The following is a 56937-nucleotide window of genomic DNA, read 5'->3' on the forward strand; positions in this document are numbered from 1 at the left end:
GCAATAACTTAAATAGATTTGACTGGCTTAGCGTTCTCGTCGGTCCATGCAAACATAACGTGTCGAGACCTCGGGGCAATCCGGCTGTTAATGACGTCATATTTATCCTTAATTTTAAGACACTAACAGACTATTTTCTGTGTTTTAAGAAAAGGAAAGAGGATGGGGAGAATTCACTTTCCACTATTTACTCACACATTACGGGTCCCGTCTCTTTGAAGGTCTTGTTCAGAGAGCCTTAAAGTGAAAGAAAATGTTTTCCTATTACTTAATTCAATCAGAGCGCGAGGCGGGGGCTTCACGCGCCGCGCATTGGGCTCCTCTATGACAGAGTCGCCTTTGTTGCGTCTATCCGCCGCTGTCACACACTTTAATTCGACTCTCTTTCTCTCTCATTGAAACCCCTCCACAATGACATTCAATAAGGGCCGCAGAGTGAAAACCTGGTTATTTTTACATATTCTTTCCCCCGACTCGGCAGGGGCCCGAGCAAAGGAATTAATCACTGCTCTTTAACAGCACTGCCTTCAGGCAATGACTTGTCCCTTTTTTGTGCCCAGAAATGACACATTAACCTTAAAATGGATATGCATAAACTTTACATTCAGCTGTTGCGTTTATGTTTGCGCTCTACACTGTCAGTAAAGTAGCCACACAAGTGCAGAAGACCTGTCACACAAATAATTAACCTCAGCTACATCCACAGCCCACAAAATTAATATTAGAGCTGTTGACGTTTATTCAGAAAAACAAGGTGGCGAAATTCAAATAGAGCACACACACAGCTGGTAATAAATAAGCTTACATTCGCATTTCACTAGATAATAATAAACCTTTAATCTTAAATAAACGATGGGAAGTGATTCTGTACTTTACCTTCTGTGATTAATGTAAATAATGTACTTTAAGAGTTGTACACAGCTGTGAAAGTATCTCCCTCCCGGCCATGTCACACGGACACAGTTAAGACTATACATATAACTTACATACCTAATAGGCTGCTTAATGTCTGTGACAAAACTTGAAAACATATTATGGCTTTCCGAATTTGACAGGAACGTTTTCTCTCGCAAATGTAAGCTGTGCTCTATGATAAAATGAGAGTGATGATAAAAGGGAGAATGGGCAGTGCCGCCTCTTGCGGCGTGGGTGGGGCTGACAAGAATAGACTACATTATGCAGTTCATTTAGTTAACAAGTGAAATAATGGGGAAGCGTGCAGTGGGAATGCCGAGAGAAAGGCACAAAACCCTATTGAGAGCTCTTGGCCGCTTACAGCGTAACCGTCACATGGCCGAACCGAGTCCACGGCGGCTATTTAAGGAGCGGCGCTGCGCCTTCAGCACCACTTCGCTGTCCACCGTCCCGAGGAGAGCACGCTCACACAACCGCGCGCCGGCTTCAACTTTAACCACACTGCAGAGCAACAGGTTTGCAAACATGCCGAGATCTTTTCTCGTGGATTCCTTGATTTTAAGGGAGGCAAACGACAAAGGGAACGAGAACAACCCACCTTTATTCCCTTACGCCGTGCACTCTCCGCACCACCCGCACGGGCTGCCGGGCTCCTGCCACTCCAGGAAAGCCGGGCTTCTGTGCTTCTGTCCGCTGTGCATGGCCGCGTCCCAGCTCCACCCGTCACCACCATCACTGCCGCTCCTCAAGGCGTCTTTTTCTCCCTTCACCTCACAGTACTGTCACTCAGCTCTGTCGAGGCAACACGCTTCATCCAACACCGTCAACCTCAGCCACGGACCGGGGATATACCAAGCTGCGTACTCAGTCCCAGACCCACGACAGTTCCACTGCATCTCCATCGGTGAGTAGAGGCTCATTTAACGTTTGATCGAGTGGACAAAGCCACATTTCGCGTGTTTTCATGTTATCACTGAGGCTGACCATCTTTTTTTCCCCCCACAGAAAACAGCAATAGCAAACTTCAGAGCAGCAAGCGCATGCGCACGGCCTTCACCAGCACACAACTTTTGGAGCTGGAGCGAGAGTTCACCTCCAACATGTACCTCTCCAGACTGAGGCGCATTGAGATCGCCACATACCTGAACTTGTCCGAGAAACAGGTGAAAATCTGGTTCCAGAACCGCAGAGTGAAGCACAAAAAGGAGGGAAAGAGCAGCGGCCAAAGGACTGGATCACATAACTGCAAATGCTCGTCCCTGTCAACCGCAAGATGCTCGGAGGAAGAGGAGGATGACATTCCCATATCTCCCTCCTCGTCCGAAAAGGAAGACGTGGACCTGTCCGTCTCCCCCTGAACTCTCCCACTGCCTCCCCTCTGACATATTTTGGTCCTCCTGATTTTGAATACAGCCAAAAAAGACTGTTCCACTTGTGTCCAGTCGTCTGTACATAGAAAGAGAATATTTAATCAGGGAATTGCCCTGAATTATTGTATAGCTGTATACATGTTGTACGTTTTGTATGTAGTTTTTTTCTGAAAACAGTCCATTTGTTGTTGCCAATCCAATGAGTATGGTAGGCATATTGTAAAGACATCCCCAAAAACAATAGAAACATTGTTTATTAGTATTTTGGGGAAGACAGTATTTTGGATACATACTGGTTAGATTCATTCTATGTGGATGGAACTGTGACTTGAAAATGTGGAAAGCTGGAGAGAAAAGTCACATCGCTGAGATCACTCTGAAATTATATCTTCAGTGTAATTGAAAAATATTTATTTATTTAAAAATGTTGATACTTAATAAAAAATATTTCTGAGCGACAGAAAATGTTGTGGTGTGAGTTAAATATTTCTGGTCTTTGCGCACCACTGTGCGCACAGTGGCGCACGTAAACTCTGTTATCAGCAGTTTGGGCATGGAATTATACATATGAAAAAAAGATGTGAGAGGACAATCAGATAATGTCAAATAATGTGTTATAGTCTTTGGTGTAAACTGTAACATGAATTACATCTCCGCACATTTGAACTCTCCATGGCTGCGCTGTATGTGCCAACGTGCGCAGTGCTGTTTCATACGCAAGGCTCATTCTATTTGCTATTTTTAAAATCTGTCACATGAAGGTATAGCTGCTATGCGGCGTTTTGGGTATCAGAATACGACTTTTAAAAAATGATTGACAAGGTTCAGTTTTTCCTCAAAGAGCCAAAAATAATAGGTGAGGACAAAAGTATTTCTTCTGAGATCCCCAGCCTGCACTGCATTCTACAGACAACCAAAATACACTTGTGTTTCTAGAAGGAGCACATGAGCAGAACTCCACCCTGGACGAGTAAATCAAATGCTCAATAATCTTTATCACTCAGAGGGAATAAAGACGCTGTTTATGTGCTTTCCCTTGGGGACACTCAACCCTGATATCACTTGCTGGTCCTTTTGGAGCTCTTTTCAAGTTTCATCGCAGCTCAAATGATCCGTCTCGTGTGACTGAGTTAATGACCACTCTGGGTGTATAATGGTGAATTAGGACTTTGCATATCTTAAGATATCGATCTAACATGAAAATAAATGGGGGAAAGACACAGTTTGGTGCCCATGACCCATATTGTTCTTATTGTTAACGCACCAGTGTGTTGAAGTTCATTGTCGGTTTTATGAGCTCCAGGTGTGTTTTAGTCTTTATACAAGCCTCTTCAACCCAGCCAGTATTAACTTGAGATAAAACAACATCATTATTAATTAGCCTATATTGTGATTTTAGTGACAAATCGTTAAATCCCAAAAATGAAATAATGTGCCAAATCAAATAATACGCAGCATCCTCGAACAAAACTGTTGTCTTGAAAGCAAAATATTTCTGTTGGATTTTCTGGTTTTGAAAAAAGTGTAAAAAAGAGTGTATGTATGTTTATTTTTTACTAAAGCTAAAAAGGTCATCAGATCATTAAAACATCTCCTAAAAGACCAAACCAGGAGTTTGGCGTTTAGCGTATTTCCAGACTTGTTCGCCTATTTTACGCACCGCTAGAACTGCCCTCTAACTTAAGCTTTGGTCCTCAAAATTATATTTATTCTATTGGATAGGCTTTAAATTACACTTGCTTTCTTGGAAACGTATCTATATACTTTTTAAAGGGAGTAAAAACCTTTTAAATTGCGTACAGCACATTATCTGCATCAGTGTGCCTTTTTGGATGTGAAGTTTCACTTGTAAACTTTCATTTAATTGTTCACTTAACCATTTTAACAAAACTCCAATATTTGCATTTGTTAAGATATGGGATTAGACTATTTTGTTAATTGCACCAAAGAGCCCCATTTTGCTCACAACGTCCTCTGCAAAGCGCCCTTTATCCATTCAATAGCCCGGGGGTATGCGCCCTGGGGGAGCTTATACGCTCGGTGCTCCAAATGCTCAATTTATTTATTCTTAATTTTGTGCCGATCAATTCATTGAAGCAAAAAGGACTACGGTGTCTTTTTAAAAAGAAGAAAAGGGAATTGTGAACGTAACCTTGACGGAGCTGAGGAGAGGGCTCCCCTGACGCTGGAGAGCCGCTTGAGTCAACAGGCGCCCATCTAGCAGACTCGCCCTTGTCTTTATTCTGGCTAATTTTTTATTTACGGCTTTTCTTTGACATGTCTCTTATCTATCAGATTAAAAGAACAGCTTGTAACAAATCAGTCTGCACGATTTACAACAGCATTAAAAGGGGACAAAGGGAGCAGGCAGTCAGTACCTGAGAGTCTGGTAGACGGCGCGGCGCTGCAGCTGATTCGATGGTTTGAAAATACGCACGAAACAAAATACTTGAATCCTGAAAAAGAGCCTTTGTACGTTTCTTTAGAAATCAAGCAATTCTGCATGACAAAGGACAATTAATAAGCCGTCTTTTCACGACCAGCAGCTGGTTTCCCCGTCAAGGAAAGTTGGAAAAAATTCAGACTGAATGCGCGCAAAAGCCCTTTGCGCGCAGACAGCAACCCAAGGTGACCCATTTGGCACAGTTAAAATAACCAAGCCGAAGTAAAAGCGAGGGAACTGTCAAAAACATTTAAGCTGAAATATCTTGAAATTGCAAATCCCTTTATGTGGAGGGACGCTGCCGATGTGGGTTAGTCGTACAAAGGAGGTGGTTAAGTTGGAGAGGCTTTGGAAACGGACACGTGGCTTCTCAATGAGAGCTCTTTTGGACCCGCGTGGCTTGCTATGGCACTGCACATTCAACTACTTTAAACTTATCCAGCTTGGTAAATGTGTTTAGTAAACTTAATACGTTAACATACAAACTTTAACAAAATAGTTTATAAACTTTTAAACACTTAAATTGATTTATAATTACTATTTTTTTACAAGATAAACGCCTGCTACTCCAGGCTTCCAACCTTGCTTGTGAATGTAGAGTAGTGAATTATTGTTGCAAGAGGGGTGGCTATTTTCAAGAGGATGTTTTTTTAACAAGCATTTAATAGTTTAATGCACTTTTATCTTTATGGTTCAATACTTTATGTTGTTTGGAGGCGTATTTATTTTGGGTACAGCTGTTTTTCGCCACTAAACTGTCAGGTAACATGACTATAGAAACGTAGAATGTAGCAGAAATAGTACTTTTGTGTATGAATTGAAAGTGACAAAGCTTTTTTAAAAGCTTTTTTTTTACTTTTGCAGGCAGTTAAATATGAATATATGAATATTGGTGTGTTTAACAGGTATTTTCTTCTGTATGTCGGTACAGCTTTATCCAAACTCCATGTGCACCGATGGACTGGGAGCAGTTTCAGCTGCTATCGATGTTTTGTTTTTTAGTCGACTGTGTTTAAAGAGGGAAAATGGAACAGCAACACGTTTCATTACGGAGCTGTTAGTGGTGACAAAGTGTGTTGGGTCTGCTGGAGTGGAGAGGGAAGGAAACAGCTCGGCATTACCTTGAACCCGGACTGTTTTCTGCTGCAACATTTGAACCCATTCAGCTGCATATCATCTGTTTAACAGCTAATCAGTAATGTAAGATGAAGGGCTGGCACGCAGCTTCACTTTTCCTCACTTTCCCCCCTTCTAATTGAATATTCAACGCGCTCACCGTGCTTTGCTCTCCCTTTTTTTCAGTGTGCTTGAGAATACGCCTTTTTAATTCTCGGCCCATACACAGCAGTGTCAAAGGTCGAGAAATAATGAACTGCGCAGACATGGAAGTGACCTCTGCTAGCGCCTCCGATGCTCCAGAGAGAATACTTCTGAATGCGATTCTGGTCAAAATAACTCATGTGACATTCGGATAAAATTACAGTGGACTTTTTTCCCCACCATAATAACTAATAACTATAATAACTGTCTCATCATTCAGTCCATATGTGAACCTGAATATTACACTTGGGAATACGAAGTCTCCCTGGCCAATGGGTAACAAAAAAATAAACACAAAATAAATTTAAAAAGTACATTTAAATACATTTATTGGGCGTGTAGACAGTCATTTTAAGAATATGTCTACATATAGTTATTTATTGCACCATGTCCTCTGTATTACCGGTGTGCTTATTTCAAACACTTGACACTTGTTGTGCATCATGACTCGCTCTGCATGTAACATACTGCGTTGTGTTACTGTATGTTTTTTAGAATTTGTGTAGTTGAATGACAGTGATATGATTCCATTGTGGTTTTGTAATGGGGAATCACGCAGTGTTTTGAAAAGGACGAGAGGCAAGCGTAAGATCTTTGGTGAAGGGAAACTGCAAGAACGCGCGCACTCCGCGTGCACAACCCACACGTACACGCGCACACACATACGCAAAAACATATGCGGGCATGGTTGACAGAGATTAGATGTGGATTAGACTGTTTTATCGGCTACAGTATATGTGGAGTAGTTGGAGCACTTAATGTACCTGAAGTGAAGCAGGCTGACTTTCACTGTGTCTGTCTGTTTAGTGGCTCACTCACATGCGCAGTGTGGAGCAGGAGCGTCATCTGGTGGCAAAGACCAGAGCATATAACTGCACAACTATACTTTGAAGAATTTTGAACTTCTTTTAAAATAGTTAAGACAACAATTTTACCACAGCCTTATTTTTTTTAAATAGTAGTGAATTGTAAATTATCTCAAATCGGAAGAAAAAAAACAGGTCTTTGCCACACCACATGTCACTGTGTCCAGACACATCTGATCTCCAAAGGGCCCCATCGGTCTCGGGGGCCCCTTGAATACTTCTCATTCACACAACAGCACCGCAGCCTCTTTTATATTCCCCCTCTCAGTCAGAAGCTTTCTGAAGGACTATATGAAAGTTACAAAGTTTCTCCTTTTTTTCAACAAAATCTTTGAACATGTACAGTATAACTTGTGAGACAAAGTTTCCACGTGTTGACTAATATACTTAGAACGGAGGGAGAAGTAAAACTCAAAAAAGTGCTTAACCAAAGATGTGAATAGAGGGGGGTGGAGAAGGAAGAAAAGATAAATGTCCAGAGTAAAGTTTAAAGCTTGAGTCATTTCTATTGTACAGTATAAAGCCTGTTTCATAGAATCATCAGAAGTGTGCTTCACTTGGCCACAAACACTGCGGTCAGTAACATAGCTCATATATAATGTGATAGTGAAACTTCTTTTTCATTTTTTCGTCTTCCTGAGTTCTGTAATCTTCGGACTAACAGGAAATTTAGAGGTATCATTAGTGTAATAATATCAAATTACACTAAGATCACCTGATACTTGTTGTTGTAAAGATCGTCACCCGGTCCTTGTACTCTAAAATGATGTTTATTCCCCGGGGAACATATATACAGAGTCGTTTTCGATACTTTCACAGTATTTATATGGCACCTTGACCTGCTATATAAAAAAAAGACATCCCTTTATATAAAATGACACTATACTTCTGTTTTTTTATGAAAGCCACGTTAGCAGAACCACTGACTCGTGATTTCAGAACTTTTTATTCTCATGCCTTTCGGTTGTAACAAAACTGTTAAAATCAAGTGTCTTATATACATTAATTTCAGGTGGCGCCATCAGATAATGAAGGCAAAACTCCCATCTCAAAATTCTTAGTTCAGTTGTTTGTCCTGTGAGTATATCAGTCAACCATTTTCAGTATCAACAAGTATACAAAAGGCACACAACAAAATAAAAAAAAACACATATCTCACTTCTCAAATATTTCTTTGAATAAATCACTGTTATCATTCATCCAGTCCATCCAAACTACAGTATAAAACCACTGTGACCTCAATAACATCTTTAGAAAATAAACTGTAGCCTCCTGTAACATCCTAAATATTTTATGTTCATAAACCTAAATACATCAGATCCTGTGTTTGTTAAATGGAAAAGAAAAGAGACACAAACCTGGAGAGGCTGTCATCTGACTTTGATTTAAACACATGGAATACAGTCAGCGTGCACAAAGTCAACCTCCAGTTTACTGTCAGCGGAGCAACTCCAGAGTTTTACTTTTAATATCATCACATACTCTTTACTCTTTTCTATAATGCTGGCTCTCATTATTGTCTAAACAACAACAACAACGGCCATAAAATACAAAGCAATCACAGAAAATAAAGATACACATGCCTTAAAATTCTTCTGTGGGTAAATACTTTTTGCGATATATTTGAATCAGAAAAAAGGAATTTCCTTTTAAATATTAGTTTGAAAAAAAATCACATTGACATCATCACATCACAGAGCCAAAACAGTAACAACATAGAGTATATATGTATCAAGTTTACTTCATATAATGTGTATGTTAATAAAGGAATAAATAAACACATCTTCATGATCAATTTCATGGCTGTTAAACTGTTTTAACAGTTTCATTGTCAGTTCTTCAGTTTACTGTTTTATTTTTTGTTCACTTTTACTGCACACTTCCTGTATTCAGAGCCCTTAACGTTGGAGGAGTCAATTCAAACATAAATATTTACGGGGAGAGGTCGCAGTCTGATATAGTATGAACACTGGCTGTTGATAGGTCATTTAATCCAAGTAATCCAATATGTCGTCATGAAACTCCAACAAGTGACACACAACCCGGTGACCTTTTTACATCCAGAAGAAAGTTGTTCAAATAAGGGAAGATGAAAAAGACACATTAAATAAGAAACCTCATGAACTAGACACAAAAAATTAACTTCTGTTCCCCTTACTAGCTTTTTTGTGGAGATTTCAACCACATTTCATGGTCTTCCTCAGTGGATGGAGCTTGCACAATGAGCTATCACCATGACAACTGAATGAGCTCCATCCTCTGAGAAAGACTATGTGGTTTGAACCTCTTGAAAGACCTTAACTTAATATTTTTTTTTTTGCTGTCAAATGCTTCTGTGATAATAAATGCAATATCTTTCTTTCTTTTCAACCTTTGAAAAAACATCAGCTTGGGTGCTTGGAACTTTCTTTTTCTTCTTCTTTTTGGCGCTATTTCCTGATATTTTATAGAACAAACAATCAATAGACTAATCCAAAAAATAATTGGCAGATTTGTGGATAATCTAAAAATATATATTCATGAGTTGCAGCCCTAGATCTCAGTCAAGCTTAAACAGCTTTCACACACACCGTGGCTTGCTCAACTCTTTCTCAAATACTCCAGAATCAAAAGCCTTCATCCCTCAAGAAAAGCTTTAAAATATAGCAAACGAAATGCTGTGATTAACATAAGATTATATCATCCTCCTTTTAGTTTCCTCATATGCTGTATCTGTTTACATAAAGCCAGTCTCATAGATAGTGACTGCACCTCCAGTCACTCAATCTGTCTGTGGCTCCTGCTGTCAAATATCATCGACCTCCTCTGTGGCTGGTAGAAGCAGCTGGTCGACGTTTCCAGTCTCTGTCCACTTTTTGGAATAGTCATTTTGCTTTGAAGGGCGATCCCCTCTGGCGTCCTGAAATTCTCCGACATCTCTTTGGAAAAGACATTCACTGCTGACGTGTCATTCAGGCTCTTGATGGATGAAAGGAGCTTGCCGTCGTCTCCTGACGGAGGATAGTCCATGATGGGAAATGGAGGGCTGAGCAGGATGAGACTTTGAGGTCTCTGCCTGTTCCTAAAGGATGGTCTTTGTAAGATGTTCCCTCTGTTAGGTCTGGGACAATCTACAAACACTTCCAGACTGGGCTGGTGTCTCCTTGCAATGACCGGCAGCTCTGGAGTAGACGTGGTCTTCGCAGCCTCTGTGACATGTGGCTGTTTTTTGTGTTTGGGGGCAGGCTCTTTATTCTCCAGCTCCTCCTTCAGATCTGACATCATCGGAGCAGGTGCAGCTTTGTTTTTCTCTGCGCTGATTTTAGGAGGTTCCTTTTCTTGTTCCTTCGCTGCATCAAAATCATTCTCGTGTCTGGAGGGAGGTATCTGACTGTACTGCACCTTGGGAGGGACAACGGGCACAGCTTTGGCCTGGCATGTTTTTATCATGAAGGCTGTTCGCACCGATGACACGCTGACTGGGGCTGAATTTCGGCGTAGAGGTGCCTGCCGATCGCTCAGAAACAACTCCAACTCTGAGGGAAGTCTGGTGTTTACAGATTCAGAGGAGGTCAGTAATCCTCTCTGAGAGGAAGAAAACTCTGATGACTTACGACTTTGCTGATTAGAGATGTCTCTGATGCATCGATGTCCCAGGTCCAAATTAAGTGAATACGGTCTGTGTTTAGAAAAGCAATGTTCCTCTCTTCTCTCCGCTTCATAAGACATCTGTCTGTAAAACCTCTGAGATGACACTGTGCTCTTCTGTTTCGCTGTGCTGCCTTTCCCTGTGTGAGGTTGCGTTACGTTGCTGCTGTTCACACCGACCCCCGGTGGCAAATGCGTCCATTTAGTTTCTGGTTTGCCACCGGTGGTCTGAGGAATGTTTTCTGAGGAATGTGCAGTGCTCTTAATGAGACACTGTTTGTTATTATCAACCGAAGGAGATGAATTCTGAGTTTCCCCACTAGAGCTGAAGGGTGATAGCTGGTTAAACAACACCTCCACGTCCGGTGAGTGGAGAGGGCTGGTAACCCACTGCTTGTTGGAGCTAAATTCCTCCCAGGGCTCCACCAAGTCCAGCTCCTCCAAGTTTCCTCCACAGCCTTCATCGTTTTCGAGGTTTGGCAGCTCCAACAAGTTACGTCTCTCCTCCAAACACACCGACAGCCTCTGAATTACCTCCAACTCGGGAATCAAAGTCTTCTTTGCTCCATCACAGGAGACGTTTTTGTCTCCTTGAGGAACTTCACGGTTCTCAGATTTTTTGACGGTATCGTCTACCTTTGAGAAGCCTACAACCGTTGGAGTATCCTCTATTGTCAAGGGATTCATAACTTTATCCAAACAGGTTTCCTTTAAAGGAAGTTTGCGCTGTTTGGTGTCATCTTTGTTTAAGGGTGGGATTTTTAGATGCAGCTTCTTCTCAATTTCACAGTCAGCAGGGCGGGTGTTTTCTGCGCTTTTGTGAAGAGAAAATAAAATGTCTGACTCTGAGGGCTGTTTCTTTGCAGAGTCTGATCCAGTGGCGATTACACGATCACTCAGAGAGGTATTCGAAGACTGCTCCCTAAATAACAATGACAGAGACGGAGAGCTGCGGCTGCGTTTTGACTTAACATCCATTGTTAACCTCATGCCCTCATAGGCGCTCTTGGAGCCGAAAACGGGTTTAAAAGTCTCATCCAGCAGGTCGATTTCAGGTTCGGTTATCTTCAGTTCTTCAGGCCACAGCAATTTCCCAGCAGAAGATCCCTTGTCCTGAGAAAGTATAAATGACAAACAAACAAAAGCAGAAAGGATTAACAAACAAACAATATAATCTGTATGTGCTGGTTCTTGCCAAAGGTAAGTGGGTAAAATATCAAAGCATTATTCACTTCTCACATTACCTTTACAGAAATCTCAATCATAGGGGAGTTGAAAAATTAAACTTTTAACCACAAGATTACAGCAGAACAATTTGAAAAAAATGTTTGGTTCTCAGCAGAAATTCATATAGCAATGATTACATATTTACCAGTAAGTCTCAGTTGTCTGACTTAATTTGACGTGACTTGGTAAAAGGATGGACCAGTGAACCCAAAACAGATGCCATTTGGAGTGTGATAAGCTGACATTTACTTTGTAAAAAGTATTAGTATTAGGTATAGTTTTAACCTTTTATCGTGAAAACGGAAACATAATGTGATGATAAAAGCAACAGTCAAACTTAAGCCCCAATGAAAGATAGCATCTGCAAATCTTCTCAAGTGGAAGCACAACTTTACACGATTTACCATTTGCATAGTTATCTGCTGCTTGTGCACTTCTTTCCCAGGAGATGGCGCTGCATCTTTGCCTTCTCTTGCATTTGCAAGGGACATTGGTTTCAGTTCAGAAGAGTTCACCCCTCCTCGACCTTCTTGCACCGCTTCTTTGCTTGCATCTGGAAAAAAAAAGTGTTGTTTCATGACATTCTATTACACATGTATGACTTTACTATGCAGCATAACAAGCCATTTCAAAGTGTGATAAAGGAAGATGTCCTCACCCTCTGGCAGGACTCTGGAGGTTGCCTCCTCTGTGTTTTTCTTCTGGGTTCCTTCCTGCTTCTTAGATTCCAGTTGGGGGAAAGTGTTGCTCTTTCCACTGTTGCGGCTCTGCTCTGGGCTCTCTTTGCAGGGTTGCAGAGAAGCTGCTTTGTCCTTGGCGTGGCTCCTACATGGCGTGCTGTTGGAGCTGATAACGGCTGACACACGCAGGGGTACAGACACAGCAAAAGGCTCAGATATGTTGACAGCTCTGCGCTGATGCCTCGGCGAGGACTCCAGTGGGAAAAAGCTTCCCGGGAAGGAGGGCCGGGAGGAGCTATTGTTGGAGGAGCCAGAGTACAGCATCCTCCTGTTTTTCGGAGAGGTGGGCTTGTAGCCGCTAAGGTCATCTCCTTTGAAAACCTTCAGTTGCTCTGGCAGTGTTTTTTGAGGGGGTGCAGAGGCACCTGGTGACCTCTTTTGGTCCATGCTAGAGCTCCAGCCACCTGTTGCCCCGTCAGCTTTTGTCCCTTTAAACTCCCAGTTTTGGTCGTGTTCACTCAGGTCGTAGAGAGAGTCAGATCCCAGAGTTCTGGATTTGACATCTGAAAAAATGCTTCCGGATCCACCAGCTGGACTGTTGTTTCCTGTTCTGTCATCATCTGCATGGTTAAAATAACATGTGTTACAGTATTACTTTACTTTTGCTCTGTGTATAAAGTATTTGGGTTTTAGCCCCACCTGTTGGTAAGGAGCACAAGGACTCCATGCTTCTGGATGGACGAAGAGCTGTCTTTTCTGTCAAAAAAAACAATAATATCATCACACTTTGATAAAATAAAAATGACACAAAAGTGTATATAGTTTAACATTGTTAGGTCATAGGTCAACACTTTACCTCCTCCCTGTGCTCTTATGAACACGCTGCCATTCCTGCTCAGTTTTCCCTTGGAGTCCACAGACCGCCCCAGGTTGAAGATGGACTTCCATTTCTTTGATTTCCCAGAAAACTTTCTCCTAACAGACAAACAGAGATTATTAAGACCACTGCGTGTTCTGACAGTAATACATGCAAAGTTAAACACAGTAATCCTACATGCATCAAACACTCTCAATGGACTGAAGCCAAATCTGTCATACTTGCTGTCTGATATGTCTATGACGGTGTGGTAGGGCGTGACAGTGCTGGTGTCAGGCAGACTGGTTTCTCGCTGACGTTCTTTATGCACAGGATGGTTGGGACCTAAGGAGCGGGCCTGGGCTTCTTCCAGGCTCATAAGTTTCATCGGCCCACACTGCCCACTGATCGGAAGTGTTGCATACTTCTCCCCACACATCAAACTTGGTCCTGGAGAAGTATAATTTTAGTGGTGAATTAGCAAATCATTTAACCCAACAAATCGTCTGCTTTTTTTCTTTTATATGATACCTTCTTTAGGTTTGATTTGCACAGAATCACTGAAGATCTCCTCTGTGTGGTTTAGAATGAACTCAACCACTGTTTGTTGTATCCGCACCTCCTTGAAAGCCATGTCTCCATAACTACACGACGCCTCAATGTCTTTAGATCTGACAAAATAAGAGATGAAAATACATTCTTTCTTTGAATTTCAGAAAAAAAGTATTTCAGCATTTCCTGTTCAAGTTTTCTTTTATTTAGATTTAGATCAAGTGTTTTAGACACATCGGAAGCTGAACTCACCTTAATAAATTTGGAGCCCAAACCAGGGCCAGGTTACGTGCATGCATGTTTGTCTGGGTGCTTAAGGTGGCAAGGTGGGCCAAGTGCTTAGTAAGGTACTCCAGAGTTCTGAGGAGAGAGTCGACAAACACTTCTTGTCATATTTTTAAAACATAATTTGTAAAATCTGGCAACCAGGACTGTCAGTTGTTAAATTATCTTAATTGCTGAGAGTAAAAAGGACTGAAATTCACCTGAAGTGAGGGGTCGGCAGTTCTTTGATGACACCCTGAATGTGTAAAAGTCTCTCATGATCCCCCTGGACCAAGACCGTTTCCTGCAGATCAAACAGACAAATGTATGTATGTAAAAAAAACAATAACTGTAGGGTAAAGCTATATTCCCCCTGCAGGCTTCCATCAAGCCTCCCCCCAGTTATGGCTGCTCATCAAATGCAAACCGACATGCTCGAGTGCGTGCGGTAATGTGATTGAGGGCCAAACAGCTGTCACATCAGTAGTTGTTTAGACGTGCTCTTTTTCTATTATGTTTATTGGCCAAAGAACAAACATTAACTTTGAAATGACATTTTACATTCCACCAGTCGACATAATGCTGACTAAAAAAATAACACATCAAGCACTCAACCAGATTCTGATCAAGGCTTGTGTTGTAAAGAGTTCAGTCCTTCCAAGTTAACTTGGTGAAACTGGGTTTTTGGTATGTTTTCATAATACACCATTTGAGGTACGGACTTTTCCCAAAACTCTGGAGTATTGGAATTTTCAGGCACGAGAAGCACAAGATATATGAATGCCAAGGTATGCTAATGGTCTGACAAGGTACACAGAAAGCACAAACAGGTCTTACAGTTCAGTATTGCTTCCCTCATGCTCTGCCCTCTAAAGTCTCTTTCACATCCAGAAAGTGCTTCACTCTGGTACTAAATGTGGAGGTTGCGTCACCCCAGTTTTGACCACACAGGTTGCCAGTTAGATTGATTTCCATTATTCCATTAAATGTTTATGCTCTTGCTTCATTACAAACCTTAAACCCCCTGCTATCCAAAAGGTCCAGAAAAAAAATACATTTTCTTTTTTAAATCCAATAGTTAAATAGTAAATCAGAACAAATGATTTGCCTTGCAACAGGGTCGCACAAAAAAACACACACTTGAAAAGACAGATCATAATTCAGTCACTTACAGTCTGTTTTGTCATACAGTATATGCAGGGACAGCTTTAGCTCATTACGGGTAGCAACATCTGCTAATGGTACAGAATCCTCCAGGGAACGGTTAAAAGAAAACAGCTGATCAATAGTGAGCCAGACGGATGTGGTCACACTTATAAAAAATGATAATAAATAAGGTCTTGACACAAAGTACTGACACAAATATACAGAGGGATCATGTGGAAAGAATACTGCTCATTGACGTCTAGTGTCGGGGTTGTCGTTCTGCCTGTTACTAATTAAACACAGGGTTTTCTTTCACTGTTTATGTGAATTGAATGTACTCACAGTGAATTTGTTGTAAAGCTCGTAGGTGAGCAGAGGATTGGGTAGCTCCCTGAAGAACAGCTTACATAAGGAACCCACACAGTGGATGTCCTGGAGGTACACTTCCTTTGTAAGGTCAGGGCACGCCTCGGAGCAGAATTCCTGCCTGCACATACACACACACACACACACACATACACACACACAAACACACACACACACACAAACACACACACACACACACACACACAATTAATTGCTTTGATTGTTACCCCCCTGCTAACTACTGTTGTAGTATGTGACTTGTTAGATTAAAGTCGAACCAGTCGACTAACGTTGTTGTGGCAAAAAAACCAATGCTATACAAGCTCAATTTGACTGAAAAATGTTATGTAAATAAAAAATACCCATGACTGTTTATTCAGCCTGCATGGATAAAAAAAAGGGTAGCTGGACTAACGCTAATTTTATGGGTATTATTTGATTTAGCGTAGCATCAATTTAAATTAATAATTGGAGCCAGAAGGATGTATACACCAATACACCAATATAAGATTGAAACACTCCTGCTTTGTAATGAAATCCTCATTGTTATCACCATATTTTGTGAGGTTTTTGATGCCTCATGTTGCACGAGTACCTGAGACGCTGGATATTTGAGGTGACCCCCGACAGCCTGTAGATTCCGTCCACGATCCCATGCTCCTCAATAAACTCTGCACATTTCTTCAGAACCTGAGGAACTGAAGTTAAGATATCGTGTTAGTTTTAGACTTTTATATATACTTGACTTAAAGGTCAGATCAAACCTTAAAAAGCAGGAGAAGGAAACAACTGTAAATGTAATGTTCAAGCAGTAACAATGCACATAAGGTTGACTTCATGGTTAAGGGTTTGTTCCACTATGTCTGTTTTCTATTCCTTAGGGCCGCTGATTGTAGGTGGACTTTGACAGGAAGTTAAAAATGGTTTGTTTGTTTCAGAGGAAGGTTGACACACCCAGTCCTTGTAGCTGGTATTACTTACGACATTTCCTCTAATAGAAAATAGCTTATGAAATATAGCCAGTGGCCCACACAGCTTTCTGAATTACAGTACATCACCTTTTGTACACAAGTGTGTTTACTTACTGCACTTTTTAAAAAAAAAAAAGCTTAAACTGCTGTTTTACAACTAAGTCACATGCTCTGATTCAGTCTTACCACAACTTCCTTTTAGCTCATACTAAAAGAAGCAATTGATATGTAAATTGGCATACTAAGTTGATTCTGAAGCTGAATGTGACTTATTTTTGATTGTACCTAAATTACTTTACAGACAGTTGAGATCAGCTGTCTTTTAACTGTAGTTCTTGTGTTTGAAGGAACATACTGGTACAGACGAGGGAACATCCATTGTTGGTTCGTCCTGGCCTCAGTATTAATGACTCTTTTCAGATATAAAGAATAACTTTCAGGTGGATGCAGTAGCTTTTCATAGCATCTCACAAGTACCAACACATTGGCTTTTAACCTCTAAGCAGTGTTTGACATTAAAGGCACAATGAGTGGGATTTTCCTAAAAAAACAAAACCAATGTATAGACAAAAGTAATCTGCCTCAAGCATCACTTATGACCCACTAGAAGTGTGTGGTGTTTGTGTCTGTATCTGTAGAGACCTTGCCCTCTGCCTGTATTTGCGCATTTTGCTGTGTTCGGGACATTTCTCCGCCTCTACAAAAATAACTAGTAAATATACCATAACTGTCTTTCATAGACTAAAAAACTGCATTATAAAAACATAGTTTCAGTTCCATATTCTTGCCTTACATTTCTAAACCTTTTGGCTGCATGAATGAAGATAATTTCAATCCATGATGTTCAAATTATGACATATTATATTGGTAGTAACTTTTGTATAACTTTTATATTTTAAATACACTCTTATTTTCATGTCTCTCTGTGATAAGTAAAAACAGATCATCTTGTAAACAAAATTAATCTTCCACAAAATGAAAGAGTAATTTCCGTCATGGTTAATTTATCAGTCATCGCTGCAGACACCAAGAATCTGCTATTTACATTCTTATGTTTAACTTAATTGGGCTTTCAGTGACATGCCTGTGGTCAAATACAACTTTGACTGGAGCCTGCATTTAGCGCCTCTCAGTCTCTGCCCTGAGGAAAGATCTCTGTTTGATCTATAGCTTTATGATGACACATGATATTAAATCAATACATATGACTTAGTCTCAACACTTAGTCAACAGATGTGAGTTATTTGTTCCTACAATAATGTTAAATATACCATTAAACTACTCAGTGGTTGGCTGTACAAAAACCCTTTACAGCCCTGCATTCTTTCTTTTATATATTATATAAACATATTTTATAGGTGATATTGTATGTTGATGACTAAAGCAACTGTGAAAGGTTCAGATACCAGATTAACTGAACCTTATTATAAAATTGGAAAAGTGGAAATATTAAGTGTGTGTATTCCTCCTCCAGATGACTCATGTTTGGGTATATCTAGAGTTGCTTTACTAAAATGATCACAGATTTACGGTATCATGATTGCTTTTTTCAAATTTCACATTCTCATTTGAGATATTTCTTCTTCTTTTTTTTTTTTTTTTAAATGTAAGGGTTCAAAAGTATTTTCTCTCTTTAAAGACTTCTCTCAAGCGTGAAACTTTGTTGTTTTGTTGTCATTTGAGCAAGTTGGTTAAAAAAAGAAACATACTGTAATAATGTTCTGTAGTGATCTAACTTTAGTGTTTTAGACTGTACTTTGGTTGACAGTGGTGGAAGAAGTATTCTGATCTTTTACTTTTACTAGAATAAAATATATAATTGGATTATATTTTATTAATGCATTGATGTGTTAATCCCTTGCAATGTTGCAGCTGGTAAAGGTAGAGCTGATTTTAAATACTTTATTTGCTGCTGCTTGGTTTAATCTAACATACCATGATTTATAAGGTGATTTAATTATAGAATTTGTAACTAGTAGTTAACTAAAGTTATGAAATAAATGTAGTGGAGTAAAAAGTACAATATCTCCCTCAGATGTTGTGCAGTAGAAGTCTAAAGTAGTATAACATGGAAATACTCAAGTACAGGTACCACAAAATTGTACTTAATTAAATTCCACCACTGAAAGTCGAGGAACATGTGGGCATCAAGTTCACTTTAATACCCTGATTACGTATATATATATATATATATATATATATATATATATATATATATATATATATATAAAAAGGTTTTGATAGACACTATATCTAAACGTAACACCTACTTTGTGTATGTTTGTCAGGAGCTTCCAGCCATATTCAGTGATGCACTCACAATCTAAAAACACAATATGTCTGCTCGACTTCCATGACGGAGAGGTACAACTCACACCGCCTCCCTCACTTCCTGCACTGAAAGCCCCGCCTTACAGTGTCCACTGTAACAGGTCTTCCTTAAAGTTATCCTCAACACATCCTCTGCACGTGGGATACTTCTCTTTTTCTTGACATACCATGGTGCTCCCGAAAAGGAAAATCACAGATGATGGTTGCAACAAAAAAAAACACCATCAGTAAAAAGAAAAGGGATAAAAGAATATAACCCTCTCAAGCAAATCTGACCACATATTTGAATATTTGAGGATTACTCTTCAGCTTTTTTCTTGACTAATTATTTTCTCTCATCCATAGGCTGCAGCAGCACCGCCCAGTCTTTTTTCAGACACAAAGCCAGTCATAGGAACTATAGTCACCATAGGAAATTGAAACAAAAAATGTAAGAGCCACACCCAAAGTCATAAATGACAATTTAATACAGCCAATGTGTGAATGAATGGCCTTACAGTAAATGTAAAACACATGTATACCTACTGTTCATATGCAACCTTTGAACAAAGCCTATATTTGTTAAGTAAATATGCCTTTTTTTGTCTTTTCCATATTAATGTCACCACATTATTTGAATATCAATGGTTATAATAGCTATAATAATAAAGGAAATTACTAATAAAGCTCAATTTTCAGTATAAATGTTACCCCCTACATATGAGTCAAGTACTCAATGAAAGAAATAGTGCTGTAAATGCTTGTAAATGAGTGTTGGATCTCAAAGAAAGAAAAATAAAGTTTTAAAAAAAGAGTTTACCATCTTGTCCTGAATTCTGGAGATGTTCAATCAGGTCACAGCCGAACACATTTTCACTTCCTTTCTTTTTGGACTTTTGCTTAGTCCCTTTATTCTTCATGTGGCTCCAGTTAGTAGTCCCGATGATTAAAACAAACAGATCCTTGGAAGAGCGGCGATCGATCCATATGACCCCAACAGAGGTTGAGTTTGTAGGTAAAAAAAAGAAGAAAGCAGCCGCATAGAAATCCCAGCAATCAGCTCCAAAAACTCTGCATCCGCTCACATTCTGACTAACCACACCGTTGGAGGCTGAGAGCAGAAGTGACGTCACATTTTGAGCTATAAGTCCTTTACATTGTCATAAATTGAAGTGATGATCAAAGAAAAGTCATGGTGTGCCTGTTGCTCGGCTGGGACGTGGCAGTCTGCTGCTTTATCTCTGAAGGATTTGCAGAAACAGCATTAGAATCGGTTGGTTTCCTGTTGTTTTTTTACCCCCAGCCAGTCTCTCTCTGCTCCTTTTTTATCTCCTCCTCTTTTCCTTCATTCCACACAGTCTCCCCTTCTCAATGACTTCTCTGTAGCTGAGGAAGCATGTCAAGAGAGGCAAGTCCTCTCAGGAACATTAGTTTTTATTTTGAATCTGACTTCCACTCTGAGATTTTTCAAATATTCTATCTTTAGAGATGGACTCGTGGCAGTGGTGTGGCATGGATTTTTGAAATGTTGAAACTGTGTAAAGGGGAGGGAAGTGAAGTGAGGGGAGGAGAACAGCTGACTTCTGTTTCTCTCCTGGTTTAGGAATTACTGACCTCTTTTATCCTTTTTTTTCATGTGCCCAAAGTTAGAGCTAACGGGAAAGCTGCTCTCTGCCTTCCTGAATGCTCCCAATGTATACAATTTCCTGTGCAAAGAGCCTGGGCTCGAAAACAAAAACAGACGGGTTCTGAAGGAAGAGGGAAGTGGGAGGTGACTGAAGTGAGGGCCTGAAGGGCACAGATGGGAAATGGGGGGGGGGGGGGGGGGGGTTCCTGGGGGTTGGGGTGAGAAGATGGACGACACACATGGTTCTTGTTACTAACTGCTATGCGTTTCATGTTCGTCATTTTCAAACCGGTCTCCAAATACAAATGCACATGGATTTTATTTATAGCACTGATGTTGCATTATGTATGTAAGCATTATGTTTTCATAGTACTGCATGTGTTTCTGTTGCTTGTGTCTTGGCTAAATGTAATCCAGTCATATCCCCACAATCCCCTGAGAAAGATCATGAAAAACTCCCTGGGTAGTGATCATGATATATTCCTCATATTTGTAGCCTTTAAACACATGGAAAATTATAGATCCTAAAACCCCAAATTCCATAAATTAAGGTTTGAAATGTTTTACAGCTGCGAATTACAGAATTTTCCCTGGGGTGATATTTTCAAACATATTCATTAATTGCAGTAAATCTATGTTCTATGTGAACCCCTGTTGGACCACTGTCAAACCACCACTGACCGCAGTGATTTACCATGGATTTACTGCATATTTCAAAATAAATTTGACACAAGAACTGAAGGCAGAAACGTGAAAAGTTGGTTTGGTTGGTTGACATAAACAATGTCTAGTCTCATAACTGTGCAACAATTCCCAAATCACTTAGGCTTTCAGAGCAAACGAAAGCTCTTAAGCTGATGTCAAACCGATTTGCGGACTGTTTAACACATCCAGCAGACATGGAGTAACCTTATTATTGATTTGGCATCATGTTTCTGGCCACCTGATGAATGTTAGTCCAATATTTACTCTCTCTGTTTTTGATCTCCACCAACAGACACTTCAGGACACCTTTGTGTCACTTATGAGTAACACATGAGTAGCCCTGCGTGTCTAACTGTGACACTTCACTGCGGCCACTGTTACATGAGGAACATGTGGTTGCCGTCGTTGAGAATTCAGACAAAACAATTTAGGTTAAAACATCATCGGTAACAACAACCAATTACTTGAGGAAGTGATCAGCTGACTTTGTCGTGCTGATTCATTTTGAATGAGTGACTGTCAATGGGCAAACACTTACGTCATCAAACTCACTGCGACCAATTGTATAACTCTGTCACACACTCAATGGGTCAGCGCAGACTTCCGATTACCCGCCCCAAATATTAATTATACCAACTATAATTAGTGTCTTATTGGCATGTACTGTAAAACATTTCCTGTTTGCACATTGATCACTGCATTCATCCATCTGTTCTTTTGCTAGTCAAGATAATGGGGGAGCATGTTTCATGCAATAATTCAGTTTACCTGACCTGCGTGACTGAAACTTGCACAAATTCCACACAGAAAGGACCCTAATAAGAGGCACAACTGGGTTGCCCTGAAATAGTGCAATGAAATCATTTGACATTGCAGACAGGAGTACCGTTATGGAAGCTTCTGGATAAGAGGAGTAGCTGCAGCAAAATGTACTTTAGTCACCTCACAAAAATGCCCACCAAAAATATATATTTAGAATATTTTCACTGCTTAACCTGCTGTTTGGGTCAGATTCCCCATGGTTTATGGAATAATACACAGTATACTGTTTAATACAAGAAGATAAAAATGAGTGATTATGGGAGCGGTGACAAAAGGCTGTTCGCTGTAAAGACGAGAGGATCCCTTTATGAGCCGAAGGTTACATAAGAAGAGCTTCTGCAGAGGGACACTGAATAGTAAAAGTGAGGGGAAATTTGTGTGCAAACTGGAGGAGAAAATGTTCTAAATATAGCGTATATTTAGGCAGTATTTTCTTTTTTTCAGGTGTGCCTCTTTTAGGCGGTTACATAAAATTTGAGTGCTGCCCCAATCCACAGCAATAAATTGCTTAGTTTCCATGTTGGGACTCCTGTCTGTTTCTCCAAACTGGCTCTGTGCTACCTGTCATTTACTGTGGCTAAAACACTGACTATCGTTAAGAACCTCATACAACCCCACTTCAGAATAGCCAAACTATCCCTTTGACCAAAACGGTTTTATCCAATCTAGAGCACAGATGCATTGCTTTTCCATAAATGACTGCTCTCCTTACTTTTGCAAATAAAGATAGGAAAATCCCACTAGTGAATTCTTACAAACACATTCATACAAGTGTTACTATATTTACAAGCAGCAACAATACAGTACACATTGTCGGCACCACTGGCATTTTCACAAACAGTATCTGAATGGACTAGTTTGTAGAGTAGATCATAGTGTTCTGACTTGCAGAGTTGAAATTTTTGTGCTAAAAGTGTTTTGTGAATGTCACATGGGATCTAGATGACCAGGCTTGGCCTCAACAAGACAAAGCTTTCTTTCTGCACCATAGGAAGAGGAGATGACATCATTCTGTCCATACAAAGCCTCAGACATCCCGCTCTTTCTTTGCACTGGTAAAAAGAAAAAAAAAGAAGACATTTCATTGTATCTGAATAATAAGGGGTTTTTCGTGACCTTACTTTTAGTTTGTGTCCTTCATGTCCTCGGAGGGATGCAATGTCTTGGTAGATCTGCATCATCGTTTCGCTTCTGCCACCAACATATTTCTTATCTATAAATCGTGTGGATTTGAAGATGATATTTCAATTGTAAAAGGGATTCCACCTGCCCTAGGTGGTGTACTTGGGGTATGGTGCTAGCCAATTCGTTTTTCATGCATTTAATTTGAGGATACAATCCACATTGATTAGCATTACTGTAAATGTGCCAGTCTTAGCCAAAAGCCTCATTTTCAGCTGTTGTCCCTCGGCCTGATGTTAAATTCAGACAGACATGTCTAAAAAAAAAAAAGACTACAAAATCAAATCAGTCTAACAAATAAGAGAGAGAAAAAACAACAAAAAAACCCTGTAACAACATATATACAATTAATTCTGTCTGGAAAAAAATTGGCCAATAAAACAAAAAATAAAACACTATATAATGTTAAAATTGGAGAAAACAAAACATTAACAGCTGCACAGGTTAAAAAACTATTTTAAGCAGATGTTCAGCAAAATCAGTTAAAACATGACAACTTAAAATCATATCACATCACAGAGGCAAGCCAAGCAAACAAGAGCAGACAGTGACTAGGTACGGTGGCAGGTCTGGTTATTCTTTAGCCAAGTTTTAAGGTTCTGTGTTAGAGTCCCTGTGTGGTACATTTAACGGAAGGATATTCCAAGATTGGGGAGGTCTTTCTGTAGAAGCTGTCCGACCAAAACATGTTTTCCTCCTCGAGACAGTTGTCCCTTCTTACTTTAGATCTTCTTTATCTATCTCCAACATTTTTTCTGGAAACATACTTGTGCCCTCACATTAAATTCCTGGAGAATAACATTATATATTAGGTCTTTCGTTGTGTTCTTGAGGTCAAACAACAGTTAAATCAGGAAAAAGTTTGTCTAATTTGTCATTCATGTACTTATTACGTAGCTTACATATGCTCCTCACTTATGACATCTTGCCACATCGTCAACCAAACAAGACTTACTGCAATTGACTTGTTATTTTGTTACCATGATGAATTAAGGCTACTGCTGTGCAAATTGCCTGGCAGTAAAGGCAGTCTTTCCGTAGTTAACAAGGACAAGAGACCTCACTCAAGATGTTTTTTTCCAAAAGTGGATATTGTGCTCTCATGGACCTCTACTGGTCAGATACATGTACTACAGTCTGTTGCCAACTCCGTGTAACATGTAATAATATACTGCCATCATACAGTAACATTCGTTCATTTATGGTATTCTTAATAAGCAGGGAGACACTTTTTAAAAAGGGGCTTTTTTAAAACCCTGAAACCATCCATAGAAAGGAATACAAATACTTTAGTGCATGTTTTAACCAAAACCAAAAATTGTTGTGCCAAAACTGTAGATTCTTGCCCTGTAACACATAAAACCACAAGAGAATTTATAAGAAAAAATACTATTTATTATACATATGTTCTAAAGAGAAAAAGATCCTATTTAAAATTGAAATGCATAATCTCTGCCATGATTGGTGTTCTTCCATTAACACAGACAAATCATCACAAAATAAACATGAAATTATCCCAAAATGAATCATACAAGTGACAATCTCAACGAGTTAATATGACATCATTTTGAATTTCATAACTGATTCATATAAAGTACAAATGCAAATAAAAAATGTCAAACAAAAAAGTGAAATATTTGGTGCTACAATATTGCCACAGTTTCATCATTGTACAAAACTGAGAAGTTGTAGTTTAACAATATATTTTAAGCATAAAAGTTTTCAACCCACAAAACAGCCCTAAATCTTTCACTCATGTTTGAGATGCGACCACGAACTGAACTGTTTTTTTTTAAATGTATTTCTAACGTAACTCTCATTCAAGAGCTTCATAATGGCAACAGCACACTTTACATTTATAGAGTTGTTCAGTGAGATTTAGAGCAACCTGTAGTTATAATGAAGTTCTAGTCTCATAGATATGAATATATAAAGAGGAGTGGCTCAAGTAAACGGTAACCATATCTGTCATTATCATTAGTAACATCGTGACATTTCCTGGTCAGATAAATAAAAACAAAACATATTGTAGTAGTAACATACCAGCAGCTTCACTACATTTTAAAAATATAAATCAAGTAAAACAAAATCATGTGTTTCACAAATTTGATATGACTGTATCAGACTATTTCTAGGCAGCATGCAATGATCAAAAACGTAGAAAAAAGTATGCAGATTCTTCTTGACTGACATTTCTTCACATATGATAACAGTAAGAAAAAGTTACATTGAAATATTAAAAGGCTATTTAGAAAATGTAAAGGTCATAAATAAGAGTCCACCACCCATTCATTTCTGCTTCACACAAGTAAGGCCTTATATATAAAAAGTATAAGAAATCATATCTTATCATTATGGCTCACAAAACTGCTTTTCAAGACAAAAACCTTGTTCCTCCAAAGATCAAGGTTATTCAGTTCTGGAAATAAAGCCAGTGGCACAAGGCAACTTAAGATTTTTTATTTATTTTTTTACTAAAAATACTACTAATGATAATAATAGAGGTTGATTCAAGAGCAGCCAGATGTTTACCATGCCTACCAAATCTATGAAACTAACTTTAATCTTCTAATAGTTGACCAATATCAATATACATTATCAATGTTGAATATCCCTTGATATGAAAAGCCCTCTGTATATTGTTATTGCTTCTCCTGGAGGTTTTCCTTCTACTGCACACAAGGTTCATCCGTCATCTGCTTTTACAACTGATGCAAAACCATATTGTCCTTCAATAACTAATTAGGTTTTCTTTTTAAAAACAAAAATGACACAGTGCAGTAATATTATCGGCAAGGTTGTGATGAGAAAAACCTCAGATATCTAGCATTATTAGGGGACTAGCATTTAATTAATATTTTCACAATATCGTCGCCTTTTTTATGTTTTTGCTAGAAAACTGATTAACCATCAGTTGGACTCTGCAGACAAACATTTAACCTAAAAGTAGAGTTTTACTTAGTCATTATTTAGTGTTTCATAAGTAATATATTAAGATTCATTCCAAATGTATTTTTATTTGGCCATTTTAGGCATTTGTTTTCCTATAAATATGTCAAGGCTCTGTTGCTGATAGTTGCCCCCCCCCCCCCCAACAGGAGCAACAAAAGGGAGATATGAATCAATCAGTCTGTGCCTCCCAGTTAATCCTGAGACGAGGTCTAATTAGGCAAAATAAGTGACAGCTACTGTGTTTGTAGGGGGATTTAGAAAAAGTCAATGCATCCACAGAACGAAGCACACAAAATACACATTGTCCATGTGTGTAGGTTGGTTTATGCAAAATATCAGCATGTTTAATGCCATGCTACATAACGTAGGCAAAAAAAGAGGCATATCACTAAATTAATCTGGCAGGAACTTCTTTATCTGACCAACACCAATCATTAGTCGGGAGGGGGTAAAAAATGGATTTTGCAGGCTGGTAACAACACGAAGAAATGAAGGCAGCATGATATGCAAAAAATGTGCAAAGATGTAGTTACCAGCTCAATTAATTTAAATATTTAAACTCATCAAAACAATGTGTATTTTGTGTGCTTAATATGGTGTCCTGCATACAAGTTGTAGCATTTCTGCACTCAGCGGCCTAAACACACTATATAAAATATATCATAAAATATTTTTGGTCACAGCAGGGTTTCCTGTTAGAAATCTCAACTCTGTGGCTTCCCGATTTCCACAGTAACATTCACATAAAGAGGGAGTCTCTCTACCAACATAGTCTTGTAGGAGCAGCTGTTGAGTCCGTCCTTTCTCCATACCTGTGGTGTTCGTCCTAACAGCCTCATCCTGGGAAGCAAGAAATTAACAAAAATTTGATTTAAAAAGGTTATATTTGCAGCATAAATCAGAATGCGTATATTTAATTCCCCAATAACGTGCTGAAACAAGCATAACACAATATCCATATCTCCACATTTACTGACCTGTCTTTGTTTATTTCATTGCCACTGTCCCGTTTGTGAAACACCATGGTGTAGCGAGCTATATCAGCGGGCGGACGCACAATCTTCATTTTCTGCAGCTCAACCCTGCGCAAGACAGGACAGCAGACCCACATGTATCAGTGAAATACACTACATCTGCTCCAGATTTGATAAAAAAAAAAACACTTAATACTGATTTCGCTTGTTTCTGTCTCACCTGATGCGAAGGTCATCATCTTCTCCCCCCCAACCCCAGTAAGTGTTTGAGAATCCATTCACTTGCAGAAACTGGTCTTTGGTCATAGCTGTGACTCCTCCAAAGTAGCCTTTGTAACGCAGCCTGAGAGTGGAAGAATATGAGGAAAAAAGACAGTTCTTTGTTTAAAGATCTTTAAACAGAGGTTTTTAGGTAGTAACAGGCCTGAGGAAACTGCCATCCCTTATTGGTTTGTTGTTTATATAGGGTAATATAAAGTTTAACTGCTGACTCAGGACTTGCAGTGAATGTACTTGTAGTTGTATACTTACTTGTATCCTGTGGCGTTGCGGCCAACCACCAAGTGCTTGGGCTGCTTGTCACACACATATAAATTGTGATCATTTTCAGGAACCAGATCCACGTCATGGAAGATGAAGCACTCCCAATTGTAGTCCTTCAGTGCCTCCAAATAACCGACATTGAGTAACTTGGCACGGTTAAAAGTTGCATCGCCAGCCTTTAAAGAAACAAAAATCACAATGAAAATTACAATCTGCTGCAGTCGTTTATGGACTATGTACGGTTCAGTATAGATGTTCGTGTTCTTCTGTTGTACCCAGGGCTGAAAGTTTTCAGGGACCATGCCAGGGCAGTTTTAAATTCATACAATACTTAATTTAATTTATACGCATTTCCTCCTGGACAACTTTTCAGGCTCACCGATCGTTTCTTGCATTAATCCCTGTGAATCTGATGTGTCATTATGCTTTATCCATTGAAGAAAAAGGGTTTTAGAATAAAATAGTATAGTCTTTATTATCATTGTATTGAATACAACAAAACTAGAGTGCAACTCCTTTTGTGCATAAGAAAACAATTAAAAGGGGTATAAAATATTAGAATACATGAATAAATAAGCTACCTGTATAAACATGGGAAAAAGAGGGGAATGAGTGGTTTCATTAATGTGGTATTTATAGATAAATATAAATATTATTGCACTTGGCACCATACTGCACATAGTAAATGAAACAGACACAGATAAATGGCATGATGGTACAGTGTCAGGTTTTAGGCTGGAGGTTATTTGTGGATCTTCGTTTGCATGTTTATTGTGGTGATAGCTCTGGTGAAGAATCTATCCCTGAGTCTATCTGTCCGTGTTTTGTGTGACTTGTAGCTCCTGCCAGAGGGCAGCAGGTCAAACAGATGATGGCTGGGATGGGAATTTTCCTTAATGATGTTGACAGCTCTGCTGAGGATGCCCTCCAAACTGGGCAGAGAGCAGCCAATGATCCTTTTGGCTGTGTTAATCCCTCTCTGCAGCGCTCTCCTGTCTGCTGCTGTGCAACCAGCCAACCGCGCCACAATGCAGTATGTCCGTAGTCTCTTGATGACAGCGTGGTGTATAGTAACAAGCAGCTCCTTCGGGTTGTTTTTCCTGAGCACCCTCAGGAAGTGAAGACGCTGGATGGCCTTCTTCACCATTGCCGTGGTGTAAGAAGTCCAGGAGAGGTCGTCAGATGTGCACACTGTCCTCGTTGATGTAGAGCAGGGCTGGGTCCTGCCTTTCCTTAAATCCAGGATTATTTATGTAGTTTTTATGGTTAACCGTGTAAGATTGTTCGCTGAACACCATGCTGTCAGTCCTTTGACCTCATCTCTATAGGCAGACTCATCTCCACCCAAGTGGTGTCGTCCACAAACTTGAGAGTGCTTGAGAGATGGACCGGGGAGCAGTCAAATGTATACAGTGTGTACAGAAGACGGCTCAGTACACAACCTTGGGGGGCACAATTGCTGAGTGTTAAGGTACGGGAGAGGTGGGGGCCTAGTCTGACTGTTTGTGGACAGTTTGTCAGAAAGTTCTTAATCCAGTGGCAGATGAGGTTGAAGAGGCCAAGGTGGGAAAGTTTTGCAACTAGGATCTCCGAGATGATGTTGTTGAAGGCTGAGCTGAAGAAGAGCATTCTGACATAGTTCCCTAGATGCTCCAGGTGGCTCGGTGCAGTGTGGAGTACTATGCAGATGGCATCTTCAGTGGAGAGGTTTGTCCTGCGAGGCTAGTTCTCAAAACACTCCATGATTACAGGCGTAAGGAAGAGGGTCAGTGTAAGATCAGATTTAATGCTACTTGTGTGGGCCAGTTATTAGCAAGTGAATTTGAAGTAAAATGGGCTTTATTCTGGTTGATTTTTTACAGGTAACCACCATGTAAGCCAGGCACAAAAGAAACTCTTGACACACTGTTTGCTTGTCTCTATTCTAACACATATCCCTCTGCCTTTGAGTTACTGATAATGTTGCTTTCATCTTGGGGAACTTAAAACATATGGTTGCAGATGATTTGCCTTTGGCATGTGAAAAGGTTTTTCCTCACTGGTTTCTTTGTTTTCAGCAGTGTTTTTGTGCATCACTGAACATGAGTTGTTGCTTTCATGATGTTTTTGAAGTCTGCAGGTTTTACAGGAACAACTCCGGTAGCGATGCACTGATATGATCATGTGGTATGTTTTACTGGTTTTTACTTTTTGGTTGAAAACTTAAATTCAAGGATTTTAGCAAACCAAAATGATTTCAGGTGTGAGCTTCAATGAAGTTATTTACTAATAACAAAGAAGATATTTAAAAGACAGCTCCCTGATCTCGTAAATCAGTACTCTCAGTTCTACAAGCATGAACCCTAAGCAAGAATTCATTTGATATAAAACTGCATTGTGTAGAGCCTGGATACCTGCTGGATGACATAAATGGCGTAGTGTAGCTGCTGCCTCTGCAGAAAGGGGTGCAGGTGGTGCAAGAGGTAGAGGAGGTGTCTCTCTCTGCTGCGATGGGGGATCAGGATCGCAACGCTCTGCCTCGCTGTACAGTCTGAGGGCTCGTACTCGCCTTCGGTCACTCCTTTGTTGTTATCCTCCACATCCTTCAGTTTCAGAGAAGATTCAAAGCTGAGCTTCACAGCTCCCTCTGTAGAAGTTCACAAATTCAACAAGAAATCTGAGTCTTAGTGAATGTTATATGTGATTCATAACACAGCAAGACTGCAACTAATTATTATTTTAATTATCGATTAATCCGCCAGTAATTTTCTCGATTGGTCTATAAAATGTCAGCAAGTGTGAAAAATGCCCATCCCTGTTTCCCAAAGTCCATGGTGATGTCTTTAAATGTGTTTGTTGTCAGTCCAAAGATATTTAGTTTAAAAAGATATAAAACAGAGAAAAGCAGGGAATCTTCATATTTGAGAGGCTGAAAACAGCAATTTCTGCCTTTTTTGCATGAAAATTGTTTTTCCAATTATCAAAATAGTTGGCGATTCTTTTCTGAACAACACAGTACAAAGTAGTATACAGGACAGAGAACATGCAGCGCCTTCAAATGTGAACCACACGTGATTTGAGATTATAATGCTGATAAACTTGTACTTATGAACATGTGTTCATCAAATTCCATCATGTAATCACTTCACAGCACAATCGATCAGAAACTAACCGCAGAGCTGTTGTCACCAATGTTCAAAGTGACATCACAGATTAATGATGAGCACAAACCCTTGTCTGTTTTTTTTAAAAATAGTAGTAAAGTTATCTACTCTACCGTTCTTTCATCTATGCTGTCATGAAGTTAGTGAAGGACCAACAAATCATTCCTCTTTAGCATAAGCAGACAAATCTACATTACTTCTGAGAAACCCAGCTGAATAAAAAAAAAATTAAAAACGGTAAACCTGTCACCTTTTAACCTGCGCGTTGGTGTATACTTACGTAGCAATGGTGACTCCTGAGGGCACTCAACTTTTGGTGGTGGAGTATTTATGCGATCAGTTGCCGCTGTCCAAGTGTGGAGTTTATCCCTCAAACTGTCTCCTTTGACAAGAGTTTGTGGTGTGGCGGAAGAAACCTGACTGGATTTCACAGTTTCGCCTGAAAAAGTTGCAATCCACGCCAGCACGGACAACGAGAGAAGGAGCAGTACAAAATACTTCCCTCTCCGCAAAATCTTGTACACAGGTGAACAGAAGCCCATGGCTGTGTGGCTGTGCTGATGTGCAACAGTAAAAGAAAAGACTAGTGTAGACGCTGTTCTAGTTTAAGATATTTCCTCTGTGCAGAACATTTTCGCAAAAATACACACAGCCACAGTTTCACTAACCGGTCATCCCATGGCGATGAAACATGCTGCACAACTAAACAGTGAATCAAGTATGTGATCACTGTGAAGTAAGGAACACTTATTGGTGAAAATCCATCGCTGAATCCTGAAAATCCAGTTTCAGGCGGTGAGTTCTCCAACAACTGTGGATTGATTTTGAGAGAAAGGGTGTTACTGTCATGAATGAGCATATTTGCATTATAATGACATCTGCAAAACTACACCCTGACTGGGCAGGTTCTAGTTTAAGAGATATCTCCATTATTTTTCAACAAAAAAAACCTGCGCAGATGTTATCTGTTAAACCAAGATACCGGATAAGTATTCAAGTTCCTCATTTTTCTTTTCTTTACTTTTTGTGTTCAGAGCCATTGATTCTGCTACACACCACTGAAAGAGCTTCCTGAATGGTAACTTTATACCCAGTAACTAACACTAGCACACCGGTATTTTTCTGTTCCTCTTGACACATTGTGGTATCACATTGCAAAGCCTCGCCTTTCTCCTCACTTGTACTTTTAATGTAACAAATATTCAACGATTATTTTCATCATTGGTGTAAAAAAAGTTTTTTTCCATCTGCAACCAGCCTCATCAACAAGCTCCGGGTCAAATTCCTAGTAATCTGATTACATACATGGCAATAAAGGCAAGGCAAGGCAAGGCAAGGCAAGGCAAGGCAAGGCAAGGCAAGGCAAGGCAAGGCAAGGCAAGGCAAGGCAAGGCAACTTTATTTGTATAGCACTATTCATACACAAGGCAGACTCAAAGTGCTTCACAGCACATGTCATGAATTAAAATGCATTACAGAAAGACAAAAAGAATAAAAACATAAACAATAATAAAAAACGGTGCGGACGTTAAAAGTGCAAAGATTTAGCAGAAAGCTAAGGTGAACATAAAAGTTATCAGTCTAGTTTTAAAAGTGATCAGAGTGGGTGAAAGTCTCACATCTTCAGGAAGTTTATTCCAGCTGTTTGTTGCATAATGACTGAAAGATGCTTTCCCTTGATTTGAGTTTACTCTGCGAACCACTAACAGATTGGCCTCAGAGGATCTTAGTGATCTAGAAGGCTTATGTAGTGGGAGCATATCAGTGATATACTTCGGCCCTAGATCATGTAGTGATTAATATGTGAGCAGGAGGATTTTGAAATCAATTCTCTGACGTACAGGAAGCCAGTGTAATGATTTAAGAATTGGTGTAATGTGCTCACATTTTCTAGTCTTTGTTAGAACTCTAGCAGCAGCGTTCTGAACAAGCTGTAGCTGCCTGACAGTTTTTTTGGGAAGACCTGCAATGAGACCATTACAGTAGTCTAGCCTACTGGTAATGAGGGCATGGACAAGTTGATTATGATTCTGAAAATACCAGAAAAATGCACAACTGTGACCACAAATTACTCTTTTTTTCTGAGCAAAGGTTTAAAACAAAGATATTGAGTTTACAGTGATAAAAAAAAAATTTGAAACTTTTGGCCATGCATTTCAGCACTATAACAAATACATCATGATACAATATATAACACTATAATAAAGCAAGGCAATGCTCCCGCTTTAAAACAGTACTGTGACCATGAACACATAAGTTAGTTTACCCACTTGATTAACTGTCATGTCCTGGTTATTGAGTATAAAAAATAATAATGTATGTTTAAGGGGATTAATGCAAATATGCACAATTACTAACCCTGCTTCAGTAATCAGTATTTTGATATAGAATGGGAAAAAACATGGTTATTACCCAGCAAACGTTTTATCTCAAATAAGATGCGAGAAGTGTCTCTGAAATGATTGCACAGATGTTATCCTGTTAATTCTGTTATTGTAAGATATATGTTAAATGTTGATGCTCTCTGCTCCTTTTGTCAGGTCACAGATGAAACAACACATCTTGTTTGGGAATGCTCGTTGAGTCAAACACTGTGGCATTAAATTAACATATGTTCAAACACAAAGTTAAGTACAAGACTCAAACTCAAAATTGATTTTATATTTTGGGGTATTTTTGAAAATATATTTCTTGTCAAACAGTTGTATGCTGTTAAGCTGTTATTATTATTATTATTATTATCTAAATTCTATATACATACCACCAAATTTTCAAATCAAAAACCTAATGTTATTGTTTTCAATTGAATTCCTACCTGGACACACTGAAGTATTGCACCAACTGCTAAAATGTAATCAATTTGGTCTGTAATGGAATATAGTAAAAGTGGAAATAGTTGTTAATGTTAAAAACATGTTGAAAAAAACATTGGGAGTGGGGGCAAATAAAATAAAAAATAAACAAAAACAAAACAGAGATGCATTTAAAATAAATAAACAAACGGACTCTTTTTAAAAAAAAAAAAAAAAAAAGCTAACATCGGCTAGCTCTGAGCACCACCGTGCTATTGTTCATGTAAGGACTCAAATGAGGGACACTACCTTTCACATGGCTGAACAGCTCCTTCTTTGCTGATTACTGTGCAGGATTTTACAACAGTAAAGGATCAAAATGTGCGGAGTGAGCGTACATGTTAGCTAGCTGACGAATGCGGATGTAACGCTGTAACGTTAGAGTTTACTGTAAAAGTTAAACATCAAAGCTAACAGTCCGAAGACAGGGTGAGGTTTGTATTAAAGTGAGACGAAGGTGAGCCCTGTCCTTTCCCGATATAACATCAGAGATAACTGTTTACTAGTTTAGTTGGCACAGTATCAGTCGCATCTTACCTGACACAAACCCCTGGGCAAACGACAACACTGTGAAGGCAACGCGAACACACAATACTTCCGCTGGGGGGTTTTCAAACTAAAAGCTGTCGCACTGAACTGCCGGGATTTTTAAAAATCTTTTATTGCACTCAAAAAGTCATAGGCCCAGGCCCGGAGTGGCTAATCGGGAGGACCGGGACAATTCCCGGTGGGCCGGTCTGACTTTTGGGCCGCGAGGGCCGGTGTTCAATTATTATTTTTATTTATTTTGTGCCGGTGTTCAGTCATGGCACTGAGTGGAGTGGGTATCACGTGTATGCTGTTACCGCTGTCGCTGGTCATATCAGGGAGCTGGCGGTCTGTTAGATCATGCCAATGAAACTGGGACGCGGACGCACGTTAAGGGCACGGCCACCAACAAGACACAGACGCAGACGCAGCCTGATGTAACGTACGTGTCGTGCACTAGTCCGCACACTTCAGTGGTGTTTGCCTAGCTCCAACCACAGATGTACAAGGAAAATAATAAACCAAAATGGAAAATAAAAAGAGCAAGGGTGGCGCAGAAAAAGCGAGGATTAAAAAGAGAAAAGCCCTGGAGACAGATGCAGCCAAATGTGCAAAAACCGGCAACTCTCCTCTCACACTCGGTGACAGCGCCTGGCAGCGCGCAAATTCTCGGTGACAGCGTCTTATAACGATCATATAATAGTATAATATAATTTTATATATAATATCACGGCCAAAAGCTCTGTGCGCCTCCGGATGGCCGTAGCACGAGGAGCTCTCGTAGGGATTGGGCTTCCCGGGGTTTGTTTACCGGCGTTGCTGTGTGGAACCGGTCTTCCGCGTTCCACACAAGACCGGATTTTTTTTTATTACTGGAAAAAAATAATACAAAATAACTCGGTGTTGGCCTCAACCACTGGTAATACCGCATACCGCGGCAACCCTGAATGTTACTAATAATTGGCATAATAATTTCTTATAGCCTGTCTAACCTAACGTTACATAATTTAAATAATATTATGATGCAACGCCACATAACTGGCCACAAACTTTAGGGGATTTGTAGCCCTTCAGATACAAGATGCATCACCAAGCACCAGCCATCAGCCCACAGGTCCAGAGTGTGCAGGTAGGATTGCTCATTAAGTGAATATTGAGGTGGTTCAGGATCATCTGGTAAGGATGAACCCTGGGCGCCTCCCTAGGGAGGTGTTCCAGGCACGTCCAGCTGGGAGAAGGGCCTCGGGGAAGACCCAGGACCAGGTGGAGAGATTAGATCTCCACACTGGCCTGGGAACACCTCAGGATCCCCCAGTTAGAGCTGGTTAATGTGGCCCGGGAAAGGGAAGTTTGGGGTCCCCTGCTAAAGCTGCTGCCCCCGTGACCTGATCCAGGATAAGCGGATGAAGATGAGATGAGATGAGATGAGATAATGAAGAGCATGGTGTAGACCTAGCCTGGTCCTACCAGACTCGTACTTCATTTCATTTGCACAGAGAGTCTGGACCTACTCAATTGATAGACTTTAACTAACTTGGCAGGCAGGTGTCTGTTGAAATTTAAAACTATTGGATCTGCCCAGTGAAACTCTGGATCTGCCATAACCAATCGCTAACGTTTGGCCGGGAATCACGTTGCGCGCAGGCTGTAAACAAACACTGCATGAAGATGTAAATGAGAGCTGATTGGACCCAGATTGCAATTGATGATGATAGAGGATTCAGCACTACAATAATGAAACTGACTTGAATTTTTGACTTGAAAAAGGGGAGATTTGTGACGAGATTTATGAACATTTTTATGATTTAGAGTCAGAGGCAGAGCCAGGAGCCAGTGGTGAGGAAGAATCAGGTGAGCTAGTGTGTGAACAAGCAAGCATCAGTTCCAATAAAACCACTTTCTTTGCCCCACTGATAGTAGTGGCCCGTTATACTTTTGATCATTAGTAATAGTAAGAATTACAGTAGGAATTACAAGGCTTTAGAGAACAGTGCGCTATTGTTTGCTTAACATGTAAAGTTATAATTACATTATTTTAATATAATAGGTCGTGATCTAAAGTGGGCCGGTCTGAGGTATGAAACTCCAGGGCTGAAAATGAGTCCCACTCCGGCCCTGCATAGGCCTACATCATATACAAGATAGTACAAGTAATATACAATACAAACAACCGAGTGAGTGACATTAATAACAGATAAAGTCATTAGAAATGCTAACTAGACAAAGATAAACACTAATACATAAAAATCAGTCAAAAATACAAGAGATCAGTCAGGAAATAAGGTACATAGATGTTCATACAGTACAGATCTAGGGCTCAAGCAATTTTACAAGATTTTGCAAATTGTTTGTATAGTTTAATCTCATTTATATACATACATTTTAAAAAAAAAAACGGAGAAAACCCACGCAGACACAGGGAGAACATGCAAACTCCACACAGAAGGGCCCCAGCTGGGATGCGAACCTCGAACCTTCTGGCTGTGAGGCGACAGTGCTAACCACTCTATTTTATTTATTTGTCTGCCTGCATAAGTACGATCATATTTCTTACTTATTATTATTATTATTATTTTTGTTTTGTTTTCTGATTGAACTGCAGCTTCATATTCAAAATAAACATTCAATCGACCAATCGATGCAAACTCGCAAGCGTCAGTTTTTTCAGATATCTGGTGAAATAAGCAGCATACAGCAAATACCTCAGGATGTCTGTGTCTCGTGTAATCATTCCGAAACAGTGAGATCTGCACACAGCAGCCCATAAAATGCTTTAATTGTGAAGGCAGCATCACCAAACAGGAAGCCATTGTTGCTTTTTGGATGGCTTGAAGAAGCAAAAAACATGGTGCATGTTGTGTGGTTTTCAAAATAATGGTCACCGCTCCTAGTTTATGTACTGTATATAGTTACTTAACAGTTACTAATTTATTGGACAGTAACTAAAATGAATGTGTTAATTTGCTCCACGCTCCTGGAAAACCTTCAATTAATGCCAGGCCTAAGCACATGTAAATGGCTGAGTTGGTAGGGCAACAAAATACTGCAAAGCTGTAAGAATTAAGTGCTGCCTGTAACACTAATAAGGCCACATACTGTTTGTCTGACTGGAGCAGTATGCATATTATATGGATTTAGTCTATGTAAAAATGTGACTTGGAAGCTAATGATTTCAAGGAATATGGATGCAAATCCATATTCCTTGTATAAACTACAAGGCTTTAGTCTTCATTCAGTTTTGTTCAATCTATCTTTCTCTTTTACTTTACAGGAAAACAGTATGAAAGCACTGCCTAATTAAAAAAAAAATGAAGATTATTAAGTCACAGGGATGAAGGTGTTGGAGGAATTTGAATTTGAGTTGTGTGTTATTTGTGTGTGTAATTGCGCTTGTTTTTTTTTTTATTTGAATAATTGCTGGACATGGAAATGTTCTCTTCTCTGTCTTAGCCAGGACCAGGGCTGTGACAAACATTCCCATCATGCAATGCTTCCTGGTCATTTTGTCCAATATCTGTCTCATTCCACCCTGCAGATAGACACCATGCTGGTCTCTCTGCTGGACTGGGTCCTGTCATCCTGTCAACAGAGGAGGTGGTTGTCCAGCTGCTCCTCAGCCTGCTTCAGGTCAGCCACGACACTGAATCTCTCAGCATGTTATCCTCGTTGAGCGATGTGGGAGGCCCTGCATCCCTGAAACGCATCTTAACCTACTTTTTCTTGTGTCCTTCTCTTGCTGAGAGCTTCCCTTTTGGAAAGTTCATTGTCTAAAATTCTACAATGTTCAATGTATAGTAAAACAGAAACAGTGGTATACGTATATTTTACTATAACTTGCTGCTTTTTCCTTGTCAACAGTATGTATCGCTTTTTGTTGAGCTGATGATTAGTATATATTCTAGAATTACTATTGTAATGCTTTTTATTTTCAGTTTCCTGTTGGTTTAACGCTTCTCTAGTCTGAGACTTAAATGTCTCTCTCCCCCACTTCATTGTGGTGGATTTTGCTACAGAATTGGGTGCAATTCCTAAGGTGGCGTTGTTGAGTTGTGGATGGTTAAGGCATATTTTCAGAGCATGGACAAACACAATTATTACATATTTATCTTCTCAACTCCCATTACAGGAGCCTTCATGGTGCACTTTATAGTAAGTAAAAGGAAAAAAAATCAAGTAAAAGTCCTGTGTATAAAATGTAATTTTAGTACACAAGTGTTATCATCAAAATATACCTAACATATGCAGAATAGCCCCTTTTATATTGGTATATTAAATATGTATATTATTTTATTGTTTTGTGACTACTTGTTTTGTGAGTCTTTTCTACGCAGGAAATAGTTACAGGTTAGTTTCTTCACACGTGACAATCAGAGTGGATCAAGCTGCTCCTCCTTCCTCTCTATACCTCCTCCATACTGTGAGGACATGACTGTGTAGTGTAGGCCTATTGTGAGAATGACATTTACATGTGAGATAGCCCTGCAATGTTTGCAGTTGTCAGACACTTGTGATAAGCAAGCTGCAAGCAGACAAAGTTCTCTGAAAGATCAACCCTAAAATGTCCCATAGACCTTCATCTGCATGTTCATGACTTTTTCTTTAATTCTGAGCTATATTTGGAGAATTTGGGATATTTATACTCGCATGTTGGTTGATGTTGTTTATAAAATGTGATTATGCTTCAATGTAATTCAAAACATTTCAGTTTTACAACATTTGTAATTTATACATTAGAGATAATGTTGAAATAAAATTTTGTGTTGAGAGAGATCAAAAAAATACTGAATACCCGAAAATCCCAAATGCAATATCACAAAATAGTATCTAAATTGATGAGGGGAAAATCTTGATGTTGTGGTTTAGTCTGTCAGATTGTGGTGGTAGCAGTGACACATTCTTTATTAAGTTAAACATGTATATCTTATTTATTTCACGCTACCAAAAGACACCCTTAACAAGGTGGCATGAATTTAGCAATGCTGCGTCCAGGGACTATACTTCCTTTTCTTTTGTTGTCTTGTGATTGACCAAAAGTATGGAATGTTTTGTCAACATCCTGTAATTGTGTATTTACGATGTGACTCAAACATCCAGTGGTCTCGCTTATCCACTTAAGGAGCCTGGGTTATCCACTGGTCAAATGTTGACCCAGTCAGGTCTTTGTGTTAAACATGGTTCAGACAGACAGACAGACAGACAGACAGAGTTCACTAATCTAAATAAAATATTATGTCTCCAAAAGAAAAAAAAAAGCTGAGAATCAAATGTAATGTTTGTAATTGTATAACATCTTGTATTAATATTAATATGCTTAGTGTACATCAGATTTATGATGAAAACAGAAAGAGTCACAGGATCCACGTAAAGTACAGTGTATTAGTTGGCCTGGTCATTTTTCTGACAAAGTGTTAAGAAAATGGGAAGATTAAGGTCTATGTGTTAATGCATTTCAAAATGAAGTCCAAAAACACACCCAATAAATGAGATTGATGAAGCTAATGTTTGACACATCCACACTTCATTATCACATCAGAGAGCTCCTCCTCGACTCCTCGAAGCTCAAGGACAGAGTAACTGTTCCACTGCCAAAGCTCACCCTTGGCTTATGCTTTCCTGAAGTCAGGTCGCAGTCATTGCCATTGGTCTTGAGGCTGATGGATGAGGACGGAGTTGAGGCAGAAGATCCACCGATGCTGCCGGACTTTCTTCTAGCTGCTGTATTATGTTTCAGTGTAGCTTTGGCAGCCACTTTGAAAGCGTGGGCTGCGGTGCTGCATCGGACTTCCTCAATGGTGTTCCTGGAGGGTTTGAAGAGGATGATGTAGACCTTGTTGAAGAAGATACAGGCTAGCATCCCAAAGCTGGATGCCAGAATAGCAATGACCTCCACAGCTGAAACAAACTTGCCATAAGTACTGAAGTACGCAGGAATAAAAGAGATCCAAACAATAAAGAATATGAGCATGCTGAAAGTTATGAACTTGGCCTCTGTAAAGTTTTCTGGAAGTTTCCGTGATTTAAATGCAAAGAAGAAACAAATAGCTGCCAGGAGGCATGTGTAGCCAATAAGAAACCCAAGAGCCATCACAGAGCCCTCATTGCAGGTGATAAAAATGATCTCATCAATGTCGTGATTCCTGTAGCTGGAAGGAGGGGCATTGTAAAGCCAGACCACACATATCATCACCTGGACAAATGTGCACAGAAACACCAACAGAAACTGCAGGTTTAATCCCCACCATTTACGATGGAGACTTGTTGGGATCTTGGCCTCAAATACCAAAAGAACTCTGTTAGTTTTCACGAGTATGCAGGAGATACAGAGAACAAAACTGATCCCAAAGGCAGGTTGGCGTAAACGGCACGTCCAATCCTGCGGTTCTCCGATGAAGACGAGAGAGCTGGAGAAGCAACAGATAAGCGAGAACAGGAGGACGTAGGACAGTTCTCGGTTTGTGGCCTTCACTATTGGGGTGTTACGAGATCTGACAAAGACTCCCATCACAAAGGCTGTCAATACAACACCGAATACTGCACATATGGCCAAAGCTATCCCGAATGGTTCTGTCCAGGAGAGAAACTCGATTTCCTTCATGAAGCAGAATGTGTGGTTCCCATTGGACCAAGAGTTATTTGGACACTTGGTGCAAACACTGGCATCTGAATAAATAAAAAAGGCATCTGTGTTATAAGTGCAACATCGGCCAGGTGTAACATTACAAGACATGTGATTGTGAACATTTCAATACCTTTATGATTACTGTATTCTCCATCTGAGCACTCAGTGCATTCAAAGCAGCATGTGGGCATACTGTCTATGATCCCCTTTCTTGTACCAGGTTCACAGTCCTCACTGCAATTAGAGAACGGCACCTATGGGATAGAAAGACAGAAAAGTTAAGAAAGAGCAGAAAATACACTTATAATAGATGTTAATGTGTGTATAGTTTGATATAAAAACAGTGAGTTTTGAAAAATGCTGAACTATTTTAGCAGCCCTTTTATGTTTTTATTACCAAGTCTACAGGGAATAGTAAGTCATTGGTGAGATGGTTAATGATATTCAAACAAAGGATCCCCATCAGATTAAAACCAGGGACCGTGTTGTTCAAGTGAGGACATGTTGTTTGTAGTGCATTATGCTAAGACACTGCCACTGTGCCGTCCATTATGTCCTTTGGACATATTAGGTTTTTGAATTCATTTATTATGGAAGTTTTTGAAAAATGTGGAGTTATGGACATAATAGACCCTTGTTGCAGTAAACCAAAGTTCCTCGACATATTCATACAAGATGTGTTGTAAAAAGATCTAAGTCCGTGCAGACTACGGGGACATGACCTCTTAATTAATTAGTTAAATAACCTATCATTGTTATTAAATAAGAAGAAGATGAATTCAAGAGATTCCAAGAGGATTAATAAAACATCAAGGCCCCATTACATTTCCCAAAAGAAAGTTAAAGCTGCATTTTTTTTATTAAGAAGATCGGATCAAATGTGTATTGTGAAAGCAGTAATGTGAAATGTTTGTATTGTGCTGTTTTATGTAGTGCTGTTCTATGGTTGTTTTTTGTCTACCTGCCCAGGAACAACATATGCAAATTAGATGCTAGCTAAATCTGGTGCAACTACTTTTAATCGTGCTCTGTCCCTGAAAAAATAAATAATAAAACTCAGTAATCAGCCAACTCTGCCATTAGCATTTTTCATCTCATTGTTTTGGTTTTATGGCCCTCACACTGTTTATTTAACCCCATTACTCTTATTAACTCGTTGTTAAACCACTGTATGCCACCTTCCCAGACAGCCAAAGTTAGCGACCAGCAAATAACATTAGCAAGTATGTGCTAACATATTTGCCATAACAATTTTCTGAGGTAATAAATACATGATGTCAATGTTGTATTTACAGCTAGTTCTGCTGCCCCCAAGTGGACAAAACTTGTTGCAGCTTTAATGCAAATATTGGTCCGATCGTAAGATCATTTTTAGCTTAAAGATTAAAAGGAAATGGGCCCATGCAGCAATTGTAATAATGTACATTTGCAAAAGTTTCAATGTTTACCGTCCTTGCAATGTTTACTTGCTTATAATTATAAGTAGATCATGCCAAGAAAATAAAGAATAAAAAACAGAATACATTAATACGAACATCCTCTACAAAACAATTTGACTGACCTCAGAACTGTATCCATTCCACAAAATCTTTGTCTTGTCGATGGACAGTTTGGCTCCTCTCTTTACGTGCATGTTGTAGTATCCAACCTCCTCAAACACCACAGAGCCGTCCTCTGCCGACCTTTGCCAATTTATAAGGGTGTAGTTTGCTGCCAGGTCTGCGTTCTCATCAAAGTGCATCTTTTCCCCCATGCTGTTGGTGTAGTTCAAATGCCTGAGCTGCTTCAGGACCTGCAAGACAGAAACACGCATTTGGGTAATTGATCGAGTATTTAATTGCTTTGGTTTGGGGTAAATGTATAGCATTTTACCTGCCATGCTTCCATTTTCTTTATATCTGCACAGGAATTGTTGGCAAAAAGTCCATGCCCAGGTGTGCAAGTGAGTATGTCCTGCAGGGCCTGTGCAATGGAATAAACTGCAACATATGCATTGTAGGAGATACGAAGGTGTGTGAAGTCCAGGTACGGTGTCTCAACACTTGTGATGTCTTCCTCACCAGTACACAACGGCCTGAAACTAGTGCTGTCATTTTCACATTCCTGCTGTCTCGAGCTGTCTTCCAGATAACAGTTGAATGTTTCCTCCCAAAACTCCCTGACAAATTCATTATGACTGTCTTTCTTTGGTTGGACTTGTTGTAAGAACTCTCTAAAGCCCGGTATACGCCCTGCCTTTAGAGCAAAACCAATAGTCCCCGCCACAACATCAAGATACTCTGGCTTAGCAATAAGAGAGGAGCTAGCCCATGCTTCACTGGCTAACCAGATACGATCTGTGATGTTTCTCCTCACCATCTCTTTGATTAAAGGCTCGATATCTGGGCCGCTGGCAAACACAACAATGACTTTAGCTGTGGAGTTCTCAATCCTGTCAGCCAGCGCTTGGATTTCATGATCTTCAAAGTACTGAGAAATAAGCTCATTTAGATGAATGCAGATGTCTCGCTCCTCCATCTCCTTCTCAAACTTTTCAATCCCTGGACGTCCATAGTCGTCATCCGAGGCTACAGCAATGACCCAGTTCCACTCAAAGTACTCGATGACGTCTGCCATGGCTGTGGCCTGGTATTCATCTGTAGGGATGGTTCTCATGAAGGACTTGTACTGATTCTTGTTGCTCAGTAGGCGACTAGAAGAAGCATAGCTGATCTGCAACGTATTTCAGATTTCATGGTGCTTGATTATTTTAATTCATTATAAAAAAAACGCATCATTCAGGAGGCATTACATTTCCTGTCAATTGTGTTATCCACTGCAAATTAATTGTATGTGGACATCATTGGTTGCCTCGTGACCCTATGCTCGTGACATTTGCTAAGTTATAAAGTGATGGTTCAGATTTTTTGAAGCGGGGTTGTATGAGGCACTTACACCATAGTCTATGGTTGGGGCAGCACCTAATTGTATTTAAGCCACCTATAAAAAAAAATCAATATATCAGTTAACGTGTACACAGCCCTATTTAAGTGTATGCAGAGGGAACTGAAGCCATTATCGCTAGTCTCTTGTCAAAGATTGCATGGACAAAAATAGTAATATTTTAAAATTCACAGAATATTGGAGTTGCTGGTCTACTGCTGCCTTGATTGGTTTGTCAATGGAGTCTGGTGGCTTTGAGGAGAGCATAGAACTACTTCAGTTCTCTCCCATGTGAACTTAAACAGGGCTGTCTGACAGCACGGTAAAGTGGTGAAGATGCAGTTTTTTAGGTGACGAGGGTATGTTTAGCTGCTTTCAACTGCCATTTACTGTAGACAATACACTGACTATGGAGTCTCATACAACCCCAGTTAAAAAATCCAAACCATCTCTTTAAGGCCACAACTGAGGTGGAGTGTTGTTGTGATACCGATATAGCCACTCTTCAGTTACTCACCTGAGGAATATAAAAAAGACCCAGTAGGTTGGCAACTGCTGTGGAGACTGCAGAACCAGCTGCTCCTACTACTGCAATGGTTGCTGGGATGTGGTCAGTGCAGTTGCAAAACTCATCTAAATTCAGTGAGTCAATCTTATTTTGGGCCACAAAACTAAGCGTAGCCTCCAGTGCTTTTGACACTGTGTTGCATGTGTCAAAAATCCTGTAGCCCAGGGTGATGTTGGGCAGGAGGGTGCTGCTGTTGTTTATCTCATCTATTGCAAAAATCATAGCCTGGAGCCAACGGAAACCACGGAAATTAAACCTGTAAAAGCAAAAGAAGGCATGGATTTAGATGAGTTGAGCACACTCATTCGGTCAAATCATAACACCTGTCTAAAAACTTTACCTGACACACTGAGTGGATTCAGGCCGAGCTGCGAGATCTTGGTCTTTGGATGCAACACCAAAGTGTATGGGGAAAAGACCTCCGAGCAAGATATCACCAGTCATCTGTGCTCTCTGATGGGGCCCATACGTTGAAATCACATAACTGGACCCCAACACTATCAGGTAATACAGAACCAGTTTCATTTTTTTTGTATTTCTAATGGGTAGTATTATATAACACAACTCCCCAGAATAAAGGTGTTCTCAGTATTGTCTTCTCTCATCAATCTGCCTGCTGGGCTGTTTTGTGTTATTCATGTTTGCACTGATGAGATTGTCTGAAAAAGGGAAAATCATATTATGCTTTTTTAGTCAAATGGGGTAAAATCACATTAGATATGCAATATAATATTATCTAAAATAAACAGAAATTACAAAAGGAAAATGTTGAAGGAAATTGATCAGCAGCAGTTGGATGTTATCATTTTTAGACAACTCAACAAGATTAGACATCATACTTGTGCTGTAGCAGTGTGAATTCCATCCAATAAACACTGAGCTCACTTTCCCATATAAACAGGGTGAGAGGGCGAGAATGGTGTTAGAAGCCAACATGACCTAAGGCTATCATTACCTCTAGCAGGACTATGCAGGGTTTTGAAGAGTTTTATATTCAGTTTTTAAGAGTTTACTGCTCTAGTAATGTTTAGAAGAGATGGATTTTAACATTTCACACCTCAGTAACACTGCTGCTTGAAATATCCATCTGAACCGAAATAGATTCTGGATTTACATGAGTGAAGTCACACTCTAATGATCCTCCTTCCTGCGAGTGCTCAGTCTCATGCTGTGGCCAGTGAACCCAGTCACCATGGAGAGAAGCCTTCTGCATCTGGCTATTACTGCTGGAAAAATGCTGGGGCAGAGCTGGGATAATGAAGTAACTAACGGCTGTAAGGGCCACTGTTATTACCATTGTTGAGAAAAGTTCGACACATTCAGTTATATTAATTCTATTTTAATGTACTATTGTCACTATTTCGGATGGAATGCCTATTTTGCATTAAAGTTTTTGATTTCTAACAAAAGTATTTTAGAATATAATCATATCAATATCCAGTGTGCATTGTTAGTATCCAGTGTCCCCACTGTCTTATTTTTCACAATAATGAAAAAGAATTACTATGATATAATTTCGACCTGTTCCAAATTGATTTATAAAAAAGAAAATAGATTGAAACCCATTAATTTGTTCTAGCAAAGCAAAATCAGCAAAGTAACCATAATACTATCATCCGTTTTAAATTACCGAGTAATCCTTAAATGCAAAGCAAGATCACTATGGCTGAACTCTATAAAACCTATAAAGGGTCCTTCAGTGCTTTTAAACTGCTGAAGTAAAACAATTAAAACATCAAACATGGAAAATAACACAGAATGAAAACTTACCACCTGGAACTTCCAAATGTGTGATTTAAAAACGCTCAAAAGAGTTAATCTGCAGATATACTTAGATTTTAAGGCCTTTTGCCAAAATATCCAGGGTGCTGAGTGAACCCACTGGACAATGGTGCGAGCTTCTGAACCTCTTTCTGCAGATGAATCATTTACAGGGAGAGAGGTAGTCCATTTCCTTCAGCTAATGAAGTCTGCACAGTTCACTCCTCCTGAACTGAAGGCGTCACAACCTAAAGTGGTGAAGACTTAGAAATAATCTTATATTACCTCAACATTACAGGAATATAATGCTTATCTACTTTCAGTGAAACCATTTAGAAGATAAGATAAAGGAGACACGATTGAAAGTTATATGTGGGTACAGCCCTTAACATGTATTTCAAAGTTGTGTAACTGGATGCTTGTAACTATATTACTAGAACTGAATGGATTACTGAATGGGCCTACCAGGCACAGGACCAGGTACCCAAAGTGTCTCCCAGCCTTCACCTACAAAATGTCACACGAAGAGACACTACCGACCAAGAAGAGATGCAAAATGACCACAAAGCAATATAAAATGACTACAAAGAGACCCAAAGCAACTGCGAAGAGACACTTAATAACTACAAAATGGGGCTAAAACACTACAAAGACACTCAAAATGACCACAGGGAGACACAAAACAACTATGTGGGAACTCAACCTGAAACTAAATGACCACATAGAGATGCAAAAAAACTAAAAAGAGAAAGAAAATAACTACAAAAGGGGGCAAAACAACTACAAAGAGATGCAAATCAACAAAAAAGAGAAATAAAATAACTACAAAAGGGGGCAAAACAACTGCAAAGAGACATAAAATGACCACTGAGACATAAAACCACTGCAAAGAGACTCAAAATGACATCAAATGGATACAAAATCACAAAAACATGCATACTGTAACAACTACAAAGAGACAATAAATGACCACAGAGGCACAAAACAACTGCAGAGAGACTCAAAATGACAACAAATGGACACAATACCACAAAAACATGCATACTGTAACAACTACAAAGAGATGAAGAACAACCACTAAAAAGAGGCAAAAACATCACAAAGTACTGTATGTGTGTCATGTGTTGCTCTTAGGGGATGGGGCCGCTCCCATGTCTGTGTCCCGGGGCCCTCCATCTCATAATCCACCCATGTTACTATAAATATTAGATTTTCTTTTTCAAGCACAATATTTTGAAAATCCGAATCCCAAATACTTTAATAATCTCAAGTGGAAATTAAGTCCTTAGTGCCACAATGTTATTCATATTATCAATGAAAAACCAATATGCAAACATGTTTCTCAGTAGTCTTGGCAACTACACATCCAAATTTGATTTGTGATTGACATCCGGTGATGTCATACAGTTTTCCATGCAGCTTTAATCTTTTATTGCATTTTGCCAGGCGAGCTGCAGCAGCGTGATGCCAGGAACCCCTAGAAGCAGTTGATCGCTCCATTACGTTCCTCAAACAAGTAGCTGCCTCCTTATGCTCTGATGAACGGGTTTTCAATTTGTTGCTGGGCAGATGTTTCCAGTGAAAACAATTTCACTTTACAACATGTTGACTTATCTGTGGCACGAGCCAACGCTGTGTCCACGAGACATCGGGCACATCGGGATAAAAGTTTGCAGAAGTTTCTTCTTTTCCTATTAGTTTCAATCATATTTACAGCTGGAAGAAATCTCCTTCTCCAGCATTAAAGCAAATTTGGACCACAACATGAGAACCTCAACATGTTAGAGCAGGAGATTCGTTCAGAAATACCGATGTGGTTTTTCAGAAGATGCATAAGCCGAGCTGGAAACATTGTGTCGAGTATAGCTAAAACACAAGAAACCAAGATTCAGTGGAAGGGATTTCCAGATTTTGTAGTACTAGCGTCATTCTAAGTTATTATAATTCTCTAGGACTCTAAATACATTTTTCTTTTGTTACAAAAAAGCAACAAAAGGAGTCGTTGGACAAGATGAGAGAACTGGGGACTGAACAGGGCTCAGGATCTGGAGAAAGTACCTGACAAATACAACACAGAGTGAAAAGGCAAACGTGTAATCATCAGCTTTATTAAACTTTGTGATCATTTGTACTTTTTTTCTCTTCAACACTGATTTTAGCCCAGAATAGAATAAAAATAAATATCTAGAAATGTCTAAATCATTTGAACTTGAACTTGAGTTTCATTATAATGAGATGGTAAATGTGTTTTTAAGTACAATGATAGTGTAAATCACACAACAATTCATTTTATGACACTCCTCTTCTTTCGTTTCAATAAGTTTAAAAGCAAAGTGACAACAGCATCACTTTCTCAACACGTTATGAGTATTTGCTATGTGCAGTAAGGTTAGATGGGTTATTTTTTTGTACTGAATGGTATTATTTTTAAATATCACAATTAAGACATTAACAATGGTATAAAAGGTTTAATATCAATCATGGTATTATTATTATTATAGTTACTTTTATTTAGTTTCCTATAAAACGTGTGTGTTTAATTCTTTTCTTTTTTTAAGTGTAACATTTTGCGTAAAAGCCTCCACAGTATCATCACACATGCATAAAGAAAGTCCTTTATGAAATCTGGTCAAATCCTTTGACATGGCAGAACAAAGTGCCCTCGAACAAATCATTCAGATTTCATCCTGTCTTTTTCAGAAGTGGCACATACGTCTGAAATGTAACATAATGTGTCAAAAAATGTTGAGCAGCAAAGAGTTCACAGTGAATGGATTTATCTCCACAAGTAGTGTGTAGTCTGAGACAGATCAAAACACAGTCCCACACGCTGCAGCATTCAGCTGTGAAGGTAAGTCTTTCTTACAAGAATGAGTATATGATCTACAGGATTTGATCTCAGTTTGTTAGATAATAAAATGGGTTTTTATTTTACCTCTAAATGACATTGAATGTTATTTCCTGGCTCTTTGTCGATATATTTTGTAAACAGTGAAATCTTTTATTTAATGAAGCTACTCTCATTTCTTCCTGCTCGTAAACACAGGCCTTTACCGTAAACAAACCATTGGTAATGTACTAATTGATTAATAATCCCTGTGTCTGACAAGGACCATTAAAAGTTTTGTAGCCTACTTGTATTCAACAGTATTTATATATTTACAGTGTGAGTAAATTACTTACTTTAGGTGTTAGTGTGTGTGTTCTTGTAGCTTACTGAATACAATGTACAAGGAGATTTTTTAGTAATCGCTAGGATGAAAGACTTCATGCATTCCAACAATTTTACAGCAAAAATGCTAACTCGTGCTGGTCTTGTGTAATCATTTCTGTGTGTCTCTCACACTTTTAGACGGCTTTATAGTAAGTATTTCAGTTTCAGTATTGTAGCATTTGTTTGTGTCAATAGCTCAACTTGGGCTTCGGATTTCAGCGATGCCGTTCTGATTAAATGGACTATAATGAGGAAAATGCTGCAGATTAGGATTACATATAACTTGAGTTTATTTGTGTCTAATATGTTAAATGGGAGCATTTGATTTATTTGGAAATGTAGACCCACTTATATTTAACAAACTGCTATTTTCAAACAACTTAGACATTTTCTGTTTGTCTTTAAGATGTTTTAAATTCAAAATATATGCTTCATCCTTGTGTCAAACATTTTTGTGTTGCATTATCTTGAGCAATTAATGAAACACAATGTCTTGATTAACAGGATGTCTGGTGCTAAGATACTGCTATTCCTGCAGAGCCTGTCACGTAGGAAACCTCTGGAGCCTGAAGGAGAGGTGTCCAACTTTCGGCGATGCCTGACCACCCTCGACCTGGTGGCCCTGGGGGTCGGCAGCACGCTGGGGGCCGGTGTATACGTGCTGTCAGGAGAAGTGGCCAGAGCCGTGGCCGGGCCGAGTATTGTAATCGCCTTCCTGATAGCAGCAGTGGCCTCCGTCTTTGCAGGACTTTGCTATGCTGAATTTGGAGCTCGTGTACCAAAGACCGGCTCTGCCTACCTCTACAGCTATGTGACTGTGGGAGAGATATGGGCCTTTATCACTGGTTGGAACTTGTTGCTGTCTTATGTCATAGGTAAAATAATGCTGCACTCTTTACTGCATGTAAGGATGTTTAATAGTCATCTTGGGAAGGTCACTTTAGTAAATACTTAAACTAAAATGTGTCTTGGCATTGTTTCAAATGAGCCTCAGATCTAAAATAAAAGAATAAGGTTAGAAAACGTTGATCACTTATAACACTGGTGGACCCTGTTGTTAGCTATTTTATGAGCTTCTGTTAATCTATCCATGTTGTACCTTTTTTCCTTTTGACTGTTTTAAAGGGACGTCAAGTGTTGCCAGAGCATGGAGTGGGACCTTCGATGATCTCATTGGAAATTTCATCGCCAACTCTCTGGGCAAACAGGCTGCGATGTATTTACCTGGATTAGCTCCCTACCCAGACTTCTTTGCAGCAGGCCTCATAATGCTCTTGGCAGGCAAGTTTCATTATCTAAGCCCCTGTGACTTGTTACCAAATGTCAGTATCTATTATTGTAAATTCATGTGTGGAAAATTAAGGGGATATAATCACATTTTATATTGTGTCTTTAAAGGTCCCATATTATGCTCATTTTCAGGTTCATACTTGCTTTAAAAAAACAAAATTCTTCTTATGTCTGTCTGAAACGCTCGGTTTTAGTGAGTTTAAGACACTCTCCCAAAAAAGCCCAGTCTGCGCTGATTGGTCAGTGTTTTCTTCTGCATCTATGCTCTCTGCGTTTCTGCAATGTCACTGCAGCCGGGGGATGATTGAAACAGCACTGTAGTGAGACTTTCTATCTATATGAAGCTTAGTGAAACTAGTAATCCCGTAAGATTTTACCACGATCTCCCAAATTCAATTATGTCATTGCTGCCAAACTTTAAACTTTTTTGTCAGTTTTCATTGATTTACAATATGGGACGTTTAATGGATATTGAATATCTTTTTTAAATAATGTTCTATGTACAGTATATAGTCATAATCAACTTTATATTTTCTGTGTGTCTCCTTTCCAGGCATTCTTGCATTTGGTGTGAAAGAGTCAGCTATTGTAAATAAGGTTTTCACAGCAGTTAACATCCTGGTGTTGCTGTTTGTTATCATCTCTGGAGTCATTAAGGGGGACATCAACAACTGGTACATTAATGAAGATTCTCTCCTCAGCGGATATGAGTATGGGTTCTTATTTAAATATATATATATATATATATATATATATATATATATATATATATATATATATATACAGTATATTTATATAAACGTATATTAACCATTAAGAAAAAAAATGTATTGTACAGTAACAGTATTTTTCTGGCTGCTACTGTAATAAATGATTTTAGCAACCTTTCTAGCTTAATGTAGTGTTTGAACTATGTTGGTCTTGTTATCGTTCCGTTTGTGCGTTATTGTTGCCAACCAAGCATCAACATGTCTTCTCTTTACAGAAACTTCACATCACTGAATCACACTACCACATATGGCAGTGGAGGATTTTTCCCTTTTGGCTTTGAGGGGACATTAGCAGGAGCAGCCACATGCTTTTATGCATTTGTTGGATTTGACTGTATTGCCACAACAGGTAAATTCATGTATACAGATGCAGCTCTCTGCAAGACTGAAAGAGTATGCAGGGGCACAGCATGATATAAATGAAAATAATATACTATGCAGTAGTAATACTGTGTTTTTTTTTCAGGAGAGGAGGTTCAAAACCCTCAGAAGTCGATCCCACTCGGCATCGTGGCGTCCCTCCTCATCTGCTTCCTGGCTTACTTTGGTGTGTCTGCAGCCCTGACTCTCCTGATGCCGTACTATTTGCTCAGTGCTCACAGCCCTTTGCCTGTGGCCTTTACCTACATCGGTTGGGGCCCTGCAAAGTATGTAGTGGCTGTGGGATCCCTCTGTGCACTGTCAACAAGGTACGAAACACAGTGTGCCATTTACAAACCCAACTCAACTCTGCAAATGAAAGCTAAATCAATCACCTTCATTTCATTTGTGGTTCTCATTAACCTTGGTCAACATGCAGTGTACAGTACATCCTGTAAATAAAGATCACTTTTACAGATTAAAACAGAAGAAAATAACATGAATAATAAATCGTTTTTGATTATTTTACCTTTTTTCACGCAGCCTACTCGGATCGATGTTCCCGATGCCCCGTGTCCTCTTTGCCATGGCCAGAGATGGACTTCTCTTCAGGCCTCTCAGTAAAATGAGCGACAGGCAAAGTCCTGTTATAGCGACCCTGGCTTCAGGTGTTGTAGCAGGTAAAACTACCAATACACTTTATAATAATCTAAAGTCTTTTACTGCATTTTTCTGGAAGCTTTAGATTGTGCCCGTTTTGGTTTTGTGATATAAATGCTCTTGTGTTTTGAGCTAAGGTGTTCATCCTCATGCTCACTGGTATAACGGACCAATTTATCAATATTATATCTTTATAATGATATGAGACTATCCTTTCAGATTTATCATAATATGAAAGTGTCATTTTAAAGACTGCATTACAGTAAAGTTATGTCATTTTGTTACTGTTTTTGCGCTTCTATTATTTGCGTCAACCAACTTAATAATTATTTCCAAATTACTGATGATTATTTATCAAAAATCTCATTGTGTAAATATTTTGTGAAAGCATGTCAACCCTACAATCATCGCAATATAGACATTGAGCTATCTGGTAAAAAATATTGTGATATTTGATTTTCTTCATATTCTTCCAATATGATTTATTGAAATTAGAGTAAGAAGGAAATGATTTTAGCTCATGTTAATTACTGTTGGCAATATTATTCATGTCTTTTCAGCTATCATGGCATTATTGTTTGACCTGAAGGCGCTGGTTGACATGATGTCAATTGGAACCCTCTTTGCCTACACACTTGTTGCCATATGCATCCTCTTATTAAGGTAAGATTCATCATAATGAAAATTAAATATTGGCCTGATGTGTATTGGAAACATACAGACAAAGATTAAAGTAAATTGATGTGAACCAGAATAAAAATAAAAAACTGAATCCCTCTTTGAGTCATAGTTATATCATTGTCATGATTGGATGCATTTATTTACATTTCCTCACTTTCACAGGTACCAACTAGACCTCAGCGAGGATTCAAGTTTCAGCAAACTTGAACCCTTAACAGTTACTGGACTTTTATTTCCTCCTTCACAAGCCACCTCACGGACATCAAAAAATGTGTCTGTTTTGACTGTTTTTATTAGTAAGTGATCAACCTCCTCCTAAAATATATTAGTGCACATAGATGATTTCCATTGTTAATAATCATTGGACTTGTTTCTCCTCAGTTGTTTTAGCTATCATCCTAAGCCTCGTCATATCTGGGGCTGTGGGCTCCCTGCAGGCCCTTGAGTGGTGGAGTTTACTTTGTGTCTCCATCATCTTACTGGTGCTGGTCCTTATTACCATGATCATCTACAGACAACCACAGATTACAACCAAAGCTGCTTTCATGGTATGCCTCGTCTATCTAAGTGTGCATGTAACGCTATACTTTGATATTCATATCAGCCAGTGAAGCATCATTACTGAAGTCATAAACTTTGATTACTAAGTGTAGGAAATCACTCCCAACAGAAGAAAGAGCCAACCAGTAACATTTCAGCTATATCTCAACTTTCATTGCTTTGATATAATTGTGATAATGTTTCCACTCTTTCATACGTACAGGTTCCTTTTGTTCCACTGCTTCCTATTTTTAGCACCTTTGTCAATGTTTATCTAATGGTTCAACTTGGATCAGACACATGGATCCGCTATGCTGTGTGGATGGCAGTAGGTATGTGAAGAACATCACCATAAAATCCACATTTTCATTTAAGCAAAAACAAACAGAATGGCTACATTTTGATGCTCTTTTTTCTTTCAACAGGTTTAATCATCTACTTCTGTTATGGGGTTCAGCACAGTGTGCAGAAACAAAGGCTCCAAAATTCACACAACCACGTCAGTATTCACAGCATTACCACTGCTATGGAGCAAAACTTTGAACCTGATGGCTAAAGGATGAGACAGATTGATTTACTGATAAGCATTCAGTGGGCGAATCATCAAGCAAAGCTAAACGCTTTAATTTCAGTAACACATTTGGCCAGTGTGCACAAATCCCCTGACAGTGTTATGAGAAGTAAGCCTGAAAAAAAGCAACTCACTCACAACCTCTGACCTCTATTTTTATCTTGTTTTCTGTGAAATTCAATGTCTGGGAAAGTTTGTGTTTTTTTTGTTTTTTTTAAATAGAAAATGGCAGTGAACCACACTTGTATATACAAATCACACTGAAACACTATCTCTGCATGAGACGTCATGCAATATTGTGTTTTCATTCTATTGTTTCAGTTATTGATGATGATATATCATAGGCTAGAAAAGTGTGTAAGAACAGAGCTTTATATGGTTAAGTGTTAAAGTACCTTTTTATAGGGACTTCTCAGTGCTAGAAGACATCATTTAGCTCATATCGTGGAGGTAGGCCTACATAATGTAAAAAATAAATAAATAAATAGAAATGGCTTTTAAATGGTTAATTAATGATTTTGTAATCAACAGGCCTGTACCACACTCAGTCATAGTTACTTTTCACAGTTTAGCTGTTTTATAGTGCCATCTATAGTGTAGCCTATTATATTGCTAGTACGGTAGTAGGGATTTCTAATGTAGCCTAATCCTCCGTTACTGTAACTTAGATGTTTAAGTATCACTTTCTAGAATCATGTAAAAAAAAAAAGAAATGTTGCACATGAAATAAACATTTTAATTTTGGGATAAGCAAGTCTTAATTTTCTGCCTCGTGTCTCTACTTCTATACTTTCTATACAACATAATAACTCTCATCGCATTGACCAAATTGCCCTCTTTCTATGCCCATGTAGCTCACATGACCTGAAAAACGAGCAGGCACATATCAAGCTCAATGGGTTTATTTGATTGATAGTTTAAAAGTGACATCTACTGGTCAAACCTTGGCATTTGTATGGATGGATTAAAGCAGTGGTACCACCTCAGAAAATATCAGGCTCTTTAAGTACCACCACTAAGACCAATGTTAAAATACAATATTCAGCTACAGACAGGAAGGTTTGTTCCTAATCAGAGTATTTATTGTTGACTGTCTTCAGCCACTGCCACGCTGTATGAAGGTGTAGCATCAGAACTCACATGTCAGTGTTTTCAAACCAATTATTTTACCTCTGATTATTCTCTTCCATCACTTCTGTCACTGATTTCCTGTCTTCCAGTTACCTCGCATTCTTAAAATGTGCTTGAGACACTGTAGGTGACCTGTCACAGCTAGGGTTATAAAGGGGCGCTACCTTTTGGGTAAATTGCTGGAAACTTTCCAGAAACAAAAATATGACATGATACGCTAAACCTATTTTAAATCACATTTCAAGGATCCTAAAAGTTTAAGTATTATAGTAATTTAGTAATTAACGTTTCCTTTTTAGTTTTATTTTGGAGATTTCTTCAAGTACCACCAGAGTACCACAGTGTGAGAACCAGAGGATCAGAGAATTCAATTGATTTTACTGCTTTCATTGTTATTTTGATCAAAAACGGCTACTGAGGCAGATTAACACCTTATTTATTCATTCATATTTATTGAAGATTCAATACAAACCTTTTTTTTCTTACATTTTACGGAGTTATACACAATGCCAAAAATGTATTTCTCAATGTAGAAATAATAACAATAGCATAAATAAAAGTAAAACTAAGGGAAGGAATTTGAAATGCCTAAATAATCTGATTATTTTTTATGATTTTTTTAAAACTTTATTTTAATTTCTCAAATTTACAACAATAGGGCAGATTAACATTTCTGAAATTAACATGGGTGGTGAAAAAAACATAAAAGTAGGGTACAAAATAAATAATAGAATAATAGAGGATTAAAAATACAGTATAAACAAATCAAAGTAAAAGTAAAAATAAGTTTAAAAAATTGATTTGGTCTTCATTTGATTAGCTAGTATATACATTCAAGGCTGAGTTAAATTGTACCATTCCAAGTTGTTAAGCAGTTAATTTGCATATTTAGAGCTCATATAATTAAGTGATTTACAATATAATAAGAATTCATTTTGAAACATTTTAAAGATGGGGAGAGTCTTCATAAATTTAACTTTGTGTATATAATATTTGTCCATCATGATAATTGTGTTTACCAACAAACTCACATTACTTTTATTTAACTAATCCATACATCACATCCACATGTGAGCTGATTGTCACAGGTACATTTTTTTGAGCCATTCTTCCACTTTCTAAATTTCCAAAGTCTCCCTAGACAAATAACCAAGTCCAGTTGCTTTTGACTGAAATTGCTTTGCTCCCAAAAAAGTTGTGAGTGACTGAAAGATGAGAAGGTTTCTGAGGTTTCAGTATCTCAGCTGCAGAATGAGCGTCCAATGCTTTCAAAGTGAAATCTTACTCGAAGGATTTCACTGCAAGGATAAATATTATTAATTATTTTTAAATTAATTTCAATTCAATTCAATTCAATTTTATTTATAGTGCCAAATCATAACAGAAGTTATTTCAGGATATCTATCTTTAGCTTTGGGTAATATTGGATAATTTAAGAATCCCAATTTAAGTTTAACTACTTTTTTAGGATCCATGCCACGAAAGTCTCCATCAAATTGTTTAGGGTGTTGATCGTCCGTGAGTATTTTCCTCACGAGATTATTACATTTTTTTTTTTCAAGGAATTGAATTTCCCCAATATATACATTTGGTAGTGTTGGTATTGAAT

The 56937-nt window shown here is 39.0% G+C and overlaps 5 protein-coding genes across 6 annotated transcripts; 2 read left to right on the top strand and 3 right to left on the bottom strand.

The window, feature by feature from the left end:
• Positions 1–1290: 1290 nt before the first annotated feature.
• Positions 1291–2273, top strand: gsx1 (GS homeobox 1; the record flags this gene model as incomplete). The annotated part of the gene is made up of 2 exons (XM_083926830.1): positions 1291–1819; positions 1921–2273. 2 exons carry the CDS (start codon positions 1291–1293, stop codon positions 2271–2273), a joined length of 882 nt encoding a protein of 293 aa, XP_083782956.1.
• Positions 2274–7829: 5556 nt separating this feature from the next.
• On the bottom strand, positions 7830–20250 carry arhgap31 (Rho GTPase activating protein 31). Its single transcript, XM_083927668.1, has 12 exons — positions 19734–20250; positions 16228–16330; positions 15609–15753; positions 14342–14424; positions 14109–14216; positions 13836–13975; positions 13547–13754; positions 13305–13423; positions 13148–13204; positions 12427–13068; positions 12173–12321; positions 7830–11654 (listed from the first exon to the last, which is right to left on the bottom strand). Exons 1-12 carry the CDS (start codon positions 19831–19833, stop codon positions 9672–9674), a joined length of 3837 nt encoding a protein of 1278 aa, XP_083783794.1. The 5' UTR covers positions 19834–20250; the 3' UTR covers positions 7830–9671.
• A 4457-nt stretch (positions 20251–24707) lies between these two features.
• Positions 24708–34286, bottom strand: b4galt4 (UDP-Gal:betaGlcNAc beta 1,4- galactosyltransferase, polypeptide 4). Of its 2 annotated transcripts, XM_083927644.1 has the most exons (7): positions 34251–34286; positions 31142–31672; positions 30112–30344; positions 27707–27894; positions 27396–27518; positions 27179–27283; positions 24708–27041 (listed from the first exon to the last, which is right to left on the bottom strand). In XM_083927644.1, the coding sequence occupies exons 2-7, from the start codon at positions 31401–31403 to the stop codon at positions 26906–26908; spliced, it is 1047 nt and encodes a 348-aa protein (XP_083783770.1). In that variant the 5' UTR covers positions 31404–31672; positions 34251–34286; the 3' UTR covers positions 24708–26905. The 2 variants fall into 2 exon arrangements, with proteins under 2 accessions (XP_083783770.1, XP_083783771.1); XM_083927645.1 differs by lacking the exon at positions 34251–34286 and having other exon boundaries at positions 31142–31688.
• Positions 34287–39765: 5479 nt separating this feature from the next.
• casr (calcium-sensing receptor) lies at positions 39766–44878 on the bottom strand (the record flags this gene model as incomplete). The annotated part of the gene is made up of 6 exons (XM_083926649.1): positions 44691–44878; positions 44300–44606; positions 42733–43572; positions 42422–42652; positions 40991–41114; positions 39766–40901 (listed from the first exon to the last, which is right to left on the bottom strand). Exons 1-6 carry the CDS (start codon positions 44873–44875, stop codon positions 39766–39768), a joined length of 2823 nt encoding a protein of 940 aa, XP_083782775.1. The 5' UTR covers positions 44876–44878.
• Positions 44879–49830: 4952 nt separating this feature from the next.
• LOC310957155 (cationic amino acid transporter 2) lies at positions 49831–54190 on the top strand (the record flags this gene model as incomplete). The annotated part of the gene is made up of 11 exons (XM_083927604.1): positions 49831–50200; positions 50451–50606; positions 51169–51325; positions 51601–51734; positions 51852–52074; positions 52289–52425; positions 52966–53068; positions 53249–53382; positions 53468–53634; positions 53850–53958; positions 54052–54190. 11 exons carry the CDS (start codon positions 49831–49833, stop codon positions 54180–54182), a joined length of 1821 nt encoding a protein of 606 aa, XP_083783730.1. The 3' UTR covers positions 54183–54190.
• Positions 54191–56937: the final 2747 nt, after the last annotated feature.

This window comes from Echiichthys vipera (assembly GCF_963691815.1).
Source record: "Echiichthys vipera genome assembly, chromosome: 14".
NCBI classification, from domain to species: domain Eukaryota; kingdom Metazoa; phylum Chordata; class Actinopteri; order Perciformes; family Trachinidae; genus Echiichthys; species Echiichthys vipera.

Excerpts from the sequence above, each read along its gene's own strand:
- arhgap31 (XM_083927668.1), bottom strand. The coding sequence starts at position 19,833 with ATGAAGAATAAAGGGACTAAGCAAAAGTCCAAAAAGAAAGGAAGTGAA. Across the intron at positions 13,976-14,108 it reads TGGGCTCCAAATTTATTAAG|ATCTAAAGACATTGAGGCGT; the intron begins GTGAGTTCAGCT and ends TTATTTTGTCAG. Across the intron at positions 13,205-13,304 it reads CATAAGAGCACAGGGAGGAG|AAAAGACAGCTCTTCGTCCA; the intron begins GTAAAGTGTTGA and ends TTTTTTTGACAG.
- b4galt4 (XM_083927644.1), bottom strand. The coding sequence starts at position 31,403 with ATGGGCTTCTGTTCACCTGTGTACAAGATTTTGCGGAGAGGGAAGTAT. Across the intron at positions 27,895-30,111 it reads CCATTTATGTCATCCAGCAG|GCTGGCGATGCAACTTTTAA; the intron begins GTATCCAGGCTC and ends GTTTCTTTAAAG. Across the intron at positions 27,042-27,178 it reads AATGAAATAAACAAAGACAG|GATGAGGCTGTTAGGACGAA; the intron begins GTCAGTAAATGT and ends CTTGCTTCCCAG.